Here is a 72,089-nt window from a genome sequence, read left to right on the forward strand (position 1 = left end):
CTTTCACTTCGGTAGCGCTTCAGACTGACGAAATTGCGACCATTTCATTGTCTTGACGGGAGACGTCAAACGGGAGACTTAGTGCCTGAGTGATTTACGAGGGAAAGCGGAGGGACTAACCTAGAAAACAGCCGGATCACAAAGGAACGGACCATAGAACAGGCCCTAAACCCGTATGTCAAACCAATCCCTAGTGATGGACTGCAACTGCATCGAAAGTGAAATTCTGCAGCCCATAAATCAGATCGGTGCCCTGACTTTTTACTCATTGTTCAACAATCGGATACGGGATGCAAATGTGCAACTGTTATGCCAACACACGTTCCTCGACGGGGAATCGGCGGGGAAATATTTTGACACTGATGCAGTTGCCGGGAAAATCGCATTCGCCAACATTGCGATGGTCTGATGGATTAGTGGGGATTACCTCGCTTCGGGCAGAGGACGATCCGCCTATTTGGCCTGGTGAAAGTGGCGGCAGGTAGCTCAAATATTTTACCCGAGTCCCAGTGTGACTTTTCTGCGAGTCTGTCGTGTGCGTCATTAATTTGCGATTTTTCTAGGGGCTTTGTGCTGAAAGAAGGCGTTTTGTTTACCGCAATTTGAGGGGACTTTACCAGGTAAAATGCAAGGAATTTGGGTTCTCGTGGAAGGTCAAACTTTGTGGGTGGGTCTAAGACATACGCAAATTACTACCATGACTATTTCAATTTTTGTATTGTAAATATGTAAATAAACTGTAAAAGTTTTTGGTAAACTTAGATTACATTTTTTATTTTTAGTACAAGGTTATAGCACATGTTTGACTGGGGTTTCAAAACAAAATACATAAATACTATTACATTTCTATGATCCTAAATGATTTTCAGGCAGATCAAAGAGGTGGTGCGTAGTAGAAACTTTATGATAATTTAGTCAACTTAATTTTTTTGGCTTGATATGCCTTCTCGCCTTACAGAATATCCTAGTAAAATTTGATATTTAGTATAACCCCATTAATACTACTAATCTTCTATTTAAAACACATTGTTTACCGATGTTGGATTTCAGTATACTTTTTTTAACAAAAGTGGGGACTGTTACAAATCATCTTCTAGTGACAAGGCTCTCGATATATTGCTAACAAAATTATAAATCTGAAATGATTGAAAACGCTTTCGAACGAAGTCATTCGGATGGGCTAGACCTTTGGACAAAAGTCCAAAGCAGATCTTCGAGCACTTGTTCTTGATTATGTCTACGCTCTCTTCGTCTATGTAGGCCAGTATCTCTACGTTCTCCGCGTCTGGGTACACCACCTTTGATTGGTACTCCGGGCTGCATTCATCCAGAGGGGATTGTTTCACCACACACCACTTGCCAGTGCCGAGTCCACAGTTCTGCTTCTCAAAGAGGTAAAATATGCGGCAGAGACGAGCGTCCACCTTTGGAATCACGAAAGACACCTTGATCAGTTCGAAGTGTCGGATGAAAGAGGTGACTTTGAAGGGTGGGCAGATCGCTCTGGTCTGGGTAATCAGCCAGTCCTTCGTATAATCGTCCTCGCCGACGATCAGCAAGTTGCAGTCGAATTTTGCCACCGAGGTGCATTCGCTGAAGCGCAGAGAGCTCACTTCCTCCTTAACCCTGTGGAAGGACTTCAGCAAGAACTGAAGAACGCAAGTGAATTCGCAGCAAGAGGGGTTCTCCTCATTGCTCACTACGACTCCGTACCGCCGATCCTCCGGCATGACCCTTTTATACGGAGGACGTTCGGGGTCTCCTCCGCAGCAGTCTACATTACACCCCTTCGAGGGGCAGGCTTGCAGTGTGCAGCTACTGGCAGTTGGCCCATCGCCCACAGAACAGTTTGACCAAGAACTTAGGTCTGATTCCGAGCTACAATCGGCAGAATCCATGACTAGTCGATAACGTTTAACAATAAATTTTAATAGCAAGAGATTTGTGTTGTTTGAGTACTAGAATATATAATATGGAATACAAATGGAACTGTGTAAAAATCACTAAAATTTAGCTGGAAATAACGACTTTACTAAACACAGGATTTTCGATGAATGAGTGTGAAACATTCACAGCCTAGGCAATTGGGCAAAACGCTGAAGTCGCAGCCTACTTTTTACAAAAAACATTTGAAATTGTACTCGTTTGAAAACTAAAAAGGAAATGCGTTTGAAATCCATAGATTTTAAGCGTATAAACAAATGAAAAATAAAAAAAATTTCAATAGTTTGTATCAGTTTCCAAAAGACGTTAACCTCCGAAAGTGTTTGGACCTGATTACATATATTTCGGTTAAACTTAGTGTATTAAGTTTTCAAAACATTTTTGGCCGCAGTCTTTCAAGATGTCTGATATGTCCCATAATCTCACACACCTTTAAAATGGCAAAACCCCTAAGATGACAATTTGGTTTATATATTTATTAACTAATATCATAAGTCTGGTAGGAAAATTATGAAAAATATTGGTGTAGTTTTGACACTAAAAATAATAATAATAATTAAAACTTGCAGTTCTTAAAAGTTTTCCCAACCAAGTAAAAGACAAACCAAACTAAATATGCAGATATGGTAATAAACCCCCAAAAATCAGGCCAAATGGTCACTCAATCAACTTTTATGCGGAAACCTACACTTATCTCTTCGTATATGTTTAAAATTTTATTGAGTGCAAAAGCGCAGAATGTGGTGCAAATGTATGCATAGAAAATTGTTAGATTCTCCTCCACCCCCGCCCCCGAAAAAACATAATTCTCCGCCAACGATGCCGCCGTTGTTGCTATAATTTACTTTATGGCCGCTCGGCGATCGGAGTGTAAAGATTTGAGGCTCAAGCGGCAGCCAATCGCTGACCAATGGCCGCCAATGCCATAAACAAAACGCTGCCGAGCCGAAAGCAGCAACACCACAAAAAGTGGCAGAAGCAACAAGGCAACAAAAACATTCTCGACATGAGCAGCTGATATTTCACATAAACGACATAAACACTGCGAGGAGACCGGGGCGGCATTGGATCCCCGATCCCCAATCCTCCAGCCTCGATTCTCGACCCTCCATCCTCAAATCCCCAAGCTCTTGCGACTTTTGCGAAGGTGTAGCACCGAGGCAGCGGCAATTGCTGTGCTGCAACTGTTGCAGTGTTGCTGTGTTGCAGTTGCAGCGGCTACCAGCAACATCTCGGGCTTATGCCGTGCCACCAGCAACAACAATCGCCAGCGGATGGACAACAAAGAATACTGGTGGCATGAGGCAGGGGCAGTGGCTGGGGAAAAGGGGGCTCAAGGCAGGGGTGGGGAAAGGGGGTGCTGAGACGACGACGCCATTGCCACCACATCCAAAACTGCAGTTGGCAAACAGTCGCAGAGCTCGAGGAGCAAATATATCAAATGCGATCGATCGCCAATGTCGGGAGCTGTTGTGGCCTCAGCCAGAACTGAAGGTGAAGATGGGGCTTCGAATTGGGGATACTCTTTCAAGACGATTAAATATTGAGTTTGAGTTCTAAACAAGTGGGTACGTGACCTACTGAATAAAAATATGGTAATATATGTTCATTTATAAGTTTTGAAGTTAGCTTCAGATAAAACTATAAATATACGTACAAAAGCTTTGTAAAAAATCTATATACTTTGAAAATAAGAAATCATTAGGCATAACAAATATTTCCAAAAGTTAAGTATTTATAATAACTTATCATATCTATACTTTCTTTTAATTTTATATAATATATTTCTTAAAAGATCATATAAGCTAACATAGTTAAAGAATGTTTTTATAAACTGGGAAAAAGTTTTTATTATCAACAAATCCATGGCAAGTTATACAAGTTATAAAATATTTGATTCCATCTGACTCTCCCAATATTCAAACTATATAACATGTTAATTTTTGAAGACGCTGTTTTTTTATTATGAATGAAATATCATTATTAGAAAGATCATTAAAATACATTAACCTATTATTTACTAAAAATATATTACTTTATAGCTTCCACTATTTGACTTCCTTCAGTCAACCTATAACATCGAAATGCCACGTTACCCTTTCCCGATATCGGGACCAGTCAGCAATGTAATTCCAATTTGATCTGTGCCGAACGCTTTTTGTTCCCCAGACGCTGCTGATGGCCTCGAAGTGTAGGCAAAACAGTCGGACGGCAGCAAAAACTTGCAGCTTTTTCGAGAGATCAGAGATCTGGTTGTCGTCGTCGTGGTTGTGGACAGCTCGAGAGTTGGATAGTAGGAGAGCTGAGGAGCTGATGCTGGACCTGGCGATCGAGGACGAGGATGGCTTGGTTTGGTTTTGGTTTTGGTTTTTGGTTCGGTTTCCCTGGCTACCAGATACCGATTGGCAGTGGCAGTGGCAGCGGGCCCTCAAAACTTTGAACTGTTGCGCAGACGACTGCGGACTTGTGCCGCCTTTCAGTTCGTTTTGGCCATCAAAGGACGGACGACGGGGACAGCATGTGTATGGGGCATATGCTATATAGGCATTCGTGTTGCAGGGGCTCGGTCTTGGACTTTTACAAGTCCAAAACGGATGGCGACACTTTTTCTTGCGCTTTGTGCATTGTGCACCGAGATCTGTGCTCAGATACCCGAGAGACATCTACTCAAAAATGAGAAAAAAAGGGAAAGAAGGGATTCCTCTGGATTCTGTGGGGTTGAATTAGCATACAGCATATAGCAGGCCAGAAGCAGGCAGTCCCTATAACTATTTGATACCAAATTAATAAATTCATCATTCGATCAGCCTGATGGAGAAAGAAAAGCCCGTTTCACCAGGCAGTCCCTCCAAGTTCAGGCCCATCGTAATCACCAATGGCCAGAGCGATGGGAATCCCCTTTCTCCGGGACGCGAATCTCTCAAGAAGTGGCTGGGTCGAAAAATGAGAGTGGTACTGCAGAATAAGCTCGTGCTGATCGGCATCTTCAGCTGCACCGATCACGACGAGAATCTGGTGCTCTACGACTGTGGCACCTTTGAGCCGGAGAACGAGAAACCGATTGCCGTGGGGAGAGTCATAGTTCCAGGTCATCAAATATCAACGGTGTCCATCGACATGCAATCGGAAGAGACAGAGCCATTAGAACAATTGGAGGAATTATAAACGGTCTGAAAATTTGTTTTCCAATACAACCAATTAGCAAACATTTTCTTAAACCTTTTCCTTGAAAATATTCACCCATTGACATAGAAATAAAAACCTATACAAATTATATCAAAAATATTTTTTATAATAATTTTGGAGGCAAGCAATAACTAGGATTAGATGTTTATATTCCGATTAAAAATACATCCTCCCATTGACTAGCAATTCTGTTTTATTTTCTATTTATATCATATTTAACTTGTTAGTTTTCATTGTCGCAATATAATTAAGGTGATTTTTTAAATTCCAAATTCAACGAAATGTATTTTTTCCCCGCTAAATGTCCTTTTTTTTAAGATTATCGACTGACTTGAAATAATATAATCAAGGTCTAATGCCCAAGAAAAAATTCCTTTCTTCAGCACCACTAATCACATTGTCAGATGACTCTGCTGACAATTCCCTAGCAGTTTTTTCCAGCCCGCTCTTTCTTTTTTTCGCGAAAGGCTGTGAAACAAACTCATTACGCGACCAGGCTAGGGGGAAAAAAGTGGCGCGATCTTTATCAGCGTTTTCCACCAAACTCCAGTCGACTGATAAAATATTTAAAAAACTTGGCTCTGCTCCGGGGGATGCCTGAATCCGAACCTGAACCCGAACCGCTGACAGCCCGGGCAGGCCAGGCAGCAAAAACTAGCCACTTTGTGTGCCCCGTTGGCAATGCGTTTTCTTGGCGAATCGAAACGAATCGAATCGATCGCATCAAGCGAGCCAAAAAAAAAAAAAAACAATGGAAGTGAGCTCCGCTCTAAGCCAGCTTCTGCTTGGCCTGGCCAATGCTCCTGCTCCAGCTCCTCTTTTCTGGCCAAAACCACCAAGGCAAAGTTAAAGCCAAAAGGCTAAGGCCAAGGCAGCCAGAGCCAGCGAGTGACAGACAGACAGAAAACACAAGCCCAAAATTCCAGAGCAAAGACTCCAATAAATTTCGTTAAATGCGCACGCGTGCGAGGAACAACAGACGCGACTGGGTCTCCTGATCCGCAGCTCAGTTCACCTCAGTCCCATCCTCATCCACATCCACATCCACATCCTCATCCTCATCCTCATCCTCATCCACCGAGTCGTTGTCATTGTCGAGGATCGAGCTGAAGAGCCAGAGGAGCAGCTACTAACTCAGTTACCACCAGGCAATTGCGATGGACATCTCTCTTGCCGCCGCTCCAGTCTCTCCTGCTCTCCGTTTTATTTGGTCTCAATCGATCGGATTACTCTGGTATAAGCTAGAGATGGCCCCGTGATCGATATACATAAATCGGAAATATATATTGGGTGGTATTTGGAGTCCCGATAGGTTTTAGATATTAAGGTATAGGTATATACTTACAAAATATGTTGCATATCCAAAGGCGTATGTACCAATTTTTAACTTTCTTAGAAATGAATTATCTAAAGACTTCAAAATGTAATTTTGAAAAAACAGATATGCATAAGTGAGAGTTTTAACAATATTCAACCAAGATTGGAAATTTTTCTTATTACATTGAAGAAAATTTGGAAATATATAGTTTTGAAATATTTAAAATGCGGTTAGTGCCTTTTATATAAAGTCTGATTTAGTTATAACTCAGTTCCATATAATCTTCCAGATTTTAAGGCGTAACAGCCAATTGTATCTTTCTTAGTAACGTTTTCTTACCCGCATCTTAAACTATGAATAGGATTTTAACTCAAAATACCAACCCTTCTGTAAGCATGAAACTAACTTTTATCTTAACATGCAGACGAGAAAATGATCCTTGAAAATTTTCAGAAACAATTTTGATTGTGTAAGAGTGAACTAAATATAACTTTTGCGTGCAACTTTTTTACAAATGATCAAATTTAATTGGACATTTTAGTATTCAAAGAGTAAGTTATAAATTCGTTTAAACTATCGAAATTAAGCATGTTTTCCCCAACCCAATTTCCAATTTTCGTGTCGTGTTACAACCTGGTGATTAAAGCTCCTCCCTAAATCCAAATCTGCTCCTCCATCACAAGCTGGAGCATTTTGCAACTCCCTAACAAGCTGATGAGACATGAACGCGCGCGCTTAGCAAATTCCAAAATGTCAACGGAAAAATCACATTGTGCGCCATTATTTTTCTCCTCCTTGCAAAGTCATCTGGATGTGGAGATGAAGCTGGAGCAGGCTGGACCTGGCCAAAAGCAGGGACTTGGCTACAGATTCAGCTTCAGCTCCAGCTAATGCAATGCAGTGTCGTCGTGTCTCATAAGCCATAAACATAAATAAAGGCACCTACTCCGGTGGACAGCATTCGAGGTTCGGAGGGAATGGCTCGCCAAAAATGTCACAGCGAAACAACAATGCCGGGGGAGAGCATCAATATTATGGATGGACAATCCGAAAGGGTTCTCGAAATGATGAAACAATACATGAGATCCTTCGACTCTAGAATGGCAAGACAAAAGATAAATCCGACTCACGGATATTGGAAACATGGCAGCACAAACTAACAAGGAAATGTGTTATAGTTTGAAGAATAAGTCACTGATAATGATATTTGAAACATTTTTACATATAGTTAAGACATCGTACAATTAAATATATATTTTACCATAATTATATATTTCAATCAGTTGTTAAACTAAAAGTTTTTGTTTGGTGTAGATATATATGATAACTTTCCTAATGATTAAATTTCGGTAGCTTTGTTTATCGACTACCGATTCGCGATCACGAATGATATATAAGCCCAAACAAACTACTGTGCTAATCCAAATCATATCGAATTTCGAACAATTTAACTTTTCTTTAGCTTCTGTTGGCTGGCCGTGTGCATTCCGCTTTTGGGCCCTCAAAAATACCGTCAAGGCTTTTTGTTCGTTTCCAAAAACTCAGTGAACCAAATTAAGTCGAACATGTGTCTGGGAAACAAATTTGAAATGCCGCCGAAGAGCAGCGGCGTTCAGGGCAAAAACAATAAAATTAGTAGTAAGAGTGAAAGGCAAATCAGATGAAGAAGAGTTCCTTAATACCCATGAATCTTCATCTCCGGTCGGAGTTCCAGTCCCAGAGTCGCAGAATTGGTGCCCCCAGAGTTAGGGAGTCGGATCAACTCAACTGGAGCTGAGTCTTGTCTTCCAGACGAACTGACATTCAAATTAAATTGGATTAGCAGCGTTCCCTTGTCAATCTCCCCGAAAACGCAAGGAAGAGGAGAGAATTTCGGGCCGAAAACTAAGAAGAATCTGCACAGGAAAGCGGAGAATTCTGCGCAAATCTCATCTGCACTGACAGTGACATATTTTGTGACAGCTGATGGAATATGCTTTGGAGTTGGGTCCCTGTCCCTCCAAAGACCCCTGATCCATCAAGCCTCGCAGCGCGAACTTTGCCAGTGTCAACTTTATACTGGAAGCTGATGTGTCGGCACTATTTGATCGCATCTCCATACCCATACCCATCTGCATTTATATCCCCAACCTAGTCCCGATCCTCACATCACATCACATCGCACCGAACTAATCCTTTTCGCGATGACTTGACAGCAGCTGTGTTCTTGAATTTCGCGGTGCCATCAATCAAGGCGGATCGGATGCTGGCCATATATGTACGTACCACGTATGCTATATAAGCTGGATCTCCTCCTTCTGCTCTCGTCGCGCTAATTAGTCACCCGGCCATTCAGTCAGTCAGTCAGTCATTCATTCAACTGATATCAAATTCTTGTTCGGGCTGCTACCGCAAAAGCTCCGGCTCTCTCTAGAGGCCAGTACTTAGTCAGGTCCAGTGATCAATCAATGATGATTAATGCAAATACAAGGTCAACAAATTGCACAATCTTGCGCTTTCATGCACTCAAACAAATTAAAGGAGCAACAAATTTCAGTATAAATATTTAAACTGGCGTTATCAAACTTGTTTGTTTACTATTTGATCTTTCAATATTTTAAAAAAATGTTCTATAAATAAATATTTTATGTCAAAATGGTAAGAAAGACTTACTTTAAAAGTAAAACTTATACATTCTGTGCTGTAAAAGAATATTAGGCTATGTTTTCTTAAAATTTATTTAAGTTCACATTCAGAATTTACATATATGAAATTTATTTAGACAGCGCAAAGGGATATAATTGAAATAATTATTTATATACATTTATTTCTCAACTAGGTTTCAAGAACCATTTCAACTTGATTTAAGCACATCAAGAACAATTTGCGCTCAAAAATGTCTTTCTTTTTTAAATTTCTGACGAAAACTTCAGAATTTTCTAGACATTTCCAATTATCTATTGACACACAATTTTTTTGTAAAATTTGGTAAAATCTCACTTATTTTACTTGTTATATATTTTTTTAAGTGCCTTTCCTCCACATGCATCTCTCTTTTTGCAATCGCCACACACATCAATCATTCATTAGCAGCTCAGGCTGTCAGGTTTTGTCGCTCTGGCCGTGATGCGTGATTATAAATCGTGAGATCGCTAGTTGCTGTCGCTTCGATTGCACTTTTGATGGAGCTCCTATCCTTCAATCCCCCGGCCTTCAGCCACCTTTCTCCACAGTCTCTCCAATATTTTACGCACTTGATTTGATGCCACATTTGAGATCGAAGAGCCCCTTCCACTGGCAGGCTCATGTTGCAATTGCAATTAGGAGCTCCTACTTGACTGACTCTAAGATAGGCTTAGCTAATTAATTTGATAATTGACTGGACAGTTTGGCGGCATCCTATGATGGACAGTCCTGACTGAAGACCGTATAGAGTTACACGGGATGAAAGTCACAAGATATTCGTTCAAATCGTTAATGGTTTGGCCCGATTTGGTTAAAGAAGCAATCATGGATTAAAAAGTTATTTTACAAGTTTTAGATTTTTAGTAACAATGCGAAATGGAATGATATTTTATAAAAATAAAAGTGTATTTAATTTTAGAAATATTTTTAATGGTTATATCATTAAAGCGAGTGTCATTAAACAAGTGTCTCGACTATCATATACCCCTTTCTTAACTAACTAATTAGATACATGCCTGCCTCAAGGTTTTATAGGAGGAAAAATTGTTATAGTGGGCGTGGCACTCTGCTGAATTACACTTGCCTTGCGCAAGAATCTCTAGAATCTGCATGCGTTATCCCAAAATTCAAGCTTTTATAGTTTTTGAAATCACAGCGCTCATACGGACGGACAGACTGACATTGGTAGATCTACTCGGCTAGTGATCCTGATCAAGAAAATACATTCTTTAAGGGTTCGGAAACTCTTCCATCCTTCTCTCATCCATCCTCTTCTATCCCTTAGCTTTTTTAAAATTTCTCAAAATATTTTCCACCTTTTGATGAATTCTCAAAAGCGGAGGTATGTTCTATGTGATCCTCCTCTCAATTTATGAGTTGTTTTAATTTCAACAAAAACTGTGTCGTCGCATTTATTTTTGGCGATTATTTATGGATCTGGAGGGGCAAAGGAGAGGAAGTCCCATAGCGGCAATCGAAAGATTTAAATGCTCAACGGTGACGACAATGTCAGAGATGAGTTTGCCCCGATCTTCTGCATCTGCCTGCCCCATACCCAATCCATCTATGAGATGTATTCCAACGGCTGAGCGATACAGCTATAGATACTATAACTAATTGCCGATGCCATTTGTTTATAGATAGTGGCTGGCTCGGTTTTCTAGTTTGTTTCATGCTTTCTTTCCCATAATGAAATGTTTTTCGGTCAATTTGATAATGCTGCCTTCTATAAAACAAATTTATGACAGACTCGCGGCGATAAATATGTTAAGTTTTCGTTTTAGTTTTATTTCGACCCCAAAAAGCGACGACCCAATGACGAAATCTAAGGCAAACGGCGGCGACAACTCGCCGAGAAAGATATTTTATAAATAGTGGGTGTCTCGCTCAACCCATTCGATTGGCTTGATTGTGATTTACAGCAATTCGGATATTTATTCAAATTTTCTCCCCGCCATATGTATATACAGATGAGCAATCTGTAGTCGGTCGGGCCGATATGTTTATGTTCGTTTTATTATGTAAAATGCCTTTCACGGCCCATCAACGCGGGCTCATCAGCATTCAAATATGCGGCAATCAAACATCGAAGCATCGAAATCGACACGAGCGAAAAGTCGGCGCCTCTGGATTGCTCGATTTCCCCCATCTCGCTCATATCCCAGTCTTTCTCCAGCACTCCGTCCCTTTCTATCTCTCTATGGGGTGCTCCACTTCTCCAAACCGACTCCCTTTCCTGCCCATCCATTCGATGTTGCACTAATAAAGCCATTCACGCTATTTTCCTCAATTGCATGCAAAATTAATTGCGAAGAAAGCGAAAAGAAAAACGTTTGCCCTAGTGTTAACAGTGGGATGGAGTGGTAAGTTAAGACTCCAAAAATTATAGAATGTGAAATAGTTTTGAGTTTCAAAATAAAAGTAAATAACATTTTATCGAATAAAATCTTTAAGTTTTATTTTATAACAAAATATTATATTTCTTGAGATGTGAAAATATTTAAAAATTTCCTTTTTATTTTGTTAATGTAAGCATTCTCAAAAAACTTGGATATTTTGGATATAATGTAATACTACACAAAAAAACAAGGAAGAACGCTATAGTCGAGTACCTCGACTATCAGATACCCGTTACTCAGCTAAATGGAGATATGCAAGCAGCAAAGCGAGATTAAAATGCGCCACCTACCGGCGGTATACAGATTTAAGCGTTATGGGCGTTAGAGTGGGCGTGGCAAATTTTTTTTTGGATCAATCGATAGTTATCGACGAGACCAATACATTTCAGTTAAAATTTTTTATCTAGCATGAAAATTGTGGGCGTCACAGGTTTTTGCGGTTTGTGGGCGTTAAAGTGGGCGTGGCAAATTTTTTTTTAAGTCAATCGATAGGTAATGACGAGACAAATACATTTCAGTTAAAATTTTTTATCTAGCATAAAAATTGTGGGCGTCACAGGTTTTCGCGGTTTGTGGGCGTTAAAGTGGGCGTGGCAAACTTTTTTTTAGGTCAATCGATAGGTATTGATGAGAACATTACATTTCAGTTAAAATTTTTATTCTAGCATCAAAACTGTAGGAGCCACAGTTTTGGGCGGTTTGTGGGCGTTAGAGTGGGCGTGGCAGTCTACTGAAACAAACTTGCGCTGCGTAAGAAGCTCAGGAATCTGCACGCCAAATCTCAATAGCCTAGCTCTCATAGTTTCCGAGATCTCAGCGTTCATCCGGACAGACGGACAGACGGACAGACGGACAGACAGACAGACGGACAGACGGACATGGCTAGATCGACTCGGCTAGTGATCCTGATCAAGAATATATATACTTTATGGGGTCGGAAACGCTTCCTTCTGCCTGTTACATACTTTCCGACGAATCTAGTATACCCTTTTACTCTACGAGTAACGGGTATAACAATTAAGGGAAGAACAATTAATATAAGATAAAGAACGGCCTTCCATTTAATAAAATTTTTACAAATTTGTAAGTATCAAAATGTTAACAAATGAAAAAATGTATTATTCGATGTTAATATAAACATCAAATAAATAACCCAACCTACATGCAAATATCGGTTATATAAACCCCTTGTTGCCGCTTAAAAAACCTATGCAGAGCTCTAAACACTAAAGCTATAGCTTCAAAATTCATAGCAATTATTTTTTAGGTGGTAATGATTTCTGCTTAAAATTAAATTTTAGCTTAAGTGACCTAAATCAGTTCCTAAAAAATCCAATTGTTTTTGTAACCATAAAATGTAAGAACATTCTTACTAGATTCTTTTAAGTATTAATGCCATGCGTAGGAAACAAAATTGTACAAAATCCAAAGTGCGCATCTTAAGGTTGGCCAAACATTGTTTTTACTAGAGGGTGTTATTAGTGGGTTAAATCTTTTTACTTTTTGTATGCTGTTTTAATGGAGCTTAGCTCCACTGTACTTGCATCACGGCCCACAGCTTGTTCTCATTTGTCTTTGGAATGGCCTGGTCGTTCGCTTTTGTTTTACGTCTCGCCCTTGCCCAACCGCCTCCTCCGCCCCCTGAAACCCCCCGGAAAACGCCCTGGAAAACCCCCTGCACCCCCCGCTGCAGACACAGATAAACGCAGGCATCCGTCAGTTTTTAATATTTTCCATTTGTTTTTCACTTGTTATTTATTGGCCCACTCGGCGCTCCCTCGATTCCCAGTCCGTCCTCATCCCCCAGATCTTTGGGAGCCCGCCTTTCTAGTTGACAAGCACTTGTCACTGACTGGGGCAAAATTAGCATGTGTTCCCTGGACCTCAGCCCCCCCTGCGCCCTACCCCTACGCCCATGTTGCCACTGCGGTTGCAAGTTGCAAGTTGCTCCACGGGCAACTTTATTTGCTGCGAATATTTTTTGTCGCTCGGTTGCAATTAATAAAAAGTTGGCGCTGTTGTTGCATCTCGCTGCTGTTTCATGTTGTTAATATTGTGTAAATTAATGTTCGATGCAGGAATGCGGACGTTGCACAAATACACATCGTACACATGCCTGCGATCCCTGCAACATGTTGCCGCTGCCCCAAACTGGCCGCCGTCTGCCTTCGAGAAGTTTTTATTGAAGTATAACATTAAATTTGGCATTTCCACATGCAGAATTTAGCACATAAAACCGCACTTTTTTCGTTCACATTTCACTGCTCTTCTTGAATGAGGGAAAGATCATGGTGGGCATTGAATCGTAGATGATTAAGTGGGGGCAGAAAAGGCGGAATGACATGACTTCATAGTCTCTTAGTCTTTCCATGAATTACATTCTTTTTAAAAAATATTAAATGAGTGTTCATGTAGTTGCATGATATGGTATAGTTTAAATGATATGATGTGATATAGTTTAATGAAATACTAAAAATGGAATTTAGGTTTAATATATTCAAAAAGTGTATTCCGGAATATTAGTAATATGTAAGCGAACAATAATTTTTCTGTTGCTGTTACTAATCAGTTACTTAAAGAACCATTTAAAATTATCCGAAAAACAAAGTATAGTTATTATAAGAAAAGACAACACAATTCAATTTGAATAAAATCAAAATTGTATAAAATATTTCCAAGTATTACAATGTCCTTTGGATTTACCGATTAGTAATATAAAGAACCATATAAAATGATACCAAAACCAAAATATAATTATTATAAGTAAAATACATTACAATTTTATTTTTTATAAGAAACTTATAACTGTGATTTCTGTGTTTTTGTGTTTCCATTTATTATATTGCTCTTTGAATCTATTTCAAAAACATTCTAAATTATTCCACGGTTTTCAATATAAAGCTCCAAGTATTTTTATGCATTCCAAAGTCAACTGTTCTATATTATTCTTAATAATCCCACGAGATCCACCACAGTCAGTTGTCTATCCAACGGGGCTCGTGTAAACTTTAAACAGACTGACAGTTGAACATGCCAAGAGCATTTCCCACATAACACATGTTACCGTTCTATTTGAATTTTGGAGAGGCGAGCTGAAAAAAAATCAAGGCACTAAAATAAATATCATGCCAATTTAACATAATGATTTATTAGTTTATTTATCTTTCAAATATTTCCCTCCTTAGCGAAGATCTTTCACAACAGAGAAGAAAGCCGGGGCAAGCAACCCACGCAGCAAATCCGCGGTGTCAACGGAAAATGTCTTCGAACCATTTGACCAGGCCAGAATGTGGCGATGATGATGATGATGCAGCTGCTGGATGCCGCTGACTGGGGTCCAATTTATGGATGTGCGGACAGAGATATTGACGAATGCCGTTGGTCCCGATCCCGAACTCGAACCCGAACCCGTACACCCCAAACACCCCGAACAACCCGATCCCGATCCCAAATCCGATTCTGAATCAGTATCCGAAATGCGGAAATTCAGAGGCGTGGGCGGCGGGCACTTCTTGGACATTTCGAACGCCTCTTCTTTCTGGGCCAAGAGTTATGTTAATTGTTGACACGTCAATTTGAATCACGACTTACACTTGTCTCGCTCGCATGCGTGGCATTAATTTACGGCTTGTCGGGTGAAAATCGCAATTATCATTTTTTATTATGATTTAATAGCGGCACTGCCGAAAAAATAAAGCACAGCAAGCAACCTTCCACTTATACGTATATTCCAAAATCACGTATCCACATTTTTTTTTTATAATTTTTATTAATTTTCACGCCTCATCGGCAAATATTTTACGATGATGGAAGCGTTCTTTTCACTCGCCCGTAATTGTTGTCGCTAAGAACAACAAGTTAATTAATTTGGCTAAATGAATTCTCTTAATGGGGTACAACATGTTTAATGGGATTTTCGGCGCTTTTGTCAAAAAGATCTCAACTCGTTGAAAAGACCAAGAAAGATTGGAAGACAGAAGACAAAAATGAAAAAGAGGAAGTCATGCAAGAGATGCTCTTTATTCAAAATAAATAATAAATTCCTTTTTTCAGAGTCGTGTTATGTGATCAATTTATTTAATTGGGTATAAGTAATACACCCAGCTTTTAATACCTTTTAAGATCCACTCGCTAAAAGAGCATTTCAACTTCTGCTAATTTGCACACATCGCATTCTAATTTTTGCCACAAACTGTCAAAATGACAACTGTCAAATAATTTCAGCTGCGAGCAAATGTTGCAACTCATTAAGCAAAACGACCAAAATCGAAACCAGCTACAACAACGACCAGAACCAGAACGTCCAACAAAAAGTTGTCTCTAATTAGAAATAAATCGAAAATGTTTGCCATTCGTAGAATGTTTTGATGGCAATGCTCCTCAAATTCAAAAGCCATTTCCATTTCGGTCGATTTTTCTTTTTGTTTCGCTTGCTGGCAGACAATTTTCAAAATATCAAGTGTCAAATTTTTGCAGCAGAATGTAACTCATATTTACCATGACATATACGAATATTTACCCAGAGGGTGAAAAGTGGGTTGGATATATGTTTGGGATGTGGGGTTTTTGGAAGGGCAGTTAGGCCCTGCCATTTACTCTGTGCTGACAATTTTTTGACACAGCTGAAAAATCTGCACAAATTTGGATTCCTCTTTTTTTTTTGGGTTCTAAAATAGCAATTCCGTTGTTTGTCACATCGAGGACTTTTCATTTTGGGGCCTTCTATTTTTGTTTTGTCACACGGGTGGGCGTGGCACATGTAATTACGGACGACACTTCATTGTTTACCCCTTCACTGCGGCCCCCTTTTGGTTCAAGGCCACTTATGGGGGTAGAAAACTGGTGTTTTTGCTGAGGGGACTTCGTTTTTAATTCGACATTTCATCTGGGTTTATTTCGACGTGAGTATGAGTGGGTAATTGTACGTACATCGAAGGAAAAAACCCAATGCAAACAATGTTCTTGATTTCTGACTTTATGCAAAAATTTTGTATTGTGAAACTTCACATACCCTTTTTTAGATATTTAAAGGCTAGACAATATAAGCTTTTTGTTATTATTATACCTGTTACTCGAATTGAGTTCGTTGAAAAGTAAAAGAAGTAACCGTTACCGACCCTAGCAGTATCTTTATTCCTGATCAGAGTTAATCTAGCTGTAAAAAATCACCTATTTTATCAGAGGGTAAAAATACGTGATTCCAAAATAGTTTTCAAAAGTTAGAAAATTTTGAAAGTTTTTAAAAATTTAACCATATTTTATTTTTTTTATAAGATTTTAAACTCAAAATCCTTTTGCTTTGGTCGTAGACTATAAAATGTACACCCAAATTATTTTGTTTTGTACACAGAGAAAATTCTGACGTTCTCTTCTGAGTTGAAAATGTTCTTAAAAATATAACGACATTTTTAAGTTGAAAATGTTTTTATTTTGCTCGAACAAAGTTGAATTGGCGGTTTTTAAGTACATTGTATGTACAAATAAACTATTAGTTCAGTCCTTAGTGTATACTTATCAAATAGTGGTTAAATAAACTCAATTTAACATTTCTCTTCTCACCATTTCGTTCTTATATTGATACCAAAATGAACTTACACGGTTTTTAAGAACGAATGTTCTCAATTCAAGAAAAATGTGCTCAATGCAAGAACAAATTTCTTGGATAGTTTTCTCTGTGTAATTATTTAAATGTTAAAATAGAGAGATAGATTTCTTTGTACTAAAATATGGTTTCCTCCATTAGCTATGTTCAACTTAACCCAACATTTGCTATACTTTTCTTGCCAATATATATATATTATTTTAACTGAAGTAAAATCCGCTGAATAGTTGTTGCCTTCCAGTTGCCAGTTCCAGCTGGCCAACCCCCGACTTCGAAACATTCCAACACTTTTCAGTTCGGGTCAACCCGGTTGTGTGGAAATCCTTTGGCTCCTCGGATGCTCGACGCTCGAAGCTCGGCGCTCGTCAAGTGTTTGGCCCCGTTGTTTGTTTTGATGGAAGCCACCCGATGTCCTTACAACCCGCCTCCCTTTCCCGGGAAAATCCCTACCCCCACCACCACCCTCTTCACCGCTGGATAAAGAAAAGTTTTGTGTGCGCACAACACCCACAAAAGTGTCCCCGATTTTCCATCTCGCTCGCTGCCGCTGTCCATTATCCTTGTGGCGCATGTTTGTCTTTCATCATTTTTTTGCTCCTCTTGTTTTTCCTCTGTGTGTCTCGTTGTTTTTTTTTTGGTGTGTGTGGAATTTATGTTTTTTATGCTTTGCTTTTCATCTATTTTCCTACATTTTCTGCTGACCGCAGAGGGGGTGGGAAAACTACGAGCACAGGAGCCATCCTTGTTGTTGTCCTGTGGCCACTTTTACTACGTTCACAGCTCGACCAGCATGTCCTCCTTGCCCTGAAGTTTTCCACTCAGCCCGCTCGCATTCCTGTCTATCTGTTGGTTTTCCCCCAGTTTTCCCCCAGTTTTTTCCCACTTTTCCCTCCATTTTCCCACTTTCATTCCATCTCCATCTCTGTCTCCGTCCGTCTATCGGTTGGCGGACATTTTTCTTATTTGCAATAAATTTGGTTATGAATGTTCTCGGTCTGCCCTCGTTGCTTTTCCTGGGAATTGTACATAATTTTCACAATTTTGATGTTAACTTGAAAATTTACGATACGTTATTTTGAAATGATGGTTGGCCAGTCCAAGCCAAATGGCCGGGTCCTTCTGCTGCCAGGAATACTTTCAACCGAAACTCCACATCTATTCGTATCTATCGCCTTGGTCTACCCAACCATGTCGGGCATTAAAAATTCATTTTTACGATTTCAGTTTTTCGGATTTAAGCAAAACACTTTCGGTTGGCTTTGTTCAGACTGGGGAAAAATAAACGGAATTGGTAAAAAAGTACGGATTTAGGTTGTCACCTAATCCAGCGTGTTATATAGAACTAAATAAGGCAGATGTTTGATATTGGATATATATTTAAACCTCTGCTTAAAATTATTGAACTACCTGTCCTCTATAAGAAATATAAAATAATAAATCTTAATATGATACTAAACTAGAAAGGACGAAACTAGAAAATATCAAAATGCCAGACAAAAGGGTATAGGTTATTTATAAAGAATTTATAACAGCTCTTAAAAACTACAACCCAAATTTGTATTTTCCAAATAAATATAAAATAAAACAGAATCTATGTCAAAAATGCACGGGTTATTTTTAAAGAAATTATAACAGCTCTTGAAAATGGAATACCTACATTAAGTGTTCCAAATTCAGAAATTTCAGAAAATCAAGTTAAATATTTGCTCTTGTCTTCCCATAAGAATATTCAAAGCAAACAACTTAATGTTTGGCTTGCGCTATATTAATCATCTTTAATATATTTCCTAATAAATTAAAAAGAAGCTCGCCAACTTGCTTACGTATCCAGAATTGTGGACCCAGAGATAGATAGAATGTGATCGCCAGGCAGACCATTTCCTATCCGCAACTTTTGCAGTCATTTATAACATACACTAAACCGTAAATATAAATATTTATGGATTTGCGATACAAGTTCGTAGCCCAAATTGTTGCAGATCGACACAAAGTGCTCTAATTTACGTCAATTTTCGGCATGAAGACGAAACGAAGAAAAACTAAACGCACAGTTGGTAAAGAAATATGTAACTGTCTGGAAATCGGGGGGCAGGACCTTTGTGTCCGAGGCTCCGCAAACGAAATAAAATTAATTTATGAAAACTATTTGCGCAGGACGACGATAACGACAGTCGATTCGATTCGGGTCCACCCCAATCTGCAGGCGACACTCGTCCATTGTCCTGCTCGATGGATAGACACGCGCTCGTCATAATTCTGTATAATCTATGTACGATTTGAGTAAAAACAAAGGAAAGCCCGACCGTAAATTTCACATTTTATGTGCCCGGCCACTCTGGTCTTCGGTCCTTCGTCCTCTGGTCCTTGGAGCCATTCGGCGAGCTGGCTATCATTAGGAGAAATAAAATATGCTACTGCTTTCACTTTGCGAGTCCTCCGTTTTGGTCATGTCCTGCGGAATGTCAAACAAACGAGCCAACCATCAACTTTATGGGCAAATAACACAAATTACACAAGCCAAAAACAAGAGAAACACCAGAAAATTGGCTACAAACACAAGCATATCCTGTCAAATTTCGTTAGGGAAAGGTTTAACAAATGTTCTAGATGCGTTGCTCAAGATAATTTGGAACATTTTTACTTGGCCAAAGAACAAAGACTTGTATGTGGACATTCTTAGGAGTTAGTGGAACAGGTTGGGAATGGTAAGCCAAATGGGATTTTGATTAAAGCTAGTCTAATAACATTTCAGTAAAACCTATATTTATTTATTGTAGGAGGTACCGAAAAAGAAGATAAAGTATTAATATTTTATCTGGTAATTTGACTTTAAAGGGTTAGTTTTATTCTTTGTATCCATAGATACAGACCTTGCTTATTTTTTGATCCGAAAAGTATTGAAAAGTATATGTATTATGTATTTTATTCCATCTGTTTGTTTTTTACTGATACAATTTTTTTTCTATCCACCCCACAACTAAATTCTGGATCCGCCACTGGCAAGAACGAATGAATTTTGATCTCATGTCTTAGTTCGATTTTCAAATGAGAATATAACTTTAAAAGTTTTTGTTAAAAGTAGACTGTGACTTCAGCGTTTGACTATTTGCCTGGGCTATGAACGTTTAACACTCATTCATCGAAAATCCTCTGTTTAGTAAGGTCGTGATTTGCAACTAAATTTTGGTGCTTTTTACACAGTTCCATTTTTATTCTATATTATATATTCTAATACTCCAAACAACACATTTTTTTGCTATCAAAATTGATTGTAAAGCGTTATCGAAGTAATGGATTCCGCCGATTGCAGCTCGGAATCAGACCTAAGTTCGTGGTCAAACTCTTCTGTGGGCGATGGGCCAACTGCCAGTAGCTGCACACTGCAAGCCTGCCCCTCGAAGGGGTGTAATGTAGACTGCTGCGGAGGAGACCCCCAACGTCCTCCGTATAAAAGGGTCATGCCGGAGGATCGGCGGTACGGAGTCGTAGTGAGCAACGAGGAGAATCCCTGTTGCTGCGAGTTTACTTGCGTACTTCAGTTCCTGCTGAAATCCTTCCACAGGGTTAAGGAGGAAGTGAGCTATCTGCGCTTCAGCGAGTGCACCTCGGTGGCGAAATTCGACTGCAACTTGCTGATCGTCGGCGAGGACGATTATACGAAGGACTGGCTGATTAACCAGACCAGAGCGATCTGCCCACCCTTCAAAGTCACCTCTTTTATCCGACACTTTGAACTAATCAAAGTGTCTTTCGTGATTCCAAAGGTGGTGGACGCTCGTCTCTGCCGCATATTTTACCTCTTTGAGAAGCAGAACTGTGGATTGGACACTGGCAAGTGGTGTGTGGTGAAACAATCCCCCCTGGATGAATGCAGTGAGGAGTACCAATCGAAGGTGGTGTACCCCGATGCGGAGAACGTCGAGATACTGGCCTACATAGACGAAGAGAGCGTGGACATAATCAAGAATAAATGCTCGAAGATCTGCTACCTATTATTCCATCTGCCGGTGGACTTTTGTCCAAAGGTCTAGCCCATCCGAATGACTTCGTTCGAAAGCGTTATCAATCATTTCCGATTTATAATTTTGTAATCAATGTATCAAGAGCCTTGTCAATAGAACACAACGGCACTGCAGGCAAATGGCTTCTAATTTGTAAAAGTTGCATTTTTTAAGGAAAATATTGAACTAAAAAATTAATGATATTCATGGGATGAAAACTAAGTAAGGATTTTTCAGAAAGTAAATAAATTTGTGAATCTTTTATTTAATTTTTTTTAAATGTTTTAGTTCTTTTAAAATTTTGAAACCATTGAAATCGAGACCACTTTGACTTGGTTTTAAAAAGGTATCAGGAAAGAATGCAAGTACGGACATAAATTAGTCAATATAAAAATAGATGATTGAAGAATGGGCAGTTCTGCTAATATATTTTTAGCGATTCTGTTCTTTTAGCTCATCATATTTAAATGTGATTCCGCAAGGCAACTGTTGCTGTCATTTTGGGTATAATTCCCCGATCCCTCTTTTTGTCAGCCCTGCCATTTAGCAACTGTGACAGCCAGAGAACCCCACGTTGATGTAATTTTCGCCTTCCTGCCAAATGTCCAAAAATATCAAGCCAAGACCAATTATGAATAGAACAATTAATCTCTAATTATGCCTGAATATCTGTCGGGCGAATTATTAGCGAGAATGAAATGAAAATCAACGCGAAGACGAAGACGAGCATGGAGGAAAAGGAGGGAGGGACTGAGGAAGACTGAGATCTCGAGATCGTGCTGACGACCCCACAGATCATATCTCGGGTAGTGCCCAGTCCCCCTCTTCGGGAACCCCCTGCTCCATACGATACGATTGCGATCCTCTGGGGCCTTGGGCCTTGGGCCTCGGATATTCGCCTGCTGATCGGATTATGACAACCAACGACACAACACATCGCAGGGCAAGAAAGTTTTCTTTTGGCTGACGACGCCAACAGATGCAAACGGATGCCGCATCTTGATCGCCACTTTTGATTCGGATTAAGTGAAAATTCATTAGATAATTTCAGGCGGTGTCGCATCTTGATGGAGAGGCCGTGAGGTGTACTACCGCACACTGTCTCATCTCGCATCTTCCATCTCCCATCGCAATCATCGCCGGCTAAGTATGCCAATTAGTTAATATTAGCTGCGATTAAAATCGGCTAGGAGCCTGTCGCCACGATTAATGTCAGGAAGTCGACTGACGTAAGCCGCCAACATAGTATATTCAATCGATTCGAGCATTGTAAGCTCATTAAATGAGCAACATAGTTGCCAATACTTCCGTTCCTCCATCGATCAAGGGTAATCTCGGCTGACAATGCTGGGAATATTTTTGAGTGTTAATTAGATCGACACTCAATCGGGTTTAGGAAAACATTGCTGTTAAGGATAATAAAATACAAATTAAATTCATTCTGTTTTTAAATAAATTATCTTATTTTTTAACAATGAGAAAACAGTATGACATTAAATTTAGGAAATCTCACCTTAAAAATATTACCCTAAATATAATATAATTTGGAGTATTATTCTCATTATAATTATTATATTAGTTCAATATTTCAAGATCATTATCGATTTTGAGGCAGATCAGAGAGATGGTGCGCAGTAGACAACTTATAAAGCATTTTATGATAATTTATAATTTTAAACGGTGGGAAAAGCTTCCTTCTACTTGTGTCATACTTTTATATACATACTATAAATTTGGATTGATTAATGTAAAACACATCGCAAATACAATCGAAATAATAAGTACACATTATTTTATTTTCCACTAAATACTAAGCAGACTTTTTCTGTTCTTTTACCACAGTTATTTTCTCTGAGTGCATGCCAAATCAACTGCAAAGACGAAAGATAAATACGCCTCTGACTCAAATAAAGATGCAAATGACTCCGAGTCCAGTCCGGCTGCAATAAAAATGCCCTCATACCGGCTGACAGACTCGTCGGCTGCCAGCACGTAGACAAACAATGCAGCCAAAGGATGTGGGCCAGGACTCTGGATGCTGGATGCTGGACTTCTGGACATCTGAACTCCTGGGTCCTGTGTGATCAAGGCAGACAAGTGGAGTCCATTAAAACACTAACGTCACGTCGGGCGCCGAATGATGGATGTGGCCTAAGGACGAAGACAAGAGTGCAGGCGAAAAAGGCGGCCAAAAAGCGGGAGCCGAAAGGATAACAGGTCCTGACGGGCTGCACCAACTGGACAGTCCATGGATGAATACCAATCAGAGAAACAATTGGCAAGCCATCCTTCGTCCTTCGTCCTTTGCACTCCATCCAACAAGCCCCCAACAAACAGGATGTGATGGCAATTTAAGGCAGACAGCAGACAGTCGCTCAAAATGGGTTTTTCTCCGGGGCTTTTCCATCTGCTTTTCGCCATGGTGGCGAAGGGGGCGTGGCAAACGCACCGCCGCCTCCGGGGGCAACAACTGCAACATGGCCAATTGTCCGTGTGAGTGTGTGTGGATGTATGGGTGACCGGAAGTGAGGAAGTGCGCCCCTTTTGCATCGCCATCATGAAGTCATTCACTCAATTTATCGTTTGATGAATGTCCTGGCAGATAGTCCTGGATCCTGGATCCCGGATCCTGGATAGTCACCCCTCCACGCCCACTTTTGGGGGCGTTGATGTCGGGACACACACACGTTTAATGGCCATTTGAGCAGTTGATAAACGTTTCGCTCGTTTGCGTTGATGAAATGTTGTCGTTGCTGTCCTTGTCGTCCTTGTTTTGGCTGCATTGTTTATTTATACCCCAGCATATGGATCATATGGAGCTCATGGCGCCCATCCACATCCCCATCCTTCAGTTCCGTTTAGTTTTTGCGCTTGTTTCTAATTGTTTTTGTTTGTTTAGCTCGTCATGCGACGCTTTTTTTGATTTATGACTCTGGCATCTGAGCTCTTTTTTTGGCGCTTCAAAATTTGAGCCATGTCCTCGATGCAATGGCATAGGTCTGATGACAATGACACTATTATGATGTCACTGTCTGACAGGCGACACACTCGTTCGCAGTGCGAAATGGTCCTTCATCGTGGTTTATGGTCTTGTTTTCGACCAACTGAGGACATTGTTTACGAGTAGTGGCAATTCCCCAATTTAGATGTGTGCAATTTCAGTTAGAATGGAAATATTTCATACTTTCTTTCCTATTTATTACACTTTTTATACTATATAAACAATTCAAGCAATATTTCTTTGAATCGATTTGTAGTAAGATCTGTGTTTTATCACATACACTTTTTGCTTATAAAGATTTAAAATTATCTTAAATGGTCTATAATTAATTTTATTGTTAGATCTATTAAAATGGACTCTTTTAACAGCCAACATAAGTTTTTATTTGTTTTTCCAAGTTTACAAAATTATAAAATAAACAAGGGAGAACGCTATAGTCGAGTACCTTGACTATCAGATACCCGTTACTCAGCTAAATGGAGATATGCAAGCAGCAAACCGAGATTAAAATGCGCCACCTACCGGCGGTATACAGATTTAAGCGTTATGGGCGTTAGAGTGGGCGTGGCAAATTTTTTTTTATCTAGCATGAAAATTGTGGGCGTCACAGGGTTTTGCGGTTTGTGGGCGTTAAAGTGGGCGTGGCAAACTTTTTTTTGGGTCAATCGATAGGTATTGATGAGAACATTACATTTCAGTTAAAATTTTCTATCTAGCATCAAAACTGTAGGAGCCACAGTTTTGGGCGGTTTGTGGGCGTTAGAGTGGGCGTGGCAGTCTGCCTAGCTCCCATAGTTTCCGAGATCTCAGCGTTCATCCGGACAGACGGACAGACGGACAGACGGTCAGACGGACAGACGGACATGGCTAGATCGACTCGGCTAGTGATCCTGATCAAGAATATATATACTTTATGGGGTCGGAAACGCTTCCTTCTGCCTGTTTCATACTTTCCGACGAATCTAGTATACCCTTTTACTCTACGAGTAACGGGTATAAAAACCAACGTATAATAATATATTTTTCAGATGGTCTATTCTATTGCTCTCATAATTATAGAATCCAAAATTTTTAAAGAAATGGTTAAGAACATATATAATTTTTTTATTTTCCACTTCAATTTGTTATATTATAATAAAAAGGACAATAATATTACACCATACTAAGTCGTACGTTACGATTCGTAACACAGATATCTTTTCAAACCGCTCCATTAAAGCAATTAATCAAATCGCGTAATTCTCGAAATATAAAAGCCATAATAAATATGTATGTTCATAAACAACAGATCACCATTTAAAAGAGCCAACTCCACAAAAAAAGCTTAGGGCTCAACGCACAACCACACAAATAGAACTATACAAATCGGGGCAGAAATGAAAGCCCACTATAAACTGCTGTTGGCTTTAAAACTGTAATAAAAATGCATTTACACCTCAACCAAAAAATATACATACATGAAGAAGCAACAAAAGTTGCATAAAAAAGCGCAACAAAAATATGGAATAGAATTGGAAAGGAGGGCCAGCACACAAAAACAAAGAACAGCAATCCAACACTAATAATTCGCTTTTATTGAGTGTTTCTGGTGCAATAAAAAACATTTCGGTTGGATTTCCCTTTTGCTGGTCGTAAAAAATTTTGGAATTTTATTGGCCAAAGAGAGAGAGCCAGGCGAAAAGCGAAAGATCATTTCGATATGCAGCGAACGGGTTGCACCGCACCGAATCGGTTCTCCCCTCGCCCAGCAGCCTATTAAAGAAACTTAACGAGCCAACAAATTACTACACGTCATAAAACTCAAATCACGAAAATATACCAAAACACGGTGCGTCTTGGCGACGTGGCGGTCTAAAAATAATACTCGTAGCGCCCTCGAAAGGCATAGGCACCCGACTTCCTCAGTTGGGGCCCCTCGGCCATCGGGTGTCATTATCAAAATGATTTAACAGCACAGTTGCGGTGGCTTAGGCAGATTTCCAATGCCACCGCTCGGGGAAAAGATTATTAGAGTGGGGATAGGATCGGGACCAAGATAGTTCCCGCTACTAATTAAAACTGTAAGTGAAATGTACCCTAATTTAATATAAACCTAATGATTTATTTAAAAACTAATCGATCATATCCTAACTCGATAAACTTAAATTTTCTCTAAAACATAATGCAGTTTTTATTTTAAAATATTTAAAAAAGATCAAGAAATATTTATTATTATTATAAACATATATACTTTGATTATAACAAGTCTTCACTTTAAGTTATATATTTTGCAAACAAAAATAATAAAAAGTTTAAATTAAATAAGAAATGAATTTTAAATTATGTAACACTTATTTTATATTCCATTTCTAATTTTATTTTAACAAATATTTAAGATTTATGTTGAATATTCTTAAAAATATAAAATCTTCTTAAAAAAAATTTTATATTTTAAACTTTACGTATACCATTATGTCAATTTTAAGGGGGAAACATAAAATAAACCTTTAAAAATCAGGATACCATTGTAATATCTTAATCAAACCTTTTAACTTTTTTATTCTTAGGTTTCTATATTGTAATGATGATTCCAAACTGTTTGTTTGTCATTTCTAGACCTCAAGTACCCCTAAATTTTCTATATTTATTAAATGTTTACCAGGACCTTTGATTATTTAGCTACATATTTTCATTAAGGAACGGAATTACAAAAATCCCGTGTTGGGGATAGTATGGCGACTACTGTCTATCTCCTGGTGTGTTTTTTACGAAACTTTGGATGGGTGTTCGATTTGGCATCGGGATCCGAGTCCGTGGATATCACCGTGCTTACTGAGGAGCGCTCCTTGGCCTTCTGCATCAGCTGCTCGATGGTGGAGCGCCGGTACCGACGGATGCTACCCTCGGTCACGTTGCCTGTGTCGTCCAACCGCTTTTGATGGGGATGTCGGCGCAACCAGGTCCATGGCTTCTCCCGGTCGAAAGGTTCGTGCAGGAGCACTGGAACCGGTGCCCCATAGTACAGTTTGTCTGTGTGCGCTTTGTGAATCGAATCCTCTTCGGGGCTTTTCTTCCTCTTCCTGATATGATGGGTTGAGCGTTTCTTAAACAGAGTTCTTGAAGCAGATGCCTTAACCCTCTCATAATAGGAATCGGAAATTCTCTTGACGATGACCTTATCATGCGAATATTGCGGTGGATTAGTAACAGTTCTACCCAAGTTAAGGTCTCTAATGGCGGTTATCAGATGGTCTGAATCGCGTGTCAAGTAGGTCTTCTCATTGAGCTGAATCAACAAGCTTTCGAGCCGCTTGAAACGCTCTGAAGTTAGCGAATCATCAAAAGACCAGTCTTCAGGCGTATAACTGGGAGCATCCCAGTCCGAGAAGTCAAGGCTAGACCCAAAAACATAACCAGGATCTCCGATGGTGGGCTCTACTTGTCCGATACTGAAATCGCTTCTGTTTATGGCTGCCCTCGCTTCCGAGTTTCTCAATCGCCTTTTGCCATTTTGCCGAGCGATGGAGTCCCTATCTATGCCAGCTCTCTTCGCTATGGAATCCTCATCAAGTGCCCCACGTTGGGCGCCAAAACTTGTGTCAAGCGGTTCCGGCTCTCTTTGGGAATCTTGTCTTAAAACCGCTTGTACGAGACGTAATAGCATCTTAAGTGAGTCCTTGTTATAGCGACTCCTCAAGTTTCCATGAATATCAAAGATTCTCATGAAATTATCACAGGCATAACAATTTACATAGGGAACTTTGCAAAAAACTCCGAGATTATCAGGCGGTTTTATAATCCGGGCAAAGTTCTGTAGGGTTAGCGAGTGCAGAAATTCGGATACCAAGTCGGGTGGACGATTCAGGGCTAAGGCCAGGGCTAAAATTATCCGCTGGTTGGTGAAGAACCAACGCTCCTTTGGCGACCTTGGAGGACATTGACATCCCATCTCCGTTAGGGCCAACAGGCGTCTCTGCTCCCCAGAGATATTGTCCCGCTGCAGTTTGAATGGTTTCTTCGGAGACTTTCTCGGCGAGGGCTTTCGCGTAGAGCGACATGCACAGGGCGCAAGTCGCTGGAAGCAAGAGCCGCTACCGAGAAGACTGCCCGCGAAGATTCCACTCCTCAGGCTGAACATTCTTGCTATTCCGTTTTTAATAAAAATATAGTTTCTCCAAATTTAAATACAACTGTCATGAGAAATTTTTAAATGGCATCTCAGAGCACACCCCATTAGGGAATTCTTCATCGGGAGTCTTCTGGCTATCAAATGCAATGCTTCTATGGGTCTATAGGACCCAGTTTGAGTGGCTGCAAGTCGGTAACCTCGGTGCAGGTCACGGGCAAGTCGTCGTCTTCATCTTCATCTTCTTGCGCTATATTCCAGGAATGCCCAATAGGGTTAAGGATCTTAAGCAGGACTTCAAGCGATACGGGGCGTAGAAAATGTCCGATCAGTCCGATCATATGATGGAGATTTCTCTCCATTTCCACAATAATGTTCCAGTCCGCTCTCCCCAGCGGAGTCACACCCTCCTCACAAATGGGCTGAGTCTTCTCCACGAACAAATTACTGCTCCTCAGCCAAGAATTGCCCTGCAAGAATTGCTCGACATAGCTAACGGTGCTCAGGTAGCCGGCATTCGGGATCCGTTGGGGAACCCGGCAAGCACAGGCCAGCAATCGAAAGAGACACCTGCCCGATTGGAAGACACTCTTCGCGAACTCCCTGCTCTTCATCGAGACCATTGCGAGCACCCGTGGGGATGTGACAACTTACAGGAATTTGAAAACTAGTACTTTGGAGGTAATAAAATGTGTCTAAGCAAAGAGTACTTAAAATTGTGACATTTATGTCAATGGATGTTGTAATTTTTTTTAAAATATAGGACTAAGTACTAAGGAATTTATACTAACCTTCATGGAATTTTCTTACGGACTCCATTTCAATATCTTTCAGCAACTTTATTAACTACTTGTTACTTTCAGTTTCCATCATATTAAACTTTTTGCAATATATACGGCACAAACAAATCGGAACGCAGATGAAATGTGCCAGCCGAATGGTTCAGATGAAGAAGAGCAAAGAAGAAGGGTCTAACGCGTGCTAAGTGTTAACCGAAAGATACTAACGCGTTATAAAAAATCCGAAACACCATTTCAAGTCGAAATCCAACTCACTTTTCGATCTATTTTTAGTCCTTTCCGTTCTTACTTTAAGAACATTTTGAGATTTTTGAGTTTCTGAGAACAAATTGAAATTGATTTAAGAACCACGTGATAAATGTGTAACATTTCGTTCTTGTTTTGAGAATTTTGGTTTAACCAAATTTTACAAACTCAACTTGATTCAATCACAAAAAGAACATTTTGAGCTCAAAAAATGCCGTTCTCATTTTAAGAACATTTTCAACTCAGATCAGAACGTCAGAATTCTCTCTGTGTACGTTTACTCTACAAAAAAATTTAATTTAAAACTTTCAAATCATGCAAAGAATATCTTAAATTTTATCAATTTAATTTAAATATAAAGAATACTTTCTATACTTATTTTATCTAAGTTTTGTTTATTCATTATACCCTTGCATTTTTTTTTGGGATTTCGGTTCAAATTTCGAAAAATTAAATATTTGTAATTAATGCTCCAGTAAGTGCATTAAAAGTAAAGTTTTTATTATTATTCTAATCAAAACATCATTTATTTTTTCCAAGAATCACAAATTCTAAATCACAACGAAATTTTGCAACCCCTTAACAATTTCTTGTCTTACATACAATGTAAGTGTTCTTATACCACTTCTAAATAAAAGGGTTTGATATTTAAGTTGTAAAATGCTTTTTAATATTTAAATAGATCGAAGTTAATGTTTTAATATTTTATATTATTATCGACTCCTTCGATCGAAAAAATCAGCGGTGTAATTCTCACCTGACCCCCAAAAGCAATGCAAGCACAATGGAAACGGAAGTGGAAAAAAGGGGGAAAGGAGTGCAGGATTATGGAAAGGGAGGGAAGGGTGAAACTAAAAAATAAACGTCAAGTTGAAGATAGCAAAAAAAAGCAAGACGGAATATGACAATACACACCCCCACCCCCGCCCACTTTTCTCATTGCGCTTCACTTTGCCACCAACAACAATTAACACGCACACACTCGCAAACAAACGCAGAAAGGTAAAAACAAAGAAAGCGCAAAAAGCGAAATAAATAAAGAGCGAAAAAGAAGCAAAAACCTTTAACTAGCCCACTTCTATTGGGTGCAAGAGCGAGATAGCGCATTGCGCCGCTGCTCGCCCGCAGGGGAAGTAGAAAACAAACCAAAAGAGTGGGAGAGAGCAAGAGGGAACGCTGTTTAAGGGGAAAAAGCGGGGCAATGGGAACGTCTGAAATGGAACTGCAGCTGTCTCTGCAAAAAGGGGAAATGAGAGAGCTGGGCGCTCTCTCTCTCTGATTGGAAACAGCGCTGCAAGAGAGAGAGTCGAATTGGGAGAAACAAAACCAGAATGAGAGAGAGAGCCGCGTGCTCTCCAACACAAACAAAACGCACAAAGCACACACACTCACACACTTGTAAACAGACTGCATGTGCAAAAATTGCCGGCAACTTTGCGCAGCGACGTCGGCAGAGGCGTCGACGCACGACCTCCACGGCACCTGCCCCACCCACTACCGCCCCCCACAACCCACCCACCAATAAAAAATATAAACAGTAAAAGGCTGTGTTGGTGAGCTATTTCAAAACAACCCAGCGAATTCAAACGGAAAGCTGTGAATGGTAAAGGAAACTTTAAGTTGCAAGGTCAAGACTTAAACAATGTATTTAGTTTTTATGTTTAAAATAAAAAATGCGGAAATTATAAAAAACTATTTGATTTAACAATTCGATTAAAAATAATTAATGTTCTGCTCGGACGTTTGGGTAGTTTTTTATAAACCATCATGTATCTTCTGGAAAAATCTGGCGAAGGTTAAAAAAGAACTATTTATCTATCTCATCGAACACTTTATATTGTATTTGTTTAGATATAGACGTGTTCATGTCTCTGTAAACTCATAGTTCTTACAAAAATTTGATCTCATAACCCCTTAGAACTTAATCCTACATAAATCCTACAGAAATTATTTACTAAGAAAACTGAAATAATTTGAAATGAGCAACTGAAATTTTATCGAAAGTAAGAATTGTAAATTTGTAAAACTCAGGTTACCACTCCTCACAAGATTTTACTTAATCTTAGAAAAAGTAATAAACAGTTTTGCTTTTAAAAGTGTTTATTGTAACGATTTTTAATGTCACTTCGATTTTTTTTACGAATTTTATATTTTTTTTTTTAGAGAAATGATTGCACTTTTGTTGATTGCGATTATGTACTTGAAAAATATTTTTCCTAAGGTATTAAAAGAGATTAAGAAAACAATAGATGTAAATAATGAGATTGACCATCATAAAATTATTATTATCATGGGCTAGTTTGAGGATTGTAATTTTGGTAATTTGTATTTGGAAATTTTAAACAGTTTTAGGCTAAGAATGTTGCTTACACATTTTTTTTTCCTAGATTTTACCCAATCCAAAAAACCATTAAAGAGTTAAAAAATATTAATTTATGCGTGTTTTTTGCTTTGATAAGATCACACCAGCCAAAGACCTGATAAAGAAGGTGTAAACGGCAGCCCAGCATTCCAGAATACAATTCTTTAGGCCAACAGATAGATCACAGATCGTTAGCGAATAGCTCATTGGATTTTATCGGGTCACGAATGAGATACGTCTTTGATCTGGGGCGTTTCCGAGATTATGCTTAACGATTTGCGGATGATTAACACCTTGGATATCCCGTTGCAAGTGCCGAGGATTATGAAAGCGGGAAGGGAAGTATTACGCACTTAGCATATAGTATATGTGGCTGATCCATCAGATCGCACCTGAGTTCGATAGAGTCGGTTGGTTCAAAGGTTTGCCGCCGCCACTGTGGGCAAACAAATAAACAAATTAGGAGCTCATTCGATCGCCAGAATTATGATGAGAATGAGAGCCAATCACGGATCTTTTTGAAGTTCCTTTGATTTGACCTGACCCACGGAAGCAGCCGCCTTTAATCTCCCATCCAACTAATGGCATCTACAATGGGTCCAGGTGAAAGACACTTCCGTGTCGGTTTCTTTGAGCCTCATAGTGGGTGGCAAACCACTGGAATTTACAATCCGAAAGTTCCAACCACTTCACGCCCTGCAACTAGACCTCTACCTCTACCATTGGCGCCTCCAAGTATTACTTATATTTATACCAGCTAATTTTTAATATTTTATTGACTCAGGGAATGGAAAACGCTTTGAACTCTCCACCATTCGAAATTCGTATCCCGCCCTGTGTTCTGGAGCTGGGAAATTTATGCATGTGGAGCCCCGAATACCTAGCTCATAAATTGTACGAAATTATGCGTAAATAAAGCAAAACCGGGTGTTCGGGGCCCACGGACCGTTTGATGTTGTCCGGTTCTTGTGGCTGGGTTCATCCCATCGATTTCGGTGGGAGTGTGTGGCGGGGTCGAAGGGCAACCTAAATCATATCTGGTATTTCCTCAGGAATCGGGGGAAAAAGTATCCATAAATAAAACATAGGAAGGATTTATCCGTCAGTGGAAATAGATTTCTTTTGATTTTTTCCACCGTTTCTAAAGGTATTATAATTTTGGACCATTTTTGTAAAGTGGTAAAGGCGACAAGGACAACCTCATTTGGCTCTGTGTCTTTAAGAGATTTTTAAAATTAATTTATAAAACAAATGTAATAAATATTTATTAATTTTCCTTCTTAAAACTTATTATGTGAATTTCCCTGTTATTGATCACTTTATCAGGGTGTTCTTACTCCCTAAATATTTCTGTGAAATAGACACATGTTTGACCTTTTATTTCGGTACTAAATTAATGTGACCAATAATAGTAATCCATCCACATACTGTCAGAATAAGCAAATCAAATTTCTCCAGATAAATAATACAAACATATTTAAAAACTAAAACCTCCTAAAATGAATGATTCACATGGTTATAAGAAAGAGTTGGAAGTGCGTTGGTTTTCAGAGCACTCAGATGATGAATGTTTACCACCTTACCGTGGTGGACCCAACGATTTAAAAGATTATCCACGTACCTCAACTATCTTTAAGGACAAAGATGCTAAAACTCATGAGCAAATCAATAATAAGGATACTGAAGAGCCTAGGAACACGTTTTGGATATCAGTAAGCGACTATGAGTTGGACAGGGCTTATATAGTATATCGCTTCTTTCACGACATCGGTAATATTGTGGCCAAAAACTTTACCAAAACGAACCGCATGTACTTGAAGTACTTTAGCTTGGTGGATTCCCAAATTGCATTGAGTTATAATGGCCAAAAGATTGGATATGGCGGCGATATTCGCGTTAAAGTCAAGGTGGAAAATCCCGTGACCGAAACTGCACTTATTGAAGCCCTGGAAAATGCTTCGGCGGATAATGGTACACCCACAGATAGTCAGAGAACAAGTACAATGACGGTTACTGTTAATGTGGAGGATGTTAAGGACGCGAATGAGGTAAATCCCCATCAACTGGAGATGGGAAAAACTGAGAAAGAAGAAGAGCAACCCGCAATTACACACAAAAAAGTCCGCTTAATGGAATGGTTTAGAGAAAAACTATCCTATGTTTTCTATTTTTATTAAATATTTCGGTTTTTCGGTTTCTTGAAATATTATAAATAAATATGTGTAAGTAACGTGGAGAAAAATGGTTTTGTTTTTAAAATTAAATGGGTGTTTTTTAAAAAGCTTTATAGTTTTCTTACAACTAAAGATATTTATTTCAAAAATATTAATAATATTCACAACAAAAGTTTTTAAATCAAATTGAATATACATTTAATGCCCAAAATTTCGCAGCAATATGTTCTTAAAATACTTATATAATAGTAAGGACATCTTCATAACACCTCTAATTCCAACTACCCGCATAATGGGTTCGTAAATATGTAGAACTTAACTTTGTTTGCGATACCTTTGCTAATTATTTGAATACTTTTGTTGGACTAATCAATGGCACACAATCATCCAACAACAATGTTCTGTGCTGATAAAATTAAATTCGCATTGTTCACGAAACGCATTTCTGGCATGGCACCGCGAACTCGGACCCTGGGTGCCATTATAGAATTTTTAATTACAATAAATCAATTTAAATAAAATGTAATTTTTCAATTTTATCAAATTGTCATTATGCGTAATTAATTCCTATGCACAAATGCATTTTAGTGCGACAACGCACAGCACGCCCAAAGTGGCGCCATCGCCATCTACCGCCGAGGGGCGGAACTACATGCAATATATTCTATAATATTCTATGCCCGATAACCGCCCCCGATTTTCCACGATATTATTCAGGGTGAGATTTGGCGCTGTGGCGTTGTTTGTGCATTTGTTTTGTCAAAAATAATGCTGCTTAATTATTATATTTGTAATTTATTTGCCCCGCAGTTATCGGATCCAAATGCTAAAAAGTATGCGCGGTGCTTTAATGCCACATTAATCCCGCACAACAAAAGCACCAATAAAACCAGATACAAAGGCAACAACAACTGCAACGAGGCCACAACAAACGCACTCAAAATGGGAATGACAGTAACAAACAACAAAAGCAATTCAAATGCAGCGCATAGAATGCATAATTAATTTTTATTTTGATGACAACGTCAACGCACCATCACCATCCAACCCATCCAGTCCACCCCAACACCACCCTAAAGCCACCCCAGCACCACCCCAAAGCCACCCATTTTTTGCCAAAAGCACTCCGTGGTGTTGCTCTTTGGCATGTCCACTGCAATTATATTGGATTGGATTTATTTGTGTATTTGTATGTACAAATGGGCCTATATAGTTATGTAAAATATCTGAACTGCCACTGCACGGGACATGAAAATGAGCGACAATTTCCATCGAATGGGAATTAGGAGTGCCCACTGTGGGATAGCTTATATCACATATTACTATTTTTACTCTAAAAATTAAAAAAAATTTAATAAGGTCAAGGCAAGCAATATATCTATACATTTAGGAAGTGCATAAAAATTTAATGAATGTTCCTTAAGGTAAATTTAGTGATATATATTGTAAGTGTCTAAAATAGTTATCTTAAAATTCATAAAATATATTTATAATTATAAAAATATATTCCAAACTTCTGGTAAATATTGTTAGTGTATGAATTTCTTTTATTTACATAGAATTAAAGAATACATGACATAAACAAAAAAGTGCACGATCTTAACTACGAAGGTAATTGATAATTTTCGTTAAGTTTTATTACGTTATAATCCTTAATATACTATTTTTGGGAAGTGAGTGAATTCTATTTACTAGAAAATAATATATATTTTTTAAAAGTGAGCATAGGACAATTTAATTTTTTTTAAAATTGCTTACTACATAAAGGAACGTCTAATACTTTAAAATTCACAACAAAGCCAACACATATTACCCAGATTTCAGCTTTCTACTCCATAACGCCAGCAATTTGTAAAATTCCGCCATGTTGACGCTTCTAACTGCATTTGCCCACACTGGCAATGGCTGGAAAAGCCAGCAAACTGCGTTTACCCACACTTGACCGCAGGAATAGGCGAAGAGGCGGCGAGGTGGGGACCAGCACATGTCAGGTTAAACACAAATTAACCTCATTTGACAAAACAAAGCGAACAGCGCTAAAATGGATAATTTGTTAAATAAATTGCTCGATTTTTATGCAAACCATTCAAATATTTGGTTGCTGGTATTTGTAAACTGCTTATTTGCATACGATGATAAATAAAAATGAGAAATAAAACTCTTTTGTTATGCTTTACCATAATCTCTATTGTTTTGTTAGGCCGTCGATAGATACAAATCCGTTTTATTTGTTTTTTTGGAAAATGTTGTTTAGTTTTTATGCCTTCTGCTGGTCATTTTTTACACCCCACGGCGCATTTTCCGGCTGTCGCCAATTACGCCAAATGCCCAAAAACACCTTCGCCCCCCGAAATTACACGCCGTTCCCAAACGAAATGTGAATGCAAATCCTCTAAAATTATTGCGTTCATTAAATTTTAAACAAAGGTGATTAGATTTTATAATTTAAATGGACAAACGCACACATTTACATGGCTAAGCCGAGCCGAAAAAAAGGTTTGACAGTACAGTTGTGCTCATTATTTATTTAGAACAATTGCAAAAATTATTTTGGAATGGTATTTGGTTATTTCCTTATTTATTAGTGGCTTTATTTTATTTTCTCCTTTTTTATTTTACAACCCTGCAGCTATCGAAATGTGGGATCAACAATTGCCAGCAAATTTGAGTTTATTTATTCTTTATTTTATTTATTCATGTCGCCATTTTCTAATCATTTTTGGCCATTTTAATTAATTTCTCCCATTCAGTTCAGGTATGGAAATAAATTTCGAAAACAATTGTAATTTTAGACGGCTTTGTCCGATATTATTAATTTAGTACCAGCATGTGTTTAATTATATATCACTTAATTGAAACTACAAAACTAAAATGCTATTTGATTACTTCTCTAACAGTAGGCCTGAAAAATAAAGTCTTTGAGAAAAATATTCATAATAAGTAAGATCTTGAAAAGGAAAAAATATTTGTCAATTGAAGAAATGGCTAAGATGCTAGTGCGAATGAAAGCATTGATGGTGCTCACCGGAATATTTTTTATGCTGTACTTTGGTCTTCAGCCACTAACGGAAATGGTTGAGAAAAAGCCCCTAGTTTCCTATCCTAAAGAAGTTGTGTTTGTCAATACCTCCGAATGTCATATAGCTGGACCTCTAAAATCAGCGGCTTTTAAGTGTGCAATTGAGCCTATAAACAAGATGCGATGCCGTAAGAAACAACTAACAATTGCGGTCACTAAAGGTGGTAACAATTTTCTGGTGACTCAAAATGTTGCCAAAGACTTGCACTGCAAATACTGGCTAAGGTCTGCCAGGGACTTAAAAAATGATAAGTACCTGGAAGAAGGACATTTCGATCTGGAAAGCAAGTCTAGCAAGGAGATAAAAATGGGAACTGGTCAACAAATAGTTCGCATCAAGTGCTTAGATAAATTTAATGAAACCAAATATCATGATGTTCAGTATTTCTTGCCGCCGCCTGATCCCGATTTAAAACCAGAAAAAAATCTTGGAAAATTATCCGTAATGGTGCTGGGTATAGATTCAATTTCCCACATGCACTTTTACCGATACTTTCCCTTCGTAAAGGGTTTCCTGCTAAATCTGCCGCACACCAAATTCTACGGCTATAGTCGAGTGGGTTTGGATGCTTATGCCAATTTAATGCCTTTACTGAGTGGTTTAAGTGCTAATGAAGTGGATCCAGAACTTTCAGCCAACGAAGAAGCTTTTCTCTGGCAAAACTTCAAGCTTGGAGGATATAGTACTGCCTATGGGGAGGATAATGCTCAAGGGATCCTAACCCATAAGAATGGGGAGTGGGGAAGTCCCAGGCAACCCATTGATTTCGATCTGACCCCTGTGATGATGGAGATAGACAATCATACGCGCTATAGTATAGATCTGAAAGAGATGATCCATTGCACGGCAGGACGAACTTATCAAGAGGTTTTCAAGGACTTTATCCTAAAACTGATACCACATATGCAAGAAAGCCCCTTTTTCTCATTTTTCTGGCAGTCGCAGGGTGTTCAGGAGTACTATGAATACGGTGGGCACTTGGATCTAACCTATATGCTGCTCTTGAAGAAGTTACTGGATTCCAATGTCCTAAACAATACCCTGATATTGCTAATGTCTGACCATGGTTTGAGGGCTGGAACTTATAGGATGAGTTTTCAGGGCATGAAGGAGGAATCACAGCCCCTGATGGTGGCCATATACCCCGAATGGCTGAAGGAGAAATACCCCCTGGCCATGGAGAATTTCGAGAAAAACGCCCATAGCCTGATCACACCGTACGATCTGCACGATACCCTGATGGATGTGTTAAGTCTGGATCTGCTGCAGGATGCCAGTATAGAGAGCCGAATGAAGTCATATCCCGCCAAGAAGATGCCAAGGGGCATTAGCCTCTTTCTACCGATTCCAGAGCACAGGAACTGCGATTTGGCCCACATACCATCGCTCTTTTGCTTCTGTCGCGATCTTACTGAAGTTCCCACTGATGATGGTCTGGTCCTTCGATGCAGCCGTTTTTTGGTGGAGTCCATCAATAAGTTGATCAAACCTTTCGAAAAGTGCCACCCGCTGAAACTCCAGATGGTTCTACAGGCTCACTTCCTGGACTTTGGTGAGGAGTCCTTTGTCTACGAGTTGAGGCTGAGGGTAAGGACGAGCCCAGGAAATGGTATATTTGAGGCCACCGTTCGTCTTTCGGACGTTCTACTGTTGACCAGCCCCATCAGTCGGGTCAACAACTATCTGAGCCAATCCTACTGCGTCAGCGATCCGGGACTCAAGCTATTTTGCTCCTGCATCTAAGAGGTTTTTAATAAAATCAAGTCACTCTAAACTCAGTTTCTCAACATTTTATTTAATTTAATAACTTATCTGGAGAATCTCGAGGGAGGATGGAATAAGAGTTTGATTTCAAACTTTAAGAAGACAAATTTTAAATGGTGTAGGGATAGTTGTATAATGTTTTCCACACAAACTTTTATGAAATTAGTATTTAATCATGCTTTTCTTTTTTAAATATTATTTACAAGACCCATTTTCACTTAATTTTAAAAACGTAAACATCTAAAAAAATTTTTTTTTTTTTAATTCTTAAAGCGTAGAGTTTAAACAATGATTTTGTATTATTTTTTAAGTTCGGTTAATAAAGTACTGAATAGAGTATCTCGTATTCAAAGAATTCAAGTCCCTCTTCTAGTATTGATTTCTATTTTGGGTACTGACAAATGTCATATGTTTTATGACACCCCGTGATCTTTGTTTATATGCTATGCAAACTTTATGACATTTTTTTTGGCCTTTCCTGCTTTGTCTCAAAGCAATATTAGATAGCTTTTTGGATTTCATAGTACGTTTAGTTAAAGCAAATTAATGTTTTTTATTTTATTGTATGGGTAAACATATATACTCATGTATTTACGATTTAAGACTTGCCCTACATATACACTTACAGCTTTTAAAGCCCATTATGCGATGTCAGGGGCAATTTAAGCTTATGCCAAACGATATTTAATAATAATTGGGTGAACCGAGTATGGAAATCCTTTTCATTTATCAAATAATAAGCTCAAAGACAATCGGCCTAGCCCTTGGGCCCACAGCGGATAATTTGCGTCAAAATGTCTGCTTTTTGAAGAGCCAGTGGCTCCACAGAGTCCGAGGTTCCGATGAGCGACGTGCAATTGAATTAAAATTAAAATATATATAAATGCCACAATGGTACAAAAATACAACCGTGATAATTTGCAATTTATTTGCTGCCGGTGGTGGAGCACCAATATGCGCGATACAGGAGTTATAAATTTAAAAAAATAATTAAAAACCATTTGGATGGCAAGTCGCTTTCAATTACTGCAAAATGTCCTAAAATGAACGCATTTCCCACTGATTGTTGGCGATTGTTGTCAGGCCTCAGGTTGCGACAGGACCAAAACCTCCTCCGTTGACAGCGGCGCAATGAGTAAATTGAAATGTCCCCGTCCAGAGGACGTGATCACTCCCCCTTGCAGCACCCAGTACCACCACCCATGACAATTTCAAAAAGTGCGTGACTGTTTCATCTGCTTTATATAGGTATATTTGTCTCGGTATAAAAAAATATGTTCAGGCATAAATGGTTGCCATTGCAGTTGCAGCTGACAATTGACAACTGCATTTTTGAGCCTCTTTTATTTTGTCAAACGAAAATTCAACATGATTAATTTCAATGGACTGCGAAAAACGGTCATAAAATATCTACGTATGACATTTACTACGAAAATATGAAATATAAATGATAAGTAGTCCTTTGAATTTAAGATACAAGTATGGAATTTCAAGTCTATAATATATATTTATTCCTGATCACTGGGAGTCAGTTATTATAGGTTGTCCATTAAACCGTACTATACCGATTTCCATATATAACTCGCCTTAATTTCCCATACAGTTGGAGTTCAAGCTGAATCTCAAGTTCAAAATATTCTTATCAAACACCACGTATCTATCGATTAGATTTCTAGCTGGGACTAGACGACAACATTTACTCCGACCGAGAGCATAAATCTTAAATTGGTCAAACAGGTAATCACTCAAATCGCTCTGATTTGGTTCGAATTGGTAACGGTCGTAAATAAACTAGTTGGGTGTGGACGGTTGGGAAGGCACAGCTCATAAATTAATTCAATCAATGTCAAAATGAAATTGATATTTTCACATCCAGAGGACCGAAGGCGATCTTATCGCTAATTAATGTGTACGTCCATGCTCAAAGAGTGGGTGCTCATAATGGGGTTCGTAATCGATATCGAGCAGGGATGACACACATATCAAGGGTTATAAATTTACATGAACTAGTTTTTCTCTCTTTGGCAACATAATGAAAAAATATGCGAGATTATAAGCTTTGAGTTATAATGTGCCATTATAAATGTATAGGTAGGAGATGTGAAAGTAAGGGGGGAATACGCTGGAAAGAATAATATATAAATGATCTATATTTATTTTGAAGACACATGATTGTTTTACATTGACATTCAATAAAAATGACATTGTAACATAAATAATATCTGAATTTTTTAATTTTTTTTATAATATTAAAACAATATTACATTATCAATTAGTATTGTATAAGGAAATATTGTAAGGAAATCTCAATAAATAATCAGGTGTGTCACTCAAATCCCGAGAACTTTCATACTTTAAAATTTGAGGTGTCTAAAAGTATGCAGTCTTTATAAAATTGTCGTCTTTCTGATTGAATTGATTGTATTGGTAAGTTTAAAATATATTGTTGCATACTTTTAGACACCTAAAATTACATTTTAAAGTGATTTCAAAGCCCTAGTGATTTTTGTGGCTGCCCAGGTTTTTTTCAAGCTTATATATCACCCTTGGACTTTAGTACCCACACAATACCTCCTAATATCCCTCTAAAACACCTGAAATACCTCAGGAAACTCATCACTAACTGTGATGAATTCATTTCAATGCCGACAAAGTCAATCAATCGCTCATCTGTCGAAGGACAAATGATTTTTAAAATCACTACGCCCGAAGCCTTACGATCCAAAAGTCAAGCCACTCGCAAGGAGAGTGGAGAAAAAATATTCATAGAACACGGAAAGCGGAAACAGACACTTTAAATGCTTGCGATATTGTCAATCAAAATTCAATCGAGGCCATGAATCATGGCCAAACAGTTATGGAATGGTTATGCTGATGGCTCCTCGAGCCACTCTGAGTCTATCCGAGATAGAGTCGATTGATGGACGGATAGATGGATGGATGGATGATGGCTGAATGCAGTGGCACCGAGTAAAAAATAACATGACGATGGGAAAGAGATGAAATGGAATCAGTTAACAGGAGGATGCGTGCTGAAGGATGGATGGATGTGTGACAAGTGGAGGAGGCGAAGCATTTAGCATTTGGCATCCTGCCGCAGGAGGAACCATTTCGTGGCCCCCTCATAGGAGTCCTCCCTTTCGAAGCCCCGTCATCAGTCAATGTCAGCGTGATAGTTTTGACATTTTTATGAGCAAATGATAAGTCTCACTCTGATGGCTGGCTGTCTGGGCGATGGCCAATGTTTGACACTTGCCAGCCACAAAATATTCGCAAGCACCCATCCGCACAGCCGGGAATTTCGCTCGAGCCATAAGAAATTCTTGTCGTGGGTGCCGAGTATTTATGACCCCGGCTCCCACTTATCGCACACGATGTGTGTATATATTTTTAAATTTTTACACTGACAGAGTTAACAGGCGTGTGGTCCTCCTATCGTCGTCAATTCGGGAATGGCAATCAATCAAAGCGATTTCATAGCCAACACACGTCACGCTCACCCACAGTCGGTCGTTAAGGTTTCGCTGGATCGTTCACGTGTTTAATGACTGACTTTGACACCGGATCCATAAAACCGATGACGAGAGTGGCGAGAAGAGTTTATTATTGCCAAGGGTCTTGGGTCATTATATCTCAAAACATCAAAATTATTATAAGAATTTAATTTTTATAAGTTCACTTAATGGTTTTTACGCTTTTGATCCAAATAACTAGCCCCTTTTTTTAATGTTTGAATAATTTTTAAGTTTTTTTTATGGGCTCTTATAATGTAAAAGTTTTTGAACCACCCCTGATTTATTCACTTTTCAGCCAGCTTTGTACCAATTGCTAAACTAATCGAAAGCAATTTCCATTTATCTACCTTAGACCGCATGACTTTCGGTCATAAATTTCCCAAAATTGATTTCCTGATATCATCTATATAAATAAAAAATAATAATAATTCGGGTTAGCAAATCGCGACAGATCCTGACCATTAATAATGCTGTGCAATTGTCAAAAATTCACGCGTTTTGCTTAATGTGAATTGTTTTGCCACTGGGAATATTCATTTTTGCCTACTAATATTGACTTCCGTTTCCGCTGCGCGAGTCCAAAGTATGTTTCCGCCACTCTTTCGCCTCTCTCGTCCATTTTTATGTTTGGCGCCATGGCGAAACTTTTTTCCAAGCCCCCAAACCCCAACGTAAATTGCCTGGGAAATTTGTTATCGTCGCAATTACAACAAAATCAATTTTCCATGAAATGCCACAGCAGACAAAAGGCAACAAACAGAAAAAAAAGGAAATTTACAAATCAGACAAATAAATTTACAAATAAATACCCATACGCAGAATATTTGACATTTATTAATTAAAAATGTGAGAAAATTTATAATAATTTTATTCAAATTGTCAACGGCAACAAAAGGAAGCTAATTTCAATTTATTTCATTTGTCCAATTCAGGTTTGTCATCTGCATGTTTTATGCGCCAAAGTGGCATAGATAAAAATTGGCACTCTAAAACAATAAATACCAACTAGATATGAGAGTTTTTATGGGGAGGGTTATAGAGGTAAAATGCATATTCATATGTATTTCCATTGGTATTAACCCAACTGCCTATTTCTAATAAAAAATCGTATCTTTGTTTTCAGTTTTCAATAAATATATTTAAAAGAACAAAGTTTAATTTTTAACAATCTATTACCAACAATTATTGCCTAACAACTTTTTTTGGTTTCCCTTGCATATAAACTAAACAGCTTTTTAAATAATCTGAAACCATAAAATAATAAAATGCTAAGTTCCATGAAAAGTGACAGTCTAAGCAACAAAAGACCTATTTGTTGCATTGGGTGAAATATGTTTTGATAAAAATGACTACAACCAAGAGTTATTAGTTTGGGATTATAGCAGTGTTTGGGAACCTTCTGTAGATAGTCCATATATGACCGGGGTCCCTCCAATCCACAACATAGGATCTGCAAGATATAAGATCATTAAAAGAGGTATAAGTGCTTTAAATGGATGTTATACTGTTTTTTCGAGAGTAGTCCAATAAGTGTCATTGTGATTAAAGTAGCTCAGCCATTTTTGTGTTAAATCATCCATGAATGCATCATAACTTTTGTTCATAGATTCCAATCGCTCCGAAAATGTGAGGTACGTCCAGTGTAGGGCGTATATTTGTAGCGGTATAAACTAATGTTAAAGACAATAACTATCTTTACTACACTTTTTTTTTGTTAATTTACCTACCCCTAAAGCAATCCAATCATCAGTTAAGTAAGCTAAGAATATGCTGACCAAAAATATGCATATAATAATGGAAATGGTAATTGTTAAACCACTAAAATAAGCAATTATATCGGTAGTTATTTTAAGATTACTAAACTTTAATGTAAAAGGTAAAATAATTCGAAGTAATATAGCCAATACTAGCTAAAAAATATATCAAGTTATTAAAGGTTTTGGGATGGTTTATAGCACACTTACCCCAAATAGTATAACAACCACCTTTTTTATTATATTTCTGACCATTCTAGGGACTTTTTCCAGTTTTACCTAATTTGACAGAATATGCAAAGCCTCCAAAAGGTTAAGCGTTTTATTTATTATATTATCAGGTCGGAATTGTAAAACTGGTGATGATTTGTTTCGGTCAAAAGCTATATTTGTATAGAAAATAAATACAAATTTATTTGTCTTCAATTATGTATACGAAATCAGCCATGTTTTTTTTTCTATTTGCGTTTCCATTCCTTTTTTCTGGGCAAAATTTTATTGTTGATTTATGGGATTTGCTATTTTTGACAGTTGTATTTGCCACATGGAATGCGCGGGAGTTTGTGTGGGATATGTGTTTGTATAAACAGGATTTTATAATCGGCTTTCTATATTAATTTTAATTTTATTTTCGGCATTTTATTATAATTACTCTTGATATATGTAAATGGTCATCGTTAGCAGAATTATCGTTTTGTTAAATTTGCTGTATTGTTGCTGCACTTGATGTCCACATGGATGTCCCTCAACTCGTTAGGGAATTTACTATTTTACATTTTTTGCGGTGCGTTTGTTGTTCGCCATCGCGCCAGGCCAAAAAAAATATATATCTGTGGTTTTAAATGTTTTTAATTGTCGTTGTTAGTTCGGTTTTGTTGTTTCATAATCGAATGCTCTTTGTTGTTAGCCCAAAAAAGGGGTGGCCATTCTAAATGCAAAAGAAAAAAGATTGTAATATTTTGGCAAAATATTTATAATATTTTAATGCTAATTTCAACAAATCCAAATGCATTTTCGGGTTTCTGTTCGGCCGACGGCTAAGTACTATTGTGTATTTTCGGCTTTTTTGTATCTGTTTGTGATATTTTAATTTTACTGTCACACTTGATCGTAAATTAGGCGATTAACAAATAAAACGCGCCGTGGGTTTCGGTTAACTAAATTGTGTGCCGCTCCCACGTTGTGGGATTGTACTGAGCTCTAATGAAAGGACCTTCTAAGCCCCCGGAGCATTATAAGTTATGTTATGGAATTAAAACGAAATTGCTTTGGGCAGAGTCCAAATAATTAGGTAACAGATATTACATGACGACGTCGGGTATTTGTTTTTCTTTGTGGCCTAAACAAAAATTTGTAATGATATGTCATGGTTGCTCCCCATTTTATTTCATAAAAACAAGTTTATTGAAAATTTCTGAAACAAGCCATGTTCGATACAACTAAATACTTTCCACGTTCGGTTGACTCTGAACACCCATCCCAATCAGAATCCGAAGATCTTGCGCCTTTGGACAATCCGGTTAAATATGATATGGTTCATAATCTAGAAGGAGATTCTCCGTATCCAAATTTCCTCACAGAAGAAGCTTCGAAAGATAAAGGGGATACGCAAGATGCTCCCACCTCAACACCCCAATTGATGATTATATTTGAAGATGGGGACATCAATAGTGCCCTGCACTTTCTAATTGAATCGGCTCATAATCCTTTTGCTCCGAATGCGGTGGCAATGGTTCTGGTTGAGGAGAAAATTCGCGAAGAGATTATCAAAAGAATTCTTCCAAAACTACACCCTCTTTCTGAATTTGTGGCGGAACATCCTAACTATCTGGCAGCTCTGGAGAAATGCGAGTCCGCCAATCTGGAAATAATAAGAGCTAACAATACTGAGGTGGCTCCTCCACTGGCTTCTCCGATTTATGTGTGCGAATGCAACCATGATGCTCTGGGAAATTACCCCACTGGGGTTATAACATTCTATACATTCCGGAACAATCGGGAGGCCATTGATATATGCCAGCGGGAAACCCTGAACTTCTTATCCGTCTCCATTTGGAACGAAATTCTTGAGGGATCTTATGATCTCGTGGTGGCCCTTAGTTCATCCAACTTTTTCCTCAACTGCTCCAATGTGAATTTATCCCCTATCTCCCAGCATTTCGAAGCCGAGCGAAATCACGTGGTAATTGAAAATGCCTTCCACTATGAAACCCTTTGCATCTACAATAAGTTTAAAATCATTGTATTTCCCATTGGCGAATTAATTTTGACACCAACCGAAGATTCCAAGGTGGAGCAATCGCCCATCTCCTTTTTGGAAGCTTAAGATTGAAATATCTTGTTTGTTTCCTCGTCAAAATGTGTACTTACCAACCAAATTTGGTTGCCAAAAATGTTTGCTAAATACAAGTCGTAAGTTATTTTTGGGTATTTTTATGATAATTGACAGTGACGATATGAATCGAATATGAAGGCAGCTGTCAGCGGTAATAACCATATTTCTTTTGTTTCGCATATCGAGTTTTTGGGTCGCCTTAATGAACGCGGGTTATGTAAATTCAGGTTTGCGATACCAGTCGATCGAAGCATGACTAATTTTGGACAGTGCACTTTAATTTTGCCGTAATTGATCTTTGATTGCATTATATCAGTTGGTAATAGTTGGTATTTTGATGTTGGGTATTTTAGTTGTCTATTCAAGCTAAGGGAGATCTTCATGGCCCATTAGCCAGCCGTTAATAAACCTTAACGATGCTTGGGTGTATAAATTTACGATCGCAAAGCTTTCCAGGAGTCACCACAAGCCGGACACATCTGCCCCATAAAACCATCTCTTTATGGGAGGTTGGATGAGTGTGAGTGACGCCAGCTCGTCGCTTTCTGGCACTTAAGGCCCGAATCCAAAAATAAAGCCGCGCTCATCAATGTGATTATCAGTTTTGGTATTTTTTTGCGCTCCCCTGGAATTTATTTCGCATAAATCTCCCGCAAATGTCTGGTCGAATATGATGGGGAGAGAGGGCTTATCAGGTGCAGCCTAACTGCAGTCACACCCACCTTTGGAGCTCTGGACCTCTGGACATCTGGACACCAGACTCATCCTGTCCCCTCATCGGCCTCTGGGAAATTCATTATAAAATGCGGTTTGAATTATTTGTCAAAATGTCTGGTCCAGGACGCAGTGACATTGATGTTGACATTGACAGACAGACTGGGTCGAATGTCCCCGGCAGACCGAGCCCAACTCACTTATTGGATGCGACAAAATAAATGAAATTGTTAATGGCCAGTGAGTCACCTCTTCAACCAGTTGATAGCATCATCATCGTCATCTGTCCGATGGCCAGCACAATCTTATTCATTTCGGCATTTTATTGGCGCAGCCATTCATCTGTTATTGGAAGTAAAAATATAAAATGGGCTTAAAGTCGGTAAAAATTAGTTAAAAGTCATAATTGATAATTAAGAAAAATAGTATTTAAATTCCGATGTTACTTAGTATATATACCAAAAGAGTTTTTACAATATAAAGAAACTGCTTAAAATAAATAAATATTTAAAAATAATAACATAAACTGTTAAACTGTGTAATAAACATGCATTTTTGCCATTAAAGCTCAAACAATGAAAAATATTTAGTGATGGTTTGTGGGTCCCCATTACCTCCTTCTAAGATATAACTGCATACAGTACTTCCACATTCAATGCAAGTCACTGCTTGCCGAGTCTCGAGTTAACTGTCAGTTTCAATCGTGTCTGCAGAACTTGTCACTCATTCAATAGTTTTGAAAATTGCGAATGTCACTTACAACCCAACAACAAGAGCCGCCGCCTCCCAGTTCCATTCTCAGGACCCATATACCACATACACGAAGTGAGCTTCCTTGCCAAGGATGCGGAGCACTGAGGCTGAGACAATGTTGCCGGAGACGAAGAAGGATACTAGGATACCACTACTGCCACGAAGACAAAGTCGGGCCAGAAGGATGACGCGGCAGCAGACGCTGTGAATTAAAACAAGGCCAGGGAATAAAATAATAAAAGGACACAAAGACAAAAGCATAAGAAAACTTGAGCGTTCCCACACTCGCCCAGCCTCTCGTATTTGTGTGAGGTTGACCCATAATAGAGAAGGGTTTCGGGGGCTTCTACACGAAAAAAATTAATAATTATTAAAATATATACAAGTGTGTACAAATAAATAAAATTTATGATTTAAACGGGTTTATATATTTTTTTTAAATTCCATGCTAAAGTTTAAAGCATTTTTCACACCAATATCATTTTCATAGATTGAGTATTGAGAATTGATGAAATTAGCCACATGACATATTCTGTTCTGCAACATCTTATAAATCTTATGCTTATAACCATTGAAAAATTAAGATTGGAAAAAATCCTTGATCAAATGATAACCATTTAAGAATTAATCTTCTTACCCTTTTGAAAAGAAAACTTTATGAATTCAAGAAGAAAATGCTCTCAAGTTTGTTTTTCAAAATGAAGCCCTTTCAATATAGCCATGAAAATAGTCTCAGTATGGTTTTCGCACTTCATATCGATTTTGACAGTACAAGAATAATATTTCAGTGTATTTGCAAGTGCAATGTGTACTTCCCATCCCCACGCACTGAACTGAACTGAGAGCGGGACAAACATGTACGCATCAAAATCAGACTTGTAATCCAAGTGCAAGTTGCGAATCCAAAAATCCATCCATCGCTTGCAGAGCATCCTTCACTGGAGGTCCTGCCTCCTCCTGCCCCCTTCGTCCTGCCGGGGAAAACTTGAGCAAACCGGCAAGAAAGCAAGCAAGCAAGCAGGCAGGCAAGCAGGAAAGGAAAGCAAAGCAAGAAAGCAAGCTGGCAAGGAAGCAGGCTTGCAAGTTGGGATGAAGCGGGAAGAGTTGGAAATTCGCTCGCCTGGTGTCACGTAGAATAGACATACAGACATGCAAGTGACAGACAGATGGAGAGACACTGTGACACGACACATTGACTGACAGCTGCAGGGATGCCAGTGGGCGTGGACGGGGGCGGGGGCATTTCCATCGGGGGGCGTGGCAGGTCTAAGAGGCTGCTGACGCCACTGAGGTTGCAAGGATTTTGTGCAAGAAATGGCGTGTGCAAACAAAACCGAAAGACAAAAGCAAATGATGGACATGCACGGGACGGCAGGAGTTTGCAAAGAATCCCATCTTCCATCGCTGGTCAATGGAACAGTTTCCTTAGTCAGCATCTCCGTGGGGCATTTAATTTCAAAAGGATTGTTCGACGACTGCAAGAGAAAGAAGACAAATCTTAAAGGATCTAAGCATTTGTTCGCCATCAAGTCCTTTTTACGTATTCCTCGCATCCCGAAAGTATGCAGCGAAAGTGAGACTGATAAGAATCTGCACATAGGGCAAAGGAACCTCCGGAAAAAGGACTACATCAAAGTATTGATTTTAAATGGGTACGATTTTAAGTCTACAGAAAGCAAAGATGTTTACATTGAAATAAATAATACGACCGATCATGATTATTAAAGCTTAAGTTCCATAAGTAATTGTTATTACTTTAAAGAAAAACATTGTCAAATCGTTAAATAAGTTTATAATATCAATATATTATTCAATATTCAATATATACATATTCAATATATTAATCATTCTTGAACAGTTACCTTTTATGTTTAAGTTCAATATTTCTCTGGTATTATGGTAATGTATGTACATTTCCTCTATAACCTTAATATCTCCATTTAACATTAAAATCCAGAAAATATCTGACGTCAACGTGTCAACAATAAAAAATATAATTTCCGAAACATATTATTAGATTTTTCCCAAAACACTCATCCCAAGACACTCCAACCCCTAAACCCAGGAAAAAAATATGATGGCTTTGTTGAGAGTTCAAGTGACAAAACATTAGGCGATGGTAAAACATGAGAAGGAAATGGGCGGAGGACGCTTTATGCAAAAAGTGTTTTTAATTTCATTTTTTCACATTTAATTTTTGCCTTCGCATTTTTTGACGAAGTTGAAAATCATAAACCAGAACAGGACAAGGACGCGGACGCGGATGCGGATGCGGACGTGGATGCGGATGAGAACGGGCAGTGAAAAATAAATAAGAGTAATTAAATTTCGTAACAAACATGACGAGATAATGGACCGGAGCCATTAGCAGAGCGCCGAGACAGGGCTGACGGTCAGTCAGGACCCCGAAAGATGACGAAAAGGAAAGTCCCTTTCTCCATCCAGCCCACCCCCCAAGGACGCAGACTCGGTGCACCATACACCATCCCCCCATCCTTGTCCCCCTTGACCAGCCGTCATACATCACAGATCCAAGCAGCCGAAGCTCCTCGTAATGTCCTGTGCATTTTTCAAACAAAACGTATGCCAGCAACGAAAATCCTTTCCCGCTCACGAACCCAAATCCCAGAGGCAAATTTCTCTTGATTTTTCCTCGGCTCCGTGCCTGTCCTGCCCCCGTCTGAAGATGAAAAAATTATTGCATCATTTATGGAGCCATCAGCGGGAGCGGAGGGTCAGTTGGGGGCTGGGGCTCCTCCGGACTCCAAGGACAGGACGTGAGAGTGACACGAAGCGTCTGCCGGCTCCAAGAAATCGTGATGAATGTCCGGGCATCAATAAAAGTGTTCCCCAGCCGTCGATGGTCGGAAAAGGAGCAACATTTTGGGGGAAGGATTGTAAATACATATATATTGTACATATATACACAGGTCCTCAAGGGAATCATTTTTGACAACACTTTGTTGGTCTCAGAAATGGCTATGAACCATTTTAGAAAGTTCTATTTGGATATTTTTTTTAAATGGGTAGGTTATATACCTAATAATATTTTATTTAAATTTAAATTGATTACTTAAACATAAATTTAAAATAATTTTTATTTTATTGTTTTACAATCAATCAATCATTTCGTTAAATTAAAATTGATGATCACATTATAGGACTAAAAGAATCGCTCCATATAAATTTTTCATCATAAGTAAGATTGCATTATTGCGAATATCTCAGAGTAGGATAAATACAACTCAAGATAATATTACCAGCTTGTTAGAAAACAAAAGTTCTTCAAGGTCTTATGGATTCTTGTCCGACTTTGCTTTCAATAGATTGGAATGAACTTGTTTTACGGTAAAACTTAAATTTAAAAAAAAAATATTCCTAAAAATTTCTATCCCACAGAAAAATAGCTGTGTAGAATAGTACCTATGATTCTTCACAGAAATATAAACAGAATCAGTTTGAAGAGTTCAATTTGAAATTTAGCCAAAAGCAAATGAAATCTCGTTTCCTTGCCCACTGCTCTCCAGCCTTTTATTATTCCCCCTTAACGAAGCATCAAACGGAATGGTCAGCAACTTTTTGCCATCAAAATTTTTTCTCAAAAGGAATACAAACAAGAAAGGCCATCAGCTGTGTTGAGTTGTCCAGGGGAGAAAGTGGGTGGAGATACATGGGAGATATTCGCCTGAGTTTCCAATGCAAGATGACAGCTCATTCGTCAAATCATACAAAGAAAAATGTGAACTCTTCATCAGCTTTTTGGGTCGAGGCAGCACATCCTGCACATCGTCCTTTGTCTATCCTGTGAGAGCGCCATTTGGCCGCTGGGCAAGTTTGATGTTGACGTTTCAATATTGATGCAATGTGCTCCACGACCAAGTTTGTCCCTCGCCAGTTCGATCGCAATATATATGGGAGATATATGTATATGTATAGCATATTTCATCGGCCATGTCCGTTGCCAATTCTTTGACTGACATGAAAAATAACAAAACAACAAAGGCGGCCACTGCCAAAAAGGATAACGTTGGACTCGAGTAAACAACGCGCTGCGATGTCCAACTTGATCACGATGACGTTCGCATCGCTGCGCTTCCTTGCAGCGAGCGGCGAGGAAGGATGCTTCCTAATCCATCGTCCAGCGCCTTGGCATGTCCTTGGACTGGCCCAGCTCCACCTCCACCTCCATTCCACTGGCCAATCCCAATCCAAGGCAATCTCCTGCAGCTGTCGTCCTCCAGGATGGATGGATGTGTGTGAGATGCTCGAGGGGCTGGCTCTCAAAGAGGCGCAGCCTGCACTGTATTCAAGCTCAATAATGTTCGATTTTGATGAAGTGGGTGAGGGGTCTTCAACGCGACGGATGGATGGATGGCTGGCTATGGAAGACGTTTGAATCAAAAACAGCATAGATAAAGAGAGATACTTTAGGGGAATTCAAGCAGAGACCTCCTCCCTCAGCAATTTCTTGATAGGAAAATGGTATAGCTAAGAATGGTTTTCTAGGGATTGGATAATGTGTATTAAAATACATTATTTTTTTGTTTTACACTTTATCTGAGTTAAATATCTGGAAAAAATGGGGATTTTTATAGATAGCTCATTAAATCTGGTATTGATATGCCTACAAAATGTAAATGTATTTATTCTTCAAGACCCACAAAAAAAACTTTCAAAATACTTTACATTTTCTTTCCAATTTCTAACAGAATTTATTTCAAAATGAATCAAAAACGTCATATATGTAAACATATAACCACAATAACTTATTGAATAAGACACTTGACATTTAGCTAGTAGTGGTTTAGTGTTTAAGTAGTTTTTAATTAATTATAACAAATAATAAATAGAATAAAAAATATATTTTACATTTAAGGATATAAATTACCATCTTAAAATAACAATACTATATTAGCGAATGTTAAATTATAAAAAAAAATTATCAGCTTATTTTATAAAAGCTCTATCACACTTGTTCTTAACTATTTGTCTGGATTTATTGAAACATTATAGACAGCTAGAGAAAAAATGGTATACAGCTTAACAAGGTTTTATGAATTAATAAATTTGTTCATGTTTAGGCTGCCACGACTTTTCAAAATAATGAATAAAAATCAAGCAAGTCTTTAAACTTTAAATAATTCATTATATTATGTCCTTATTCATGAATTCCTCTGAGAAAAGTTTGATCTTCAGCGTACTTACTTATACTCTATAGTTTCCAACTACCTAAACAAAAAATGCAGTGCCGAAAATAAATTGTATATCTGTAACAATTTGGCCTCGTTCTCACCCATCCAAGCTCAACCGAGTGGATCAACGATGGACCCACTCCGTGGCCAGAACCAACCAGACCAATCCCAACCAATCCTAACCACATAGAGCCACCCGGGCAAAGGCAAAGGCAATGGCAACGCCAACGCCATTCATCGAAGCGTGGCCGGGGCCATCACTTGGCTCGTTTGCTCATCGTCAAGACAAATGGAAAATAAATAAATTACTTTGGCCCGGGCTCGACGGAGTTCGGCCTCTTTGCAATTCCAAAACGTCACTGCATATTCTGGTCAGGCGGCCAACAGTTGGTCGTAGTCCAGCTCGATGGTCTCGACCAGATCCCAAAGCGGATCGGGGGCGGAGGAACCTGCTCCGAGTGGCCTCGAGTTGCATGTTGCACGTGTGGTTGTTGCTGCTGCAAGAACGCCTCCTCTGCTAAACTTTTAAAACGTCAATCAATTGTCCAAAGTTGTCCGAGTTGTCTGACATGTTTTAAATTAACTGACGAAGACGAACCAATGTAAACGATTTATGGGCCCATATTCAAGATGGCGATGGCCAGTTTCCCAGCAAATGGCCAAAATATCTCAAATATACGAACACATATGAGTGGAGATGGGGAAAGTTGAGATGCACTGAAGAAGTTCATCCGTAGAATGTGTATTCGAAAGTGCATATAAAACGAAAAGACTAAGATGACGAAAAAAAAGGCCAAATTATCGAACATAAATATTTAATATCAATATCCCGTATAAAAATAGTTGCAAATTTCTATACAAATAATACAAATTACAATCGCTCTCAGGAACCCTTTATTGACATGGCCAAATCCTATACAAATTTCAACTACTTTTAACTTTAGACCAAACATTTCATGTTGTTGTACCCATGTTGTGCTTATGTGTGTGTGCTGTGGGCATTGTGCTTCAAAACAATGCGTATATAAATTATAATATAATAATAATTACTGTCAAACAATAGAAAATTAATTGCGAAACAATCAACGTTTCATTAAAACAAAATGGATTTGACATAATTCAAATGCAGTCCTGCATTTGAGTGGCGCCCACCTCGGTTGATCTGATGATTCTGTGGGTCCGGTCTCTGAGCCATTATTTCCCCCAGCTGTTGTTGGGCAACCAGTACCGTACCACACCCTCTTGGGATGCCGCTGTAACGCTGAATCATTCATTTGTAAAATATTTAATTAATTTTTGCCAATTATGGTGGACAGCGCGAAAAAATACACACACGGCCACAATTGCGTCCGGTCGTTTGGGGGTTCGGGGAACCTGGGAATGGGGCCTCTTTTGGTCATGTGATATATTAATGCTGGTGTAATGATGCCGCCAGTCGAAGTTGTCGCTCATTTAATGACCGGCTACCGAACTAATAACCAAATGTACTTGGTTTATAGCCAGTTTCATGGGCTTTAACTCGGAAAATTTGATCGGCTTTTGGCGCTTATCGTACGGGTAAAATTATGATGTGGCTAACGTGGCCTAAAGGTAAATTTTAATTGCTTTCACGGCTTTTTGATTCATTAAATAAATTTGTTTATGCAGCACCTTACTCATTCTTATTTCAGAGTTTATTTGACTAATTATGTCCTTTTATTCAATCAATTTTTGATTTATATTTAGTAAATATAAATTCTGAAATAGTTTCTTCAGTACAATCCAATGTTGGTATTAAGTAAGTTGTTTAGACAGTTACGATTAAGTTAATATACTAACAACATTTTAAATGTTTACTTGCCTTTTACTGACTGTAATAAATGCAATGAAGAACGTATTTCTGTATTTGCTAAGCCAGTTTTTAAATAAACACTCGAGACAACGGAGGTCAATGTGAAAATCAATGGTGACTGCGGGTTCTCAAAGATAACGAACCAGGGGAACCTGACAAGTGACTTGAGGCCAAGTCAACCTCCCCAGAACCTGTGACCCACAATTAAATGCATTTGTATGCCTGTCATTGTCATCAGCTGCCAGGCAGAGAATGGGAGTGGAAAATGTCAAATATTTATTTTATATTTCAAGAACAAGATTTAAAGGACTTTATCGGGCCAGTAAACGTACGTGCATGCCGGCTCACTTGAGACTCAGAAATAAAATAAAATATTTTTTGCGTACATGGCCACAAGGAAATGACAAAAAAAGCATTTGCTAGTTCAGACTTTTGCTCATTTCATACCACACTTCACCGGCCTTTGATGAACATCCTTCGAGTGTGTGCAAAACGAACTTCCTCTCACAAGATTTCGGGGTTTTTGGCCTGGGTCAAAAGGAGTTTGTGATGCTCCCGACATGAAAATCTATTTCTATATATTCCGGTCCATCATGCAACTTGTCGTTTGACCCCTTCTTTTGCGTCTCCCCCTACCGAATCTTCTGTCATTTGTCCAAACTGCATCCGCCAACGTAGTTTATTGGCAGTTTTTGTTGCCTAAAATCTAAAAATACTTTCTGACATATCAACGTGTTCGGTTAGACAAGAGTTGTGCAGCAGTATGTTTGTTAGTTTCCGCCAGTGAGTGGGCTGCCATTTGCCATCTTAACATTTTAAAACTGAAAACTGAACATTGCTGGCTGTCTTGCTGACTGTCACTCAGCCAAGCAGTTTTTCGGCAAATGTTCATTTGTCCAAGTGTCTCTTTTCAAGACTCAGCCTCTAGGCAAATGTCACTGGAGTTGGAGAATTAGGGTTCAAGCGCATACATATATGAAGCAGCTCAGATTCGAGTTTCATTTCAGCCAGGCTGAATTTGCATATATTTATTTGAAAACAATTTTTTTTAATGTATTGGAAATCCCAATTTAGAAGATTTTGAAAACTAACTCTCATAAAAAGTTGAATCTTATGGTTCTAGATTTTTGTTATTTCTTTCTTTTTTTCTTTAAAGTCGAGGTTCTAGTTTATTAGTTAGGAAGAAATAGTTTTCCCAGGTTTAGATGAAATGGAAAAATCGGCCCTAAATGTCATAAGCAAAATAATATCTTAACTTCAATTATCTGTAATTATAAGCTATAATAGTTGTCTACCCCTATTCTGGTGAATCCCTCAAACAAAAAAGAGAATGAGAATTTCTTAATTTCAATTAAGCTGGCTCACCGCTTACCGAAAATCCAGGGTCCTTCAGCCCAACACCCAACCAACTAAAGGGCCTCCTCCGGTCCGAGTACTTCCCAACATATTTTTGGCCAAAATTTGCTGCTGTCCACTTGCCTCGGCTCGAGTCGACAGCTTTCAGCCAGCATGACATATCAAAAGTATAAAATATTTTAAAAGAAATGTTTTTCTAGGGGACAACAAAAACAAAAATGGAAACCGGGGAGAGAGAAAAAAGTTTTCAATTACAACATTATAAAGATCGACAAGCTGTCTGTGGCAAATATGGCCAGGCAGGACCTGGGGAGACCTACAGGGCCACACATACAGTATACATGCGATATATGCCATAGGCAACCCCACCCACCTCCATCCCGTTCTGCTCTGCAGAAATTATTATTTATATTCACTGCGAACGAAATTCGTGTTCGACACATGTCTCCAAGGATTAAACACGAGTGACCGCAAAATCATCATCAAAGAGTTGAGGCAAAGTGCAGGAAACTTTTATTTTTCTATGTTTGTGCAGGGATCCAAAACATTTTACATAGGGATAAGACGGTATCCAGCTCCGGAAACCACCTCTGGAACCCACCTCCACCAGCGACAGGAAGAGAAATATAAAATCAACCGTCAAATAGAAAAAGTCAAGAACTTTTTTCCGTTGTTATGTCAAAAAAGAGAAGTAAGTAACCCTGTGGGAGGGAGGGGTGGTTTTGGATGGTTGAAGGGAGAACGAAGTATGTCCGAGCTGTCAAAAGCCACTATAAACTTGTGACGTGTCAAGCGTCACAATACTCCCCAATGTCCTGGGTCCCGAATTCCGAACCCCGATGTTTCGCAGTGCATGTGAAACTTTTGAATTTATTTCTTCTTTGCTATTTCGTACCGCCCCCGCTCTCAAACCAGTAAGTATGTAATTTTTTAATAACGGTAAACGGCAACTCATGAATGACAGCTGAGCGAACACCGAGCTGACCCCCCGAAAAGTGGGGGTTTTTTTTCAAGGGGGGTTCAGCTGGTCGAGTACATAACTGTCAGCTTAAGTGAAAAATGTCGCACAGACGCTAGGTCCTAGACATGTATTTGAAGGGAAGCCCCCGCGCTTCCTCATTCGTGTCCTTCTTGGCTGACGGACGGTTTTTAAACTTCTCACATCGAAATCAGACGACATGTCCGAGCTTTACCGACATTTACCATATCCTCCTCGAACCTCGTCCTCACACGACATCATCGGAATTTCCCGTCCTGGTTTCGTCGGCAAGGAATTTTATGTGTGTGTGGTTGGTTTTTATTTTCCCCCTTTTCCTTACCAATTTTCATCGATAGATGTAAATTTTGTTAAAATATGGGTTATTTATTAGGAGCTTGTAGAGGGATTATACCTAAAGGAAGAGTATTGTAATGTCATGTAAAATATTAAACATTTCTTGAGATGATTATTTTATTTTAAAATTTAGCTGAAGGATTACCTCAAAATGGAGATACATTTTATTAAAATATGGTTTATTTATATGGAGGTTGTAGACAGATAATACTTTAATGAAGGGTATTGTAATGATAAGTAAAATATAACATATTTTATGTTAATGGGGAAACGGTAAAATATATCAGATTATTAAATATTTTATAAGAATATCATATCATATCATAATATAGCATCATATCATAGCATATCATATCATAGAATATCATATCATATAATATCATATTATATTATGTCATATCATATCATATCAGATAAAAATAAAGCACTTAAATATATATACCTACTTATAAATAGTCAGATAAGTTCCTGGCCCCCCTGTCTCCGGTCATCCTGGTATCCGGGCATTTTGGTTCCCCCGGTTCCTGGTCAAGCAGACTCCGCCGTTCGTCATGGTCCTCCCTTGTGGTTTGTCGCCTCTTCTTTGTGCTAAATAATGATGGAAAGTAAACGTTGCCATAAAGCAAGTGGGCAACAATAAAAGGATGGCGAACAAACTCTGGGCACAACTTTAAGCGAATGTCCTGCATTTTACTTTTTGATGTCCTCTGAGTATATGTGAAAGTTGAAATGCTTCAAGAGCTAAGCCAGCTCAGGATATAAAATGTAAGAAATAAAATAAAACCGTAGACGACACGAATAAAAATAAAGAAAAACTTTAAATAGTTCTCTCAAGTTTTTCTGACGTTTAGATTCGTTGAAGCAGTCAATTTGCTGCCTCTCCGGAGTTGCCCTGCCCCCATGCGAGTGGAGTTAAAATAGACATAGAAATGTTTGTAGTAGTTTCGAGGGGTTTTAGGGACTAAATTCCCCTTGGTTAAGTGAATAAATTGGACAGAGTGCAATATAAAAATATGATTTAATTTAAAGGGCGACTCGTTGGCTGCAATATATATGATATAAAAAAACAATCCAAAGATACATATACTTGAAGTACACTTCTTGTCATATATTAGTTTGATATATGTAAAATTAATATGGGTTTTCAAGACGCTCAAAGGCACTTTTGACCTAAAAAACTATTGACTATGGTTTACTGCTTTTGAAATATTTATTGATGTTACAAAATGTATTATAAGTGTTTTTGGACAATTATTTTTTAAGTTTTCCATTTTCTAACCATATAAATTTAAAGATAATTTAAAACAAAATGAAAATGGGGAAAAAAATGGAGCACATTTTTGGTTGGAATCCACGCCACCTAGATGATAGATCATCTGATTGATCAATTGCAACAGTACGTATGAGTGATAATCTTTAAAGCAATGCGCAGACCATGAAGCATGCAGTTTTTTACTAAAAAATATACCTTAATTTTATGTGTCGTAAGATCAATTTTTAGGAAAATTTATTAAGAAATTGTTTGATATATTTTTAGTGGCTTAAATAATCGATAGGACCAGCTCAAAATATGAAATTTATTTAGTGATATCTTGACTCAATTAATTTGGTGATTCTTTCCGTCATAGGAACCTTACCTGTGTAATAACTCAACCTTCGATACAACCAATTGCTTTTCTTGACCCCCATTCAGTTGGTGTGTCCATTTGGCCCATCTGTCCGTGTCCACGTTCCGAGGACTTGATGTCGACGTCTTCTATCTACCGCTCCTCTGGCCACTTGTCCAGTGTCCTTATTAAAGTCCTGGCGGTGCCTGCATCAACTTGGCCGGTTTGTTGCTGGCCATGTCAGTGCTCCTGTTGACGTTTTTGCCGTTGTTATTGTTGCTGTAGCCCCACTTATCATCCCCGGTGACACTTTATAATTTCTTTACTTTTAGTGATGTCACTATTTATTTCATTTTTCCATCAAAACTTTTAAGTTTTACAATAAATTTTCAGAGGAAACACAAATAGAGTGTCCAGCAGCACACACACACACACACACATTGGTTGTGGCTGCACTTATATATATATATATTATATAGGATGTATCCCTGCCATGCAGCGGAGAATAAAATGGAATGGACGGAGGTGGACTTCCATTTTGTAAGTGATGTCCATGTCACTGTCAGAGTTTCCTCGTCCTCATGGCTCCTTCCTTTATTTGTTGTTGTTGCCGGCACTGTTTTTCCTTCGCCTTTTCCCTGGATTTTCCATTTGTTGTAGTCGCTGTGTCCACTCCACTCAGTTTCCAACGGTTTGACACACTTGGCATTGACTAAATCAGAGTTATTTTATGATTATTTGCGATAGAATTACGAACCTTTTTTGATAACTATAAAGTATGAGCATTATATTAGACGTGGCCTTAAAAATTAAATTGATATTACAAAAAATGTCTTGATTTTATCTACATCATAGTAAAGATTCAATACTCTGACTTAGTTATGAGATGTTTAAGATATGTGTATTGCAACATACAAAAATTGTGAACTATTACTCAAGTAAACGTTCCCATAAAAAATGTAATAAAACTGTTTTTCATTTAGCAAATACATTACATAAATCTAGTTCTGGTCATAAGCCCAAAATCCATACCATAATCAGGCAAAAATCACTCCAATCAACCTAAGTCCTAAAAACACACCGAAACGGATTTCCATTTGACAAGATGGTTAACTTTTTTAGTTCTGTTAACTTTTCATGAGTGTCATGGCACAAATCTTTGTGAAGTGTTTACTAATTGTAATTTATCCGACTTTCAACTTTAACCTCGTCGGGCCAGTGTGTACATTGCATTACAAAAGCTGCACAATTCCGACTCGTCATAAAAATACACAAAGACCAGCGAGCAAATATTTGAAATAAAAAGCGGATTTATTCCGAGCAGGAGGAAAAAAAAAGAAGGGATTAACCTAAATAAATACAAAACAATTGTGAAAATTGTGCCAGGACGATAAAGTGACGCCCCCCAAAGGAATGTCATATTGAATAAGAAATTCCGGGCCGTTGAGACTGGAGGCTCTAAGGAGTTCAGCCGACCGCAATGATCTATTGCCGCCAAGTCTGAAGAATAAAAATGAAAATGAAGCCAGCAGATGGCAAAGCGAAACAATAAAGGCAAAGAGTAAAAAGTGGAAGCGGAAAAACGCGAAAAAAACAGGGGATCGTCTTTGTGATACCGGGTAATTTCAGGAGGTATTACAATTTATTACCTACTCCTGAATGTTTTTTGAAATTCTTTTTAAATCGCTTTCACTCTGAAAACGCTCATAGAGGTGTTTAAAAGTATGCAGTAAATAGGAATGAAGTTATCGCATTTCAAGACCTAATATATAGTGTTGCATACTTTTAGGCGGCCTTATAAGTGATTTAAAAACTATCGTATTGCTGCAGCCCTCTAGAAGGACTTAAATTAGCTATTTAATATTATTCAATTGTGGTACAAAACCTAACACTTCGATGAAAACAATATACCCTTATTATCCTCCAATTCCGGATAGAGTAAGCGGAGAGCCAAGGGCGTAAAGAGATATTGTAGCTAAATGCAGTGGATGATGATGAAGCTGGGACTTTGGTGGATCTCGAATGGCGGCCACTTCATTATGCCGGAAAATGCATGAACTGTTGAAAAATGATTCCCTCAGCAGGAAAAGAGGAGCAAAAGCAACCAGCTCGGAATCATTGGAGGCGGCAAGTGCATTTGACTTTTATGCTTTTTGCAGGACTCCCTCGAGGGACGTTTCGCAGGCGTTGAAACGAGTCCGACTTTTCGCACAAAGCGCCTCAGGATTTTCCAAATACCCGTACATAGTTTCGAAATGCACAGTGCCCAGCCAAAGAAGATGCGCCGTGGAAAGTGGAAAGTGTTTCGGTAGCTAAGTGCGATGGACACAACAGCTGCTCCACTCGCAGTCGTCCTCATCATCATCATCAGCACCATCATCAGCTTCATCTTCAGCGGCATCATCCTCGGAACAGCGTCATCCCCGCCGGCCATGTCATCATCAGCGCCGTCGTAAATTGTTTACTGGATGCCCTCAGAAAACTTACTTCAAACAAAGTCATGTGGACACCGGGGAATGGGCGGTGGCCGAGGGTTTAGTGCCACTGCCTCCCTGTCCATAATGTGAGTTCTTTAAAAGTTTTACAAATGCACATGGCCGCCATCCAGACACCTTGCCATGTCCCTTTAAAGTCGTTTCCTTAAAGCAGAAATTACAACTATAGTTAGGAAGGTATGTAGAAAATTCTGTATGTTCTTATTTATATCGTAACATTTAAAAATTATTCACGTTTTCGTATCGAATTCCAGTTATTGTTGTTAGAATGTATACCTATGTACTATATATGGCCTATCAGCAGTTTAAAAAAGAACATTTAATATAACCTAGGACCCCAATGAACATCTCTTAGCTAAAATAGTTAATAATAAAGCTAGTATCCAAATTATTATGTAGTATAATTATAAGGAAATACCATTATTTTCTAAATAACACTTACATATGTAGTTGAAAGAAAAAGATTGAAATTCCTCTTCTAATTATTTTCCTTTCAACTGTTTGCTATTACTTAGCTTGCGCTCTAATACAAAAGCGAATTTATTATGGCCAAATCATTCCGCAGACAGACCTTCAATGAAATCCAGTTTGGGACCCATAATTTTATCAAGCGTTCAAAAGAACAAAAACAAGGAATATTTCTTGAAAATTATATTCACTGAGTGCAGAGCGAGGGCGAAAAGATGCAGCGGCATGTAATCAGTCGAAATAAACACTTGCGCCTCTAAATAGATAAAAATATCTACACTTCAATAAACATGAAAATCATCGGCCGAGCTGAAACGAGCGCAAAATGTGTTGAAAATTGCACTGGCAATGCGATCATAAAGCATTCGCCATTAATGACACCAGCCCGACAGATACATCCCATTGTCAATAACTTTTACGCCGCGCAGATTGCCAGCCCGTCGTCCCCCCTTCAACCCTCCTTGACTACCCCTCTGTCGTGACCCCTCCCCCATTACAAAATCAAATTCAAATTTCCCAAACGAGCAACCGCAGAATGCAGAATTCAGAATGCAGCCGAGCTGATGACGATGTCGATGCAACTAGCCTGAGGGGAAGTGAAGGGGATTGAAGGCGCACACTGCTTTAGCATCTCTAAAATTTGGTAATATTCTAGAAAACGGATTCCAAACGAAAATCAAAAGTAACTAAGAATTTTTACCAACTTGCGTCCCGGACCGATTTTGAAATGGTTGTAAGAAAGGTCTTATTTTTCAGGACCGTCTAAAAAATCATATTTTTGGTGAAGAATTTTTAAGAACTTGCAAGTTTATCAAAATACCCATAGACACTTCAAATAACTCAATTGTTAAAATTGACATGGGATACTTCTTCAACCGCACTTTAAATCTAAAAAAAAAATTTAATAAAAAGTTAATAAGTTCTTGCACATGATGTTTTTATTGATCGTAAGCGATTTTAAATTCCGATTACTCTAAACCCAAATAATATTATAATTATAAAAGGTCTTATAGGACACATTATATTTTAATTTATACAATTTTTAAAATTGTAATTCATGATTCATTACCCTTTGAAAATTGGTATTAGGTTACAATATTTGAAAAATTTGTAAATTCTTCCTTTTATGTAACGGATATTAATGCTTTGATTATAACAATTTACAGACTTCAGTCGAATTGAAGATGTGCTCCAATAGATTTTTGATATTTATGTTAATCTTACATTTTCAATATAAAAACTCATGATTTTTGGAATTTCAAAAAATATAAACCATATTTTTTCTGCTTTTATAAATATTTAAAGCGCTTTATCCGTTTTCTAGTAATGTTAAGCTGTAGGACAGTTTGCATTCCACATGTTCTAGAACTGTCTATGTAAACTCTTTATTTCTTGGCCAGCTCTATCCACATTTTTGGCCAGATATGGCACCACTGTCCTGCTGGAGCACGGCGCCTGGCAATCGCGATTCGCGAGTGATGGCATCCGCCATCCGCCAAGAGCGCGACGCACAAGACACTCGCACATCCGCAAATTTATCGACAAACATTTGGACAGGCGACGGAACAAGGGGCCAGGAAAATGGTACTGGAGAATGGGAACTGGGAACTTCGGGACACTGGGGTGTACTGGGGGTGCTGGGGACTGGGCCTAGACAAACTACGAGATACGCGTTAGCGGCGACTGAACGAGCAGCCTGGCAGATCGTTGCTTCCTTTTCAATTATTAAGTGCGCGAATGGGCGATAAAAAGCGAGCCAGCCAGGCGCATGTGTGAAGTCGCTCGATGGGAGGGGAAAACTCATAATTCGCTACATGATATCGCTTTTCCTCCCCGGGCCGACTGCCTCCCCTCTTCAGTCACGGCTTGGCGTCTTCAATCTTGTAAAACGCATCTGTAACTGCATTCATGTTCAGCTATTTATCTCAAATTGGCTGGCAGGTAACTTCCAAATGGGGTTCTTTTTAATTTTCTCTGTTGGCGCCTAGTTATGTGCTCAATTCAAAATGACAAGGAAAGGTGGGGGATTTTTGAATAAGAAATTAACTAAAAATGCCATGTAGTGGTAAAAGAAAGTAATCAAGTTTCATAACCAGGGGGCTACTGCTCCAAGTCAATACAAATAGTGTCTGAATAAATCTTGGTAAATTATAAAAATATGTAAGTCTGTGTTTTACTAAAGGGAAATACAAATCAGATTTAAATTACATAAACTTAGAAAACATATATAATATGGAATTCTTAAAAATATATTTTAGACGTAAAGTCCATTTAAAAATAAATATATTTCCATAGCTCAGATTAAATGTGCTTTCAGTTTTTAATCTCCTGTTCTGTGGATCCACAAAATGACTCCCGACAGCCTCATAACTCCTCATCCAGTTTAAAAATAATGCTTATTGGACAATTTGCATTTCACATTTTCTGTTCCGTAACGCCTCTCTGGTATGTTTACCTTTCCGAATGGATTAAAAGTCGAGGCACATCAGCACCCCAATCCCAACTCCCCCTCCCCCCATTTCATCCGTTTACGGTTTGCATATTGTCAGACATTTATTTACCGTAATTTACCCACACCAGTGTCTAATTAAATTTACCGGCGATTAACCAACTTGGCTCGGCTAAAACTCAAAACTCCCCCCTTTCGAAGGTCCGGGTTCCACATGGGCGGGGTGTAGAGCAGGGGCTGCTGAGACGACAGTAATTCGTTTATAATGCGTAGGACATGTCGACAATGCCACAGGACATTCGTAATGAGTGGGTGGCTGGATGGGTGGATGGGTGGTTTGGGCCCAAGGGGTCACACGGGCATCAAAAGAGAAGAAACTTCCCGGCTTTTCGCAACTTGAAAGCACTTCCAGCGACTTTGATGGACAAGGACAAGGTGGGTGGTGGATTCTCGCTGGTCAGAAGGGGGTTGGCCATCCTGCTGTTTCCCGGCAGCTTGATGCTTCAAAGGCCCGCTGTCCTACCGGTGCCACTGCTGCCTGTCCTGACACATGTAAATGTGGTTGAAGTAATGACGAAATGGGCACTAGACCCGGTGCCCATCTACCATCGACCCATCTACCCGTCGACCTTCTACCACCACCTCACTTCCGGTACGCCTTCTCGGGCCCACAATCCTTTGACTTCGCCTGAGTTGTCTGTTGTTGATGTTTGCCCTCATTATTGTTGTTGTTGTCATTGCGGTTGACATCGTTTTGTTTGCCTACAGGACGGCACTGAGAGAAATATATGTTTAGAAATTAACCAGTAGAAAATAAAATATTTCGTTGTTATGTTAATCCTTGTTCCAATAAATTGACAAACTAATTCGGAATTTTAGCCCTGTTAACACACTACAATACATTTTTTTAAATAAAATAGCATTTTGTTATTATTCTGGGAATATATATGTCATTCCACAGAAGAAATCTATCCAGAAATTACAAAAAAAATTTTATTAAATGGCTATTCCATCTCAGTTTCAAGAAATTTTTATGATCTCTAAGGAAAACTTAAAAAAGAAATTACGTATTTTAATTATTAAGTATTTATGCCATACAAAAGATTAAAATAAATTTTAATTTCAATAACTCTTAAGATTAAAAGAAGTTGGATAATGGAAAAGTCTGGCAGATCACAAGGGTCTTAAAGTCAATTTTAAATATAATCTTAGGTATCTAAAAGTATGCAGTGAATAAAAGATATCCGTTATTCTGAATGAAATAATTATACTCCTCAGATTAAATATATTTTTTGGACACCAAAAAATCTTCTAAGCGATTTTCGAATCCCTAGTAATTTTTGTGGTATAACCGAATAAGGAAGAGAGCCACTTTATTGATTCCTTATAGATATATCGGGTTTTACCATTTTAAACTATAATATTAAATTTTTATGAATACATTATATTTTTCTTGCAGTGCATTGTACTAACGCATTATGTTGTGGGCGGCAGGTGCCTCAGTCTCAACCTCTGCGACTGTCCACGCTCCACGTTCCTATACCTCTACCTCAGCCCCTCCCTTTCCCCTCCTTTCAGCAGTTTTGGTTCAGCGTATTTGTCAACCGCGCATAAACCCTTAAATCCGGCTTCCGGGGTTCCCGGGTTCCGGCGTCCCCGAGTTCCCGGTTCCCGGTTCCCGGCTCTTCCTTCGCCGCCGCGTTAATCCCTGATGTGTCTGTGACATTCGCACTGACAGTGACAACACTTTGATGGGTGCGACGGCCCGGCCAAGTCAGATCCCGGGTCCTGAGTCGTCGTCTCGAATGGAGAACGTAGTACGCAGAATGGAGAATGTAGAGTGGAGTGGACCACAGTTTAGACCCGCCAGCAATGACGACAATGACAATGACAATGACTGTGATGCGAAATTTCCATGCCTTTGCCCTGGGGTTGCTTTTGTGGGTGCCGGCGCTTCTGTTATCCTGCGATGTTGTCATTGTGGTTGTCTTGCCCCGAAGGGATGGCCTCGGCTGCTCAGCTTATTAGAAGCTTTTTAAGTGGCATTTCTCCACCGAAAACGATTTCAATCATTCGAGTTAATTGACTCACAGCAAACAGTGTGAACTTGATTAAAAAGTTGTTTTTTCGACCTGTACTCAGTTGTTGTGAATGGGGTTGTTTTTTGGGATTATGGAAGCAACCATCTCAAATCAAGAGGTATTTAGGCATACTTATCAAGATAAAAAATGAAAACAAGTTTTCTACAAGCTTTAAAAAATTCAGAAAGCTTTACTTTCTGCTTCACTATCATAGCTTGAATTTAAAGAACCCAACCATATAAAAACAAATATTATTTCCATATCAAAGTCACACATTTTTGTAAAGTGTAGTAACTTAATTCATTGATTTAATGCACTCCTGGCCTTACTAACTTGCAGAACTCGACCCTGGTTCCGTTCGACTTCTAATAAAGATATATATCACCCACTCGCTGTTGTCTCTCGCTTACCAACATGACAGCCACCAAATTTGTTAACAATTTTACAAAAGGAGAAATAAATCCAAAAGAGTACAAGCTACGAATTTGCTGCTGCTACTTCGACTTCCATTCGAACAGCACTTGTACCGGTGGCAGGAACCGGTGGCTTTGCAACGCCTACATTGCAGCTTGTTCCCCGCAGTCATTGTCGAGGAGCTATAAAAAAAAAGAAGGTAAAATACAAAAATAAGAAAAGAAATCGAAAAAAGCAAGCAAATGCGGGTGACAAAAGTTTTGTTGTACAAAGTGCTGGGACAAAACCTTGTGGTAGAGCCACTGTCACCGGCGACCTGGCAAGCCTTTTGCCTCGGAGCAGATCTCTCAATGCGATTGCCAGATAATTTCCAAGTGAGTGTCTCAGCCAGTTCATTTGTTGGCCTGGCTTAACAGCGTGGGAGAGTTTCGGTGAGGAGCCAGCTCTGAATCTTATAGAGATCATCGATGGAATAAATCGCAATTGAAATGAGGAGCCTGGATCGGAGGGTGCCAAATAAGTGGTAAGTCACGGGATGTTAATAAAATCATTTTTTCATACCAGCAAAAAATTAGATTTTAAAATATGATACCTAAGAATGTAAGCTTTTTGAAGTTTGAAGTACTACTGGACGTGCTATAATTCCCAAGTTGTTTTAGCACTGCTTGCAAGGTGCGCCACTTTTGATCGCTGATCATGATATTAAAGATTTTAGTCTTTTAAAACTTCCAATTTATTAATGATAGGGTCGTCGTCTTAAGTTAATCTTTTGTTCAAGCAAAGTATGCAAAGTTAAAAAATGTAATATTTTAATAATATTTAAACTAAGAATAATTTAAAAAAAAATTCATAATGTACACCAATAGCTAAACGGAGAGAATTCTGACGTTCTCATATGAGTTGAAAATGTTCTTAAAAAGGTAACGACATTTTTAAAGTTGGAAATATTTATTATATATATTTTAAACATGTTAAATTAACTCAATTTAACTTTTCTCTTACCATTTTGTTCTGATATTGAGAACATTGAACCCAAAATGTACTTACATGGTTTTTAAGAACTAATGTTCTCAATTCAAGAATTATGTACTTGAATATTGCTCTTTGTGCATACCCTAATTGAGCACTTATATTCTAAAATATAAACTTTTAAAAGTTCTTATTGTTTTCGTGTCTTTCCTATCAACAAATATTTATATGCTGCAAAAAAACCTTAGATTCTTACCACCCTTGTGACCACCTTCAACAGCTCCTTTACCCAATTTTAACTCTTTGTCTTTGTGAAACATTGACAGGCAAGCCAATAAAATTCAAATGTGTGGCGCGGACTGTCCGCTGCCTCTCGTCTTTCAAATTGTCAAAGCCATCGAAATGGGAAAAAATCTGAATAGAAAGGCAAACTGGAAAACGCCAAACAATATAAGACAAAGTGAGGACGGACGACAACAGTCCGCCGAGCTGTCAAAGCGATAGAAGTGCCACAGAAAACATGCAAAAATCAAGTGGCGAGCAAAAAGGGTTGGGCGCCTGAGCATTAGAGTCCCACATATCGTTCTCCAGCAGCTCGGACTTCGGACCCCAATCCTTTCCAGCTCTATATTTCTCCGTACTCTGTTTTTGTTGGCCGTGACATCTTGGCCACATATTTTGCTTGTCGCAGAGGACACAATACTGTCAACCGATGGAATTCCCGCACATTCATTTCGCGCCCCATCCCCATCAACGATTCGATTGACCGAAATAGAGAAAAATTCTACATATCCCAGGGCATCATTTATCAGTTGCAAGTTATTGCCAACTCGTCCAGATTTTTGCATACCCCTTGGCCCAACGAACCCTCTCCAAATGGCAGGCGAAATGTGTCACTGCTTGTTTCGGAATTAGAAATCTCTGCTTGGAACCAACCCCCCAAATCGCGACTCTATTCCCCCTTCTGCTTGTCAGCCTGCAATTTGTTATCCATCAATTTCGCTTTTTACCAGCTCTTGTAAAGTGCCAATTGCTTGGAAGGGTTTTGCAGATGTTGAGTGTTTGTTAAACTGGAAGATTTTCTTATATAATTTGCAAAGCTGTTTTTGAATAATGCATTAATCAGAGTATGAATCGAAATGAAAATACATATTAATCGTTTTGTATTATAATAGCATTAGATATTATAAACGAAATTTTAGAATTTCAAATTTGAATATGTCCCGGCTTTATAAAGCATTTTTTGGGTTTGCGGATTCTAAATATAATTCTTATAATATGTACAATATTAAATAAAGAACATTCCAAATAAGACATGTAATGTTTTAGAATCTCTTAAAAATGGTGGCCAAAAGTATGCTATGAAAATCATCGATGTCTTTTAGAATGGTTCCAACCAAGTTTTGGATTTTAAATTTGCAAAGCGCCTGCTTAATACATAAATGCAAATTCCTTTGACCATAAGGTAACGTCGCTTCCGCAGTTATTTTGCCACTCAGCCAAATAAAAGTCCCTGCGAAATACCTAAATCAACCGCCGGTTGAATGTGTCTCAAAGTTTAGGGTTCGAGTGGATTTAGGGCCACATGCGGTGCTATTTATGACACGCTTCCGTCAAAATACTCACGATTTGCGGGGCTCTGTGGTAAGAGGGCCGCGTCGCAACATTGACACTTGGTGCAATCACTCGTAAAAATCCAGCCAAGAAACAGCCTCGGAGTCAACGGAGCGAGGACTAAATGCCGAGCACTTGAAACTTCAAAGGAAATGCCTATCGCTGTCAGGGACATAAATTGCGCTGACAGCGAAAAATGTGAAAAGCCACATTTGTGCATTTCACGTTGACGATGCAGAACCCGAACCCAGCCCTATATACCCATCCCCAACCCAACGACCCTTTGAAGTCTACTCTCTCACCACTTGGGCGTTGAAATGTATGCAGCAAAATATTTTTGCAATTGCATAAAGCCGAGACATCAATAAAATAAATAACAATAATTTTGCAAAATGCCCATAAATCCAGGCAGCGTTGTCATAACTTTCGTTTTTATGACTCCAACTAGACAGAGTGACGCGAAAAGGCCCCCTGACCCCCAGCAGGAGGTCACCCGAGGATGGGGCGGCTGAGGTGAGGGTTCGGTTCCACCTGCGTGTGCCGCAGTCGTAAATCGCGACCCAGTCAGTACTGCCAGGCGCAGATAGGTAAATTGGAGTCCGGTTAAAAGTCAGTAGCGTACGTAAAATAATGTAAAGATTGTAACCCATGTTATTTAGTTATTTTATTAAACATTGTTTATATAGGGTCCGATTTCTCAATGTCATGTTAAGTTTTGAAGTTGACTTGAAATATTTAATGACTACGTAAAGATTTTTTGTTCGTAAAAATAACATAACAATAAGAACCTCTTAACCTCTTCTTCGAAAAAATTTAATTCTTGTTAAATCTGACAGATAACAAACTAGAATTGTAACATGACTTTGAGAAATCGGATCTTAGTTAACTTAATTGTTTTACTATGCCACAACAAATGAAGCTTTACTATGCCACAATAAATAAAGCTTTGAAAAACAGGAACACAACAGGATTATTAGGGACTTAAAATCACCTATAATAGTGTCTAAAAGTTTGCAACAAAGACAGTGCTTCGTCTTTAAGGCTGAAATCTTTGGACTTGCGCATACAAAATATATTGTTGCATACTTTTAGACACCTTTTTGTATGAGTTTTAAAGCATAATGATTACTAACCCAAAAGTTTAAAAAAAGGGGCGCAAAAACAGACAGGAACATTTAATCATTGAACGAACACCTTATATTAAAATCGTAATATCATTTTTGTTTTATAATCCTATTATCACTTAATAGCTCCATAACCTAGCTATAAAAAAGCCAAATGGATGGCTCTGCCGAAGGCCCAACACGTGAACCAGGGCCACGTCAGTCAGCAATAAATAAATGCAAGCTGGCAGTCATTTGGTCGTCACACGGCCAGACAGGCGGACGACTGTGGGGGAATGGCCATAAAGCAGAGGGGATAGGTCCTGTAGGTCCTGTTGGTCCTGTAACGGTAACGGTTACGGGATCGGGACGGTGTCCTGTTGGGGCCCGCGGAAAATTGCAGTTGAAATTATTGCATTTAAACAGGACATTATCACACACAGGACAGAGGACACAGGACACTGAATCGGACTGAGAGGTCCTGGACGTGGCAGCAAAAAGTGCAGCAGTTGCTTTTTGCATTTGTTGTTGCGTTGTCATTGCCGTTGTTGCTGCCGCTGCTGCTGCGACTCATAAATTAAGTCCTCATAACGGCAAAGTTATTGAAGTAATACAATTTTACACTGACATTTGACAATCGATGCGTCGCCATCGCACCATTACCGCCGATTTCAACCGATTGGATTGGAGTAATGGCACGATATTGAGGCCATATCTGGTAGAAATGGATTGGTACTTTCCAAAAGTAAGATTTTATTAAAATAAATATATATATATAAATATATGTAGGTCGTGCATCTAGAGGGCGAAATAAAATCGAACATGTTTGAGCAATTGAACTCAATGACAGAAGTTAACATGACATTGAAAAATCGGCCTTAGTTATTTAAACCTCTTAATTGTTTTTCGCTATTTTAGTTTGGTGGGAGAATGAAATCTCAACTCCATATTTTCTTGTTAAAACAAATATAATCAAAAGGTATTCCTAAGATCAATATTAATTCGATTTAACTTAACCTGAAACACTCAAAGTAAGTAAAGGTTAGCCAAAGTAACGTATGTGAACGAAAATCCTTGATGCCAAAGAAAATACCAATAAGCGATAACCGTTTTACCCTCCTCCACTTTGGCAGTCACTTGATGATGATGAAATCATGTCAGTATCCCCAAATCCCGAACGATCAGATCACGCACTCAAAGCGTAAATTCCGAGCCAAAATGCTAATGGGCCGCGGCCAACTGACGCGCCGAGATTTCATTTTCCCTGGCAGTTGATTTGAGGGACTCCGGCCACTCAGTTGACTCCACATTCGCCTCCACATCCAACTCCACCGACTCCACTGGCCATTAGCACGTGCACACATTTCCCAAAGATGGGAGCAGCAGGAGCAGCATTGGCAACACATAATTTGCACAAATTACCGCCAACGTTTTGCCATATTTTTCATGGGCAATGATGC

The 72,089-nt window shown here is 38.7% G+C and overlaps 7 protein-coding genes across 7 annotated transcripts; 4 read left to right on the forward strand and 3 right to left on the reverse strand.

Moving 5' to 3' along the window:
• Positions 1-1,079: 1,079 nt before the first annotated feature.
• LOC136116976 (uncharacterized) lies at positions 1,080-1,898 on the reverse strand. The gene has a single exon (XM_065865001.2). The coding sequence runs from the start codon at positions 1,896-1,898 to the stop codon at positions 1,080-1,082; it is 819 nt and encodes a 272-aa protein (XP_065721073.2).
• An 18,505-nt stretch (positions 1,899-20,403) lies between these two features.
• LOC108014538 (uncharacterized) lies at positions 20,404-21,144 on the forward strand. Its single transcript, XM_017080720.4, has one exon. The coding sequence runs from the start codon at positions 20,404-20,406 to the stop codon at positions 21,142-21,144; it is 741 nt and encodes a 246-aa protein (XP_016936209.4).
• A 5,562-nt stretch (positions 21,145-26,706) lies between these two features.
• On the reverse strand, positions 26,707-28,232 carry LOC108008839 (uncharacterized). The gene has a single exon (XM_017072748.4). It carries the CDS (start codon positions 28,230-28,232, stop codon positions 26,841-26,843), a length of 1,392 nt encoding a protein of 463 aa, XP_016928237.3. The 3' UTR covers positions 26,707-26,840.
• Positions 28,233-33,120: 4,888 nt separating this feature from the next.
• On the forward strand, positions 33,121-33,824 carry LOC108012296 (uncharacterized). The gene has a single exon (XM_017077601.3). The coding sequence runs from the start codon at positions 33,128-33,130 to the stop codon at positions 33,803-33,805; it is 678 nt and encodes a 225-aa protein (XP_016933090.3). The 5' UTR covers positions 33,121-33,127; the 3' UTR covers positions 33,806-33,824.
• Positions 33,825-36,754: 2,930 nt separating this feature from the next.
• Positions 36,755-38,673, forward strand: LOC108011216 (uncharacterized). The gene has a single exon (XM_017076312.3). The coding sequence runs from the start codon at positions 36,784-36,786 to the stop codon at positions 38,623-38,625; it is 1,842 nt and encodes a 613-aa protein (XP_016931801.3). The 5' UTR covers positions 36,755-36,783; the 3' UTR covers positions 38,626-38,673.
• A 4,677-nt stretch (positions 38,674-43,350) lies between these two features.
• LOC108014627 (uncharacterized) lies at positions 43,351-44,170 on the reverse strand. The gene is made up of 4 exons (XM_017080824.4): positions 44,126-44,170; positions 43,889-44,071; positions 43,667-43,831; positions 43,351-43,611 (listed from the first exon to the last, which is right to left on the reverse strand). The coding sequence occupies exons 1-4, from the start codon at positions 44,168-44,170 to the stop codon at positions 43,351-43,353; spliced, it is 654 nt and encodes a 217-aa protein (XP_016936313.3).
• A 1,120-nt stretch (positions 44,171-45,290) lies between these two features.
• On the forward strand, positions 45,291-46,306 carry LOC108009663 (uncharacterized). The gene has a single exon (XM_017074193.4). The coding sequence runs from the start codon at positions 45,342-45,344 to the stop codon at positions 46,239-46,241; it is 900 nt and encodes a 299-aa protein (XP_016929682.3). The 5' UTR covers positions 45,291-45,341; the 3' UTR covers positions 46,242-46,306.
• Positions 46,307-72,089: the final 25,783 nt, after the last annotated feature.

The sequence above is a fragment of the Drosophila suzukii genome, chromosome 2L, assembly GCF_043229965.1.
Source record: "Drosophila suzukii chromosome 2L, CBGP_Dsuzu_IsoJpt1.0, whole genome shotgun sequence".
NCBI classification, from domain to species: Eukaryota; Metazoa; Arthropoda; class Insecta; order Diptera; family Drosophilidae; genus Drosophila; species Drosophila suzukii.

Bases quoted from the DNA above. Each gene is read 5' to 3' on its own strand.
- LOC136116976 (XM_065865001.2), bottom strand. From the start codon at position 1,898: ATGGATTCTGCCGATTGTAGCTCGGAATCAGACCTAAGTTCTTGGTCA.
- LOC108014538 (XM_017080720.4), top strand. From the start codon at position 20,404: ATGGATTCCGCCGATTGCAGCTCGGAATCAGACCTAAGTTCGTGGTCA.
- LOC108008839 (XM_017072748.4), bottom strand. From the start codon at position 28,232: ATGTTCAGCCTGAGGAGTGGAATCTTCGCGGGCAGTCTTCTCGGTAGC.
- LOC108012296 (XM_017077601.3), top strand. From the start codon at position 33,128: ATGAATGATTCACATGGTTATAAGAAAGAGTTGGAAGTGCGTTGGTTT.
- LOC108011216 (XM_017076312.3), top strand. From the start codon at position 36,784: ATGGCTAAGATGCTAGTGCGAATGAAAGCATTGATGGTGCTCACCGGA.
- LOC108014627 (XM_017080824.4), bottom strand. From the start codon at position 44,170: ATGGTCAGAAATATAATAAAAAAGGTGGTTGTTATACTATTTGGG. The intron at 44,072-44,125 runs GTAAGTGTGCTA...TATATTTTTTAG, and splicing joins TGGTTGTTATACTATTTGGG to CTAGTATTGGCTATATTACT. The intron at 43,832-43,888 runs GTAGGTAAATTA...CTTTAACATTAG, and splicing joins ATGATTGGATTGCTTTAGGG to TTTATACCGCTACAAATATA.
- LOC108009663 (XM_017074193.4), top strand. From the start codon at position 45,342: ATGTTCGATACAACTAAATACTTTCCACGTTCGGTTGACTCTGAACAC.